The 72,089-nt window shown below is 42.0% G+C and overlaps 3 protein-coding genes across 3 annotated transcripts; all 3 read left to right on the plus strand.

Moving 5' to 3' along the window:
- Positions 1-2,099: 2,099 nt before the first annotated feature.
- LOC138975091 (N-sulphoglucosamine sulphohydrolase-like) lies at positions 2,100-20,541 on the plus strand. The gene is made up of 9 exons (XM_070347737.1): positions 2,100-2,304; positions 3,969-4,101; positions 6,796-6,929; positions 7,458-7,614; positions 8,639-8,868; positions 9,379-9,554; positions 12,211-12,387; positions 12,900-13,019; positions 17,702-20,541. Exons 1-9 carry the CDS (start codon positions 2,217-2,219, stop codon positions 18,005-18,007), a joined length of 1,521 nt encoding a protein of 506 aa, XP_070203838.1. The 5' UTR covers positions 2,100-2,216; the 3' UTR covers positions 18,008-20,541.
- Positions 20,542-45,261: 24,720 nt separating this feature from the next.
- On the plus strand, positions 45,262-49,355 carry LOC138975092 (N-sulphoglucosamine sulphohydrolase-like). The gene is made up of 2 exons (XM_070347739.1): positions 45,262-45,377; positions 47,295-49,355. Exons 1-2 carry the CDS (start codon positions 45,264-45,266, stop codon positions 47,598-47,600), a joined length of 420 nt encoding a protein of 139 aa, XP_070203840.1. The 5' UTR covers positions 45,262-45,263; the 3' UTR covers positions 47,601-49,355.
- A 16,064-nt stretch (positions 49,356-65,419) lies between these two features.
- Positions 65,420-68,088, plus strand: LOC138977340 (N-sulphoglucosamine sulphohydrolase-like). The gene is made up of 2 exons (XM_070350244.1): positions 65,420-65,535; positions 67,463-68,088. Exons 1-2 carry the CDS (start codon positions 65,422-65,424, stop codon positions 67,766-67,768), a joined length of 420 nt encoding a protein of 139 aa, XP_070206345.1. The 5' UTR covers positions 65,420-65,421; the 3' UTR covers positions 67,769-68,088.
- Positions 68,089-72,089: the final 4,001 nt, after the last annotated feature.

Here is a 72,089-nt window from a genome sequence, read left to right on the forward strand (position 1 = left end):
AAGATTGGACCATGTAAGGTTGGACCATGTAATGTTGGACCATGTAAGGTTGGACCATGTAAGATTGGACCATGCGTGACCCAACATGTTTTAAAATCGTCACCACGAGTTTTCGTCACACTCAACAATGGGACATTGCTTAAAGCCATATGTACTCGATGACTATACACGCTAATTGCTTTACCCACAGCTGGAGACATGCTAAATTAAGTTCCCTGCAAGATATTGTGGTCTAGGACCCCTTAAATGTTGAGATATTTTAATTTTTATTTTGATCTAGATCGTCCTATTTATAGATTTGCCAACAGAGGTAGCGTTGACGCAAGGGAAATAACTCCGCGTCTTTGTTGACATCCTCACTTTTTCAGAGGCTAGAACAAGCTGTAATGCATGTATATGGTCCGCGCATGGCGACATATCGTCATTACATGGTCTTATGGTGCGTTTGACATCGATTATGGGCAAACTACACTTTGTAAACACGGGAGCGCGTACATATGCCTTTAAAGCCTGATAACAAACATCACTATGTTTCTTGGCTCGCTCACTTTTTCTGTTCACTCATCCAAAAGACTGCCATTTTTTGGACAAAATCATCAGGCTCAAACAGGCAATGCAAAAGTCCCACGCTTTGAAGTAAGTTACTTCAAAGTGTGGGAAGATCCCCCCACACTTTGAAGTAAAAACTGAGTTTACTTCAACGTGTGGGAAGATCCCCCCACACTTTGAAGTAAAAAATGGGTTTACTTCAAAGTGTGGGGCACATCCCCACACTTTGAAGTAATTTACTTCAAAGTGTGGGATTACTTCAAAGTGTGGTGCAACAGTCGTGCCGCGTCTGCTATCCAGTTCGCGGTAGGATTAGAAAAAAAAAATATATATATATACCAAACCGATGTCAAATACGAGCTGATTTGGTGAAATAAAGCACATTTCTACTTGCGAAACCCATCGAACAGCCATTAGGCTAAGCGAGAGAGTTCTCGTGATTGTTTTAATTAAAAAACTCATTCATAAAAACTAGAGACTAGGTTTCTGGTCAAAACGAATGATTAATCTGCTGTATCATTCGCTTGTCGGAAAGACAATCGGCCTACGCGCTCCTCTCTCAAATATGACCTTCTCTTGTCTACTGTCTCGGAAGATTTATTCTACTCCCAAATAGCACTTCTTTGCACCTCTTATGACTCCTTCGTCCTCTAGAATCCCGTACCCATACCAAATACGAGCTGATTTGGTGAAATAAAGCACATTTCTACTTGCAAAACCCATCGAACAGCCATTTCCGGTGCTCGATCGCGGACATTTTCAGCTTTGAAGGATATTTACGGGCAAATATCAATCGCTCCCTGACTTTTTATGCATCGAGAAACAAATTTAGTCATCGCTGAATCAGTAGCTTACCTTAAATCCCGACATAAATCAAACAATACCTAGAAAACAGACAAAACTTGCCTTCACACGTGTCATGAGCGGCATTCGGCTTCTGTTCGGCATTTGACCGGTTATCCCCCGTGTGAATATGTTTTATGAGTGTGAAATGTTGGATTTTAATGTCAAGTGCATTTTGTAATGGGCCTTGAGACGGCGGTGAATGGCGCTATAGAAGAACGTTTTATTGTTGTTTTTATTACTTTGTCTCTCTCTGTTTGTATATCTCTCTCTGTCTGTCTATCTGTCTGTCTCTCTCTCCCTATCTCTCTCTGTTTGTATAGCTCTCTCTCTCTCTCTTTCTCTCTCTCTCTTTCTCTCTCTCTTACATAAACATTAACGCAGACAGACAGGCAAACACTGAAACAGACACATAGTGCATTTTTTCAATCTATGTGTGTGGCAGTCTATTATATTATCCGGTCAGTTAATTTTGATTCAACACCCACAATGTCAAGTTACAGATTCTCGTTAACAAGCTCGAGTGAGGGAATTAGAAAACAGCAAAAACAGTTTGTTGGTTACTTAAGTCATGTTTTACGTCCTCACAGGAACTAGAGCCTATTAGGAAACAGTTTCATCGTCGCATGTAGGCAATCAAAATTCAGTGTTGCGTATCTTTCGCGGACCAGTGTAGATTCTCGATAGACACACACACTCTCACGTGACAGTTACACGCCACAAAGCGCGCTTGCATTTGACTCGCAAGCGTCCGTCAGTCCAGCGTGTTGAGTTTACATTCGCTCATCTGTGACCATTAGTGAAGCGTGTCTGCCACCATCAGGATGTATCGTGTAGATCTACTCCTGCGGCTACTGTGCTTGTTTATGGTCGCTTCTGCAGACACCAGGAAAAATGTCGTCCTCTTCTTCGGTAAGTAGTGGAATGTAACTTTATGCACTGTGTTTTGATGTTTTGTTATTATTGTCGATGCGAGAGTAGGGGAAAAGGACACAGACACGCGAACGCACGTAAGCGCACAATCACACACACACATACACACACGCACACACACACAAACACGTAAGCGCACGTTCATACACACACACACGCACACACACACACACACACACAAACACACACACTGAAAGTAAAAGCACCCAAGCAAACAGCTTTCACTGAAAAACAAAAGCGGCATCTGGCTTGGGAGACATCACATGGACATTTGTCACCGGCTTTTGTTTGGTTGATCAGCTGATCAGCGAGGGATATTTCAACACTATCTATATATATATACGACTTGTGTCTGTCTGTGTGTTTGTGTATCTGTGTGTTTGTGTATTTGTGTATTCGCCATGCACGCCCAAAGTTCTCGATGGATCTGCTTCAAATTTGGTGGGCTTATTCAGAGAGACCCCGGACACAACCTCATCGATGAGATATTTCAACACGTGCTCTCAGCGCGCAGCACTGAACCGATTTTGGTTCCACCTCAGCTATTTTGGTTCCACCTCAGCTACCCGGGCCCCCATACCGACACACCATAGCCGCTACACCACATCACAACGCCAAAGTTCTCGGTGGATCTTTTTCAAATTTGGACACCGTATTCAGCTACACCCCGGACACAATATCATCGATGAGATATTTCAACACGTGCTCTCAGCGCGCAGCGCTGAACAGATTTTTGTTTTTGTGTTCATTTCACCATTATAAGTAACTCTTCCTTATCTTCTCCAGTGTTTGGCGTTTATCTCCCTTCCTTCGTGTGGCTTTCCCGTTCAGTTGTAAGTTACTTCACTGCGCTGTCCACTGCGCTGAGCGTCTTCGCATATTCCCGGCGTTCTGTTACTGTTACTATTTTTAGAAGGTCAACGCAGTGTACAGAACGTAAATTGGACCCGTAAATTATCCTCACTGTAAAAGTGCAAAGGTCGAATCAATTTATAGCCACGCGAAAAATACACTGTCATCTATCTCTCTATAGATACGGCTTCTCTGTGTTTTTGTGTGTGTGTGTGTGAGTGTGTGTGTCTCTATGTAAGCAACACCTGTGCATTGTTCAGTTCTGTTTGTGATGTGGTCTGGCGGCTTTTGTGTAATTTTATGTGAAACACTCAAGTCCTTAATGGCTCAAAACCGTAGGACTTTTAATATTAATTTTAACGTAATTTTATGTACTGGCCTTCCTTTGAGAAGCCATAACTTGCTCAGTCCTGTTTGAGTGGAGTTCGCCTCCAAAGGTGATTAACACGGTTACATTCGTCGACAAGGATGGGACTCGATATGGTCAGGAATGGCATTATGGCCACTGAATCATTTTCGTGCTGTTCCCATTCCACGAATCTGGGAGGGACCTAAGCTTGGCGGGTCCATTGTTCGGACCCGGCGAAGCCGGCGTACGGCTCTAAGTACTTCTTTCCGGCGAAGCCGGCTACCCGGCGAAGCGGGTATTCATTCTAGTTTGATATATACACAGTAAAATGGGATGATAACAGCGTTAGAAACTCTGTCCAGAAAGACATCTCGTCTTCTCTGTCAGTCTCCAAGAACCCCAGTTTACAGCTTTAATACAACTCTTTATGTATCACACACAGGGGATGACGCAGGCTTCCAGATGGGAGCTTATAAGGACAGTGTGATCAAGTCTCCCAATTTCGATGCTCTTGCTGCTCGCAGCGTCGTCTTCAGAAATGGCTACACCTCTGTCAGCAGTTGCTCTCCCAGCAGGTAGGGTGTGTCTGGTTTACTCAAAGTTGATCACTATTGACGAGCAATCAAGCACAGCTCTTCTCGTGAACACAGGTGTCATGCTCACACACACATCACTACCCCGCCCGCCCCTCTCTATGGCTGTCTGTCTGTCTCTCTCCCTCTATCTGTCTGTCTGTCTGTGCCTGTCTGTCTCCCTCTCGCTCTCTGTCTGTCTGCCTGCCTGTCTGTCTCTGTCTGTCTGACTGACTGTCAGTCTGTCTGTCTATCTGTCTCTCTCTTTCTCTCCCTCCATCTCTCTCTCTCTCTCTCTCTCTCTCTCCCCGATAGACAAGGACAATAAATATTAGAGCATAATGCAATTTCATGTTGGCATTGTTTATATCAGTTAATAGTGTACATTCGTTCTCTGAAGTGTGAGTTCTGCGCATGCGGGCCGTTCTATTGAACTCTCTCTCTCTCTCTCTCTAACTCTCCAGGCTCTGTGAGTTGTTTCACGTTCGTTCGGGATTAACAGTGCCCTTTTTATACTGCTCAAAGACAATCTTTCTCGATTGCAACCGATTTGGCTCACCTTGTCAGACCAGGTCAGGTAAGACAATCTTTCTCGATTGCAACCGATTTGGCTCACCTTGTCAGACCTGGTCAGGTAAGACAATCTTTCTCGATTGCAACCGATTTGGCTCACCTTGTCAGACCTGGTCAGGTAAGACAATCTTTCTCGATTGCAACCGATTTGGCTCACCTTGTCAGACCGGGTCAGGTAAGACAATCTTTCTCGATTGCAACCGATTTGGCTCACCTTGTCAGACCGGGTCAGGTAAGACAATCTTTCTCGATTGCAACCGATTTGGCTCACCTTGTCAGACCGGGTCAGGTAAGACAATCTTTCTCGATTGCAACCGATTTGGCTCACCTTGTCAGACCTGGTCAGGTAAGACAATCTTTCTCGATTGCAACCGATTTGGCTCACCTTGTCAGACCTGGTCAGGTAAGACAATCTTTCTCGATTGCAACCGATTTGGCTCACCTTGTCAGACCTGGTCAGGTAAGACAATCTTTCTCGATTGCAACCGATTTGGCTCACCTTGTCAGACCTGGTCAGGTAAGACAATCCCTCCACTTGGACACGTGTCAGACCTGGTCAGGTAAGACAATCCCTCCACTTGGACACGTGTCAGACCTGGTCAGGTAACACAATCCCTCCACTTGGACACGTGTCAGACCTGGTCAGGTAAGACAATCCCTCCACCTGGACACGTGTCAGACCTGGTCAGGTAAGACAATCCCTCCACCTGGACACGTGTCAGACCTGGTCAGGTAAGACAATCCCTCCACCTGGACACGTGTCAGACCTGGTCAGGTAAGACAATCCCTCCACCTGGACACGTGTCAGACCTGGTCAGGTAAGACAATCCCTCCACTTGGACACGTGTCAGACCTGGTCAGGTAAGACAATCCCTCCACTTGGACACGTGTCAGACCTGGTCAGGTAAGACAATCCCTCCACTTGGACACGTGTCAGACCTGGTCAGGTAAGACAATCCCTCCACTTGGACACGTGTCAGAACCAACAGCCTGTTTGCTTACTGTGCAGAGAAGGCATTGTTGATGACTTCATTTAGCAGATTGCCACTGGTGGCTTTTGCGGAGGCCTTAACACGTAGCTAAACGATACAGAGAAGTAGGCTTAGAATTTTTTTTATGCACTATGCAATATTAATGTTGAACATTAATTCCCTGAAGATCGCTTAACTGACCGATAATTATTTTGTGCGAACGAACAAATACCTTCCATCCCCCCCTCCCCACTCCCCCCCCACCCCCTCAACATTCACAATTACGGTTCCTTTGAAAGTTTCACGAGTCTGCCATATATTTTCAATCTACCCCCCTCCTTCCCCCCCCCCCCCCCTCCCCAAACTAACAAACGAATCCAAAAAATCCTGAGACAAAGCTCGAAGTACAGAATAAAACAATTTTACGAGACGACAACACAAACGTTGATAGGTACTCCGCAAGCATATGCCTTTGCTGAGAGATAAATCCCGGCAAATATTTAATCTGCCAAGGACATTCCATACATACTTAACCCGTTGATAGTTATGCTGATGCTTCTTTTATGACATACTCAAAATATATGACAGAGAGATAAAGAAAAAACCACTGACCTGTATTATATTTGCAGAAAGAAACCATCGAGCATTCAAAGTAAGCCCTGGCAAGGCCGTTCAAAAGAATACAGCTGATAACTCCAAACAAATCACAATGTGTTTGTAGCTGATGTGACTGAAGATAACTCATTTTCAAAGTAAAACCCAGTTTATATTTAAGTGGAGAGAGTTGTGAAGGAATCGGAACAGTTCTTATGCGTGTGTGCGTAATTGATCTCTTTGTGTTTCTGTCTCTGTCTGTCTATCTGTCTGTTTGCCTGTCTGTCTCAGCCTCTTTCTGTCTCAGTCTCTCTCTCGTGCGCGCGCGAGAGAGAAAGAGAGAGAGAGAGAGAGAGAGAGAGAGAGAGTGTGTGTGTGTGTGTGTGTGTGTTTGTGCGTGCGTGCGTGTGGGTATGGTGTTTCTGTGTGCGAACGTGCATGCGTGCGCGCCCGCGGGTAGGTGCAACCGTGCTTTGTATGTGTCTTTTTGTTTGTGTGTCTGCACGCGTGCGTACGCATACACGTATTTGTTTTTTCACGTGATTGTCTGTGTGTTCAGGTCAGTGCTGCTAACCGGCCAGCCTCAGCACCAGAATGGGATGTACGGTCTGGCACACGACCCTCACCACTTCAGTTCTTTTGACAGGGTCAAGAGTCTGCCCAACATTCTCTCCCAGCATAATGTTAGAACAGGTAATCTCTTCCTGCTTCCAACTCCCCTCCCCCGCCCTCACATTTCACACACACACACACGCACGCACGCACGCACGCACGCACACACACACACACACACACACACACACACACACACACACACACACACACACACAAAAGACACATACTCTGGGGCGGGGATGTAGCTCAGTCGGTAGCGCGCTGGATTTGTATTTGGACAGCGTGAGTTCGTCCCCACGTTCGGCAACAGATTTATTTCTCAGAGTCAACTTTGTGTGCAGACTCTCCTCGGTGTCCGAACACCCCCGTGTGTACACGCAAGCACAAGACCAAGTGCGCACGAAAAAAGATCCTGTAATCCATGTCAGAGTTCGGTGGGTTATAGAAACACGAAAATACCCAGTATGCTTCCTCCGAAAGCGGCGTATGGCTGCCTAAATGGCGGGGTAAAAACGGTCATACACGTAAAAGCCGTGGGAGTTTCAGCCCATGAACGAACAAACAAACAAACACATACTCTAAACTTGTAATGCATTGTTTGTACAGGTATCGTGGGTAAGTACCACGTGGCGCCCTTACCTGTCTACCAGTTTGAGTACGATGCCTCCAGCACCAAGTTCCCCATCAACCAGGTGGGGCGAAACATCACCTGCATGAAGGAACACATGCGAGAGTTTCTGCAAGGCTCACAGAATGATTCCAGGTAGATTCAAATAGTTTTAAAGAATAGATACAAACATTAAAAAAAATGAATGAATACAAAGATCGTAAATAGATAAATGAATAAGTAAAGACAGAAAAAAAGTGAGCAAATAAAAAAGTTATTCGATAGTTGTTAAAAATGAGTAGATTCTAGGTAGAGTAAAACAGATCAAAGAATTGATAAAGACAGAACAAAAAAGATGAATAAATGACAAGATGATTAATAGATAAATGAATAGATAAAGACAGACAAAAGACGAGCAAATGAAATACTCTATTAGATAGGTCAATAAATGAATAGATTTAAAACAAATTTGCAAAGTTATTACATACGTGCATGTCAAATTCAGGCTCATATTTGTGACCCTCCACCACGGATTGAGTCGCATGTCACCTTTGCCTGATTTTCATATTTTTACATTTTCCTACAGAGTTTTTTTTATGCTCTATCCAGTGGTGAAACCCGTTTTAGAAAAGAGCGAAAACTGTTTGAGTTATAAGCCTGTGACTAAGGTGACCCTCACACTGTTACCAGACATTCCCCGGACTTATATTAAGCCTAGCGCAGAACCGCGTGAGGTGACATGCGACTCATTTCGTGGTGGAGGGTCACATTTGACAGTTGGACGAGCAAGCGGAACTGTTTTTCACCCGCTGCGTATTGTAATGGAACCTGATCGGTCTTCCTCTGAAATCAGCGTCCGTATGGCTGCCTGCATGGCGGGGTAAAAACGGTCTTACACGTAAAACCCACTTGTGCAAAAACGCAAGTGTATGTGGGAGTTACAGCCCATAAACGCAGAAGAAAGAAAAGAAGTACTACTGCGTGATGTAATGGAACCTAATTGGCCTTCACCTTTGACTCCGTCCTGACAATGCAATTTCAACCGAAGTAAGCTGTATTGTGCGCAACAAATAACAATAAATACTTCTTCTTCTTCTTCTTGTCGATCACACGTGAACAACAATAAATACAAATCACAAAAGAAAATGCATAAATACAAAAATTCCGTTTTTTCCCCCAGACCATTCTTTCTCTACATGGCCTGGCACGACCCCCATCGGTGTGGAGGTAGCTTGGGTCAGTTCTGCGAAAAGTTCGGCAATGGAAAACCGGGTTTTGGGGTGATCCCTGACTGGACCCCCGAGTACTACAACCCAGACGACATCGAGCTACCCTACTATCTACCCAACACCCCGGCAGCCCGACAGGACATGGCCAACATGTACACAACGTACAGCAGAATGGACCAAGGTACAGTCGAGCCCACACTTTTAAGACCCCCCCCCCCCTTACCCCCCCACCCCCCCCCCCCATTTTAAGACTTCCTCCCTTTTAAGACATTACTTTTTTCAGATTTTCTGTTCATAGTCTCTGTAAATTTACCTCTATTTTAAGACTCCCTATTTCTTAGACTTCCTCCCTTTTAACTTGGGCATTACTTGTTGAGACTTTCTGTCCATAACCGCTGTCAAATTAAGCCCCATTTTAAGACTCCCTCTATTGTAGGACCTCATTGTCACAGACTTGTGTAGGTTTTAAAATGGGGGTTCCACGTACTGAAGTGACGTCAGTTCTGGGCTATGTCTGTTGCCCTCGTGACATACAATACTGAGGATCCGAACTCAAGCATAAAGCCTATTTTAAGGAATTCAAAAGTAGCGATTTTACGTAGTGCGTTATTAACATTTAATATCCAGACTTTTCAACAAACTGATTGTGCTCCCCTCCCCCCCCCCCCCCCACCTCCTCTCCGCACCTCAGGTCTGGGTCTGTTCCTGAAGGAACTAGAACAGTCCGGGTTGATGGAGAACACACTGGTGCTGTACACCTCAGACAACGGCATCCCCTTCCCCAGCGCCAAGACCAACCTGTACGAACCTGGCAACGGGGAGCCTATGATGATTTCATCACCCCTCCACAAACAACACTGGGGCAAGGTGAGAACAAACAGATGAAATAAAAAACGATATGACCGACAAAAAGCTTGTATGACAACGAGCCACGAAACGTGTTTATCTTACATAATTATGTGAGAAAGGCTACCCATGACATATCAAAACCATACACTCACACATTGGTATATCATTTAAATGAGGTCGTATCAACCTAGTCTGGCAGGGACCTCATTTTCAATAGATGCTCATAATGACAAACGTCACTAAGACAAACGTCACTAAGACAAACGTCACGAAGACAAACGTCACTAAGACAAACGTCACTAAGACAAACGTCACTAAGACAAACGTCACGAAGACAAACGTCACTAAGACAAACGTCACTAAGACAAACGTCACGAAGACAAACGTCACTAAGACAAACGTCACTAAGACAAACGTCACTAAGACAAACGTCACGAAGACAAACGTCACTAAGACAAACGTCACGAAGACAAACGTCACTAAGACAAACGTCACAAAGACAAACGTCACTAAGACAAACGTCACGAAGACAAACGTCACTAAGACAAACGTCACGAAGACAAACGTCACGAAGACAAACGTCACTAAGACAAACGTCACGAAGACAAACGTCACGAAGACAAACGTCACGAAGACAAACGTCACTAAGACAAACGTCACTAAGACAAACGTCACTAAGACAAACGTCACTAAGACAAACGTCATTCTAGGAACACTTTTGCGCTTGCTGTTTCCCCTGGGAGAATTTTGAGAACATACACGTCACACTATACTTTCTAGTGTGACGTCTTTTTGCTCTCACGAGGCTTTGGAAGAGGTTCCATAAGATGCGTCTTCACTTTGGGCGCTTAAACTGCGGGACGTTTCGAGCAAGTACACTATGAACGATAAACAATACTTCATGGCTTGCTGGGTCATATCGGATTTACACGATTATGTTTTTTAAATATTGAAATACGAGCGAAATAGCCAAATTTGATGCTAGCACTGGCAGTACAAGTCGACGAACAGGACTCTAAAGTAGAAGTACATTAATTAGTAGGGGAAGGGCCCCTAATATGGACCACTTTTTGTTTATTGCTGATAACTAGCTTGTTTTCGTGCAAAGAAGTTTCATTTTGTGCTTGGTAGTCCTTCTTTCTTAGGTTAACCGTTAGGCCTAATTAGAGTAAAATAGCTTTGATACACATTCAGCAAAAATTAAATACAGAAAAAATCACAAAGGGTCCATATTAGGAGCCTGGGTGCCTAATATGGACCAGTGAAGCGGCCTTCACGAATCACTGTAAAAAGACCCCTATATTTCAAAATAGCATGATACAACTTAGTGTACAAGTCAGCCTAATTAAAATATGCTCTAGATTTATCTGTTTCGGGTTGATGAGAGCATTATTTGAAGCACACCAGGAAACTAAAGAAGCTTATCAAAAACAGTGAAAATAAGTGAAATTATCAACTTCCACGAAAAGAAGACTTTTCGTAGCATTTTTTTTTAAATCTTGAGGGCTAGTTATAGGTTATTACCAGCAAGCTTCTTAATGAATTAATGAAAATAGCCTTTCGCTTTTATTTTCTTCGATTTGTTGAAGGTGGTCCATATTAGGGGACTCGCACATACTTTAAGATTTTGCTATTATTTTTTGTTTGCAGTAGAAACTCGGGGTCAACACTTCTATGCTAAAATGTAACAAATACGGTTTTAGCTGTCATATATAGCCATTTCTGTTTGATAAAAGCTTTGGCTGTAGACAGAAACGAGTCCGTTTTAGGCGGCAAATTTAGAGTGAACGCTGCCAAAAGTGAAAAAAGAGAAAAAGCCTAACGGTTTTGAGATTTGTGTTTCTGTAACTGTTTTGACATGTGCAAGTTATCCAAAGAGAGTGAATACAGCGAATAAAACTTTTTTGAGCGCTCTAGCGCCGTTAGTTGGTGGTGGTCCATATTAGGAGCCGGTCCATATTAGGAGCCCTTCCCCAACAAAGTTTCAAAGCATTTTTAGATATTATCATAGCGTGTCTAAATTACACCAACGTGATTGTCTCTCTCACTTGTTAATGATAAATTCGCCAGAAACCTTATCCCAATATGACATACTAGATGAATACCTGCTTCATCGGGTACGGCTTCGCCGGGAAGAAGTCGAGCCGAATACCCGGCTGCGCCGGGGACCCGGCTAAGCCGGCGCACCGCACGAAGGAAGGGAGATAAACGCGCAAAACACTGGAGAAGATAAGGAAGAGTAATACCCGGCTTTGCCGGGACAGTGACCTTCTAAAAATAGTATAACGGGAATATGGATTGAGCGTTGTCGACAGTGACCTTCTAAAAATAGAAACGGGAATATGGATTGACGCCACACGAAGGAAGGGAGATAAACGCAAAACACTGGAGAAGATAAGGAAGAGTTAGTGGGAATGGATCTGGGAAGATGAACAGAAAAACCAAAATCGGTTCAGCGCTGCGCGCTGAGAGCACGTGTTGAAATATCTCATCGACCAGGTTGTGTCCGGGGTGTACCTGAATATGGCCACCAAATTTGAAACAGATCCATCGAGAACCTTGGGCGTGCATCGCGAACACACAGACACAGACACACACACACAGACACAAGTCGTATATATATATAGATTTACTACTATCCCTTATTGCCCTCTGAATTTTGATTAATCGACAGTACACCGATGCCATAGGATCTACAATGGACTTCACTCCTACCATCTTGGACTGGTTCGGCATTGACCCTTCTTCCAGTAATGCCAAACTGACCGGCAAGTCTCTCCTGCCAGTGGCCGCCAACCCCGATGACCTCACAAACTACACGCGGGCCTTCTCCAGTCATAACATGCATGAGGTGGGAAGAGAGATAAGATATTATTTTATTTACGAGGGTAATGATATAAGCAATACCTGCTTTTTTACAATAAGCCCTCGCCAATGAGGGAACAGGAACAAGAACAAGAACAAAAGAGAGAGAGAGAGAGAGAGAGAGAGAGAGAGAGAGAGAGAGAGAGAGAGAGAGAGAGAGAGAGAGAGAGAGAGAGAGAGAGAGAGAGAGAGAGAAGAGAGAGAGAGAGAGAGAGAGAGAGAGAGAGAGAGAGAGAGAGAGAGAGAGAGAGAGAGAGATTGAGAGATTCTTCTTTTTGAATTTCCTTAGCATGTTCTTTGCACGAATTAAGATATTCTCAAATGAACAAATGCATAGAATAATGACCGAACTTTGCATGCTTACCTTCTTGGTGACAACTACTCCACTTCTTGCACAACAAATGAATCCACACACAAAAACCCCGTAAAGAAAATGACTATGGGTAACTTTACTAGTCAATTTATCTTTCCCATGGATTTGTTTGTTTGTCTTGAAAGGTGACGATGTACTACCCCATGCGCGTGGTTCGAACCCCGCAGTACCGTCTGATCCACAACCTCAACTACAAGGGTCCCTATGGCATGGCCACTGACATTTACGGCTCGCCTACATTTTTGGTGAGTTTGTTTTCAGGTGGTAAAGACCCCTTTCGCCTAGTAAAATCAGTTCGCCTCGCCGTCTGACATCTGGCCAGGGTTGTACATGTGATACAACCATCCCTCTACTTAGACACATACCCAAAATGAAAAGCCTTGGTGCTCTCTGTCTGACGCCTGGCCAGAGTTGTACATGTGATACAACCATCCCTCTACTTAGACACATACCCAAAATGAAAAGCCTTGGTGCTCTGTGTCTGACGCCTGGCCAGGGTTGTACAAGTGATACAACCATCCCTCTACTTAGACACATACCCAAAATGAAAAGCCTTGGTGCTCTCTGTCTGACATCTGGCCAGGATTGTACATGTGATACAACCATCCCTCTACTTAGACACATACCCAAAATGAAAAGCCTTGGTGCTCTCTGTCTGACATCTGGCCAGGATTGTACATGTGATACAACCATCCCTCTACTTAGACACATACCCAAAATGAAAAGCCTTGGTGCTCTCTGTCTGACGTCTGGCCAGGATTGTACATGTGATACAACCATCCCTCTACTTAGACACATACCAAAATGAAAAGCCTTGGTGCTCTCTGTCTGACATCTTGCCAGGGTTGTACATGTGATACATGTACAACCATCCCTCTACTTAGACACATACCCAAAATGAAAAGCCTTGGTGCTCTCTGTCTGACGTCTGGCCAGGATTGTACATGTGATACAACCATCCCTCTACTTAGACACATACCCAAAATGAAAAGCCTTGGTGCTCTCTGTCTGACGTCTGGCCAGGATTGTACATGTGATACAACCATCCCTCTACTTAGACACATACCCAACATGAAAAGCCTTGGTGCTCTCTGTCTGACGTCTGGCCAGGGTTGTACAAGTGATACAACCATCCCTCTACTTAGACACATACCCAACATGAAAAGCCTTGGTGCTCTCTGTCTGACGTCTGGCCAGGATTGTACATGTGATACAACCATCCCTCTACTTAGACACATACCCAACATGAAAAGCCTTGGTGCTCTCTGTCTGACGTCTGGCCAGGATTGTACATGTGATACAACCATCCCTCTACTTAGACACATACCCAACATGAAAAGCCTTGGTGCTCTCTGTCTGACGTCTGGCCAGGGTTGTACAAGTGATACAACCATCCCTCTACTTAGACACATACCCAAAATGAAAAGCCTTGGTGCTCTCTGTCTGACATCTGGCCAGGATTGTACATGTGATACAACCATCCCTCTACTTAGACACATACCCAAAATGAAAAGCCTTGGTGCTCTCTGTCTGACGTCTGGCCAGGGTTGTACATGTGATACAACCATCCCTCTACTTAGACACATACCCAAAATGAAAAGCCTTGGTGCTCTCTGTCTGACATCTGGCCAGGGTTGTACATGTGATACAACCATCCCTCTACTTAGACACATACCCAAAATGAAAAGCCTTGGTGCTCTCTGTCTGACGCCTGGCCAGGGTTGTACATGTGATACAACCATCCCTCTACTTAGACACATACCCAAAATGAAAAGCCTTGGTGCTCTCTGTCTGACGTCTGGCCAGGGTTGTACATGTGATACAACCATCCCTCTACTTAGACACATACCCAACATGAAAAACCTTGGTGCTCTCTGTCTGACGTCTGGCCAGGGTTGTACAAGTGATACAACCATCCCTCTACTTAGACACATACCCAACATGAAAAGCCTTGGTGCTCTCTGTCTGACATCTGGCCAGGATTGTACATGTGATACAACCATCCCTCTACTTAGACACATACCCAAAATGAAAAGCCTTGGTGCTCTCTGTCTGACGTCTGGCCAGGATTGTACATGTGATACAACCATCCCTCTACTTAGACACATACCCAAAATGAAAAGCCTTGGTGCTCTCTGTCTGACATCTGGCCAGGGTTGTACAAGTGATACAACCATCCCTCTACTTAGACACATACCCAACATGAAAAGCCTTGGTGCTCTCTGTCTGACGCCTGGCCAGGGTTGTACATGTGATACAACCATCCCTCTACTTAGACACATACCAAAATGAAAAGCCTTGGTGCTCTCTGTCTGACATCTGGCCAGGATTGTACATGTGATACAACCATCCCTCTACTTAGACACATACCCAACATGAAAAGCCTTGGTGCTCTCTGTCTGACATCTGGCCAGGGTTGTACATGTGATACAACCATCCCTCTACTTAGACACATACCCAAAATGAAAAGCCTTGGTGCTCTCTGACGTCTGGCCAGGGTTGTACATGTGATACAACCATCCCTCTACTTAGACACATACCCAAAATGAAAAGCCTTGGTGCTCTCTGTCTGACGCCTGGCCAGGGTTGTACATGTGATACAACCATCCCTCTACTTAGACACATACCCAAAATGAAAAGCCTTGGTGCTCTCTGTCTGACGCCTGGCCAGGGTTGTACATGTGATACAACCATCCCTCTACTTAGACACATACCCAACATGAAAAGCCTTGGTGCTCTCTGTCTGACGTCTGGCCAGGGTTGTACAAGTGATACAACCATCCCTCTACTTAGACACATACCCAACATGAAAAGCCTTGGTGCTCTCTGTCTGACATCTGGCCAGGATTGTACATGTGATACAACCATCCCTCTACTTAGACACATACCAAAATGAAAAGCCTTGGTGCTCTCTGTCTGACATCTGGCCAGGGTTGTACATGTGATACAACCATCCCTCTACTTAGACACATACCCAAAATGAAAAGCCTTGGTGCTCTCTGTCTGACATCTGGCCAGTGTTGTACATGTGATACAACCATCCCTCTACTTAGACACATACCCAAAATGAAAAGCCTTGGTGCTCTCTGTCTGACGTCTGGCCAGGGTTGTACAAGTGATACAACCATCCCTCTACTTAGACACATACCCAAAATGAAAAGCCTTGGTGCTCTCTGTCTGACGTCTGGCCAGGGTTGTACAAGTGATACAACCATCCCTCTACTTAGACACATACCCAAAATGAAAAGCCTTGGTGCTCTCTGTCTGACGTCTGGCCAGGGTTGTACATGTGATACAACCATCCCTCTACTTAGACACATACCCAACATGAAAAGCCTAGGTGCTCTCTGTGCACACTGGCAGGTTTTAAGAACTAATTTCGTAAAAGGCACTGGAAATTAATACATACAAATTCCAACTCACCACAGCAAGCACTGTCAGGGTGTTGATTCTTGGTATGTGACCAAGGGGAGGGGTGGTCTTATCCAACATAACAGCCTGGCCAGACAGTGAGGCAGACTGATTTCACGAGCCGGAGTGGGTCTTTAATGGGAAACTATTGCATTTTTATGAAAACTGCGCTTGAGAAGTCTGCTTCAACTATTTTTGGCTCACGTAAGTGTAGCCTATGCGATGCTAACTTTTGTCTGTCTGTGCGTGCGTGCGTGCGTATGTATGTATGTATGTATGTCTGTGGTAGAAACTTTAACATTTGAAGACGTCACATTATGGCGTAAGAGGGTTAGACGTCACGCGAAGGAATTACTGAAAGTCTCGGTCATTGTTATTTTGAGCGGGCCGAGACTAGTTGGCAGTCGTGTCCCTGTAAGTAGGCTTGCAGACAAACAGATCTAGATCTAGTGTCTCGCTTTCTTTCACAGTGTCACCTATGCTTACTGTGTGTGTGTGTATGTGTGACGGAGTGATTGAGTTTGTGTTACTGTTTGTCGATTTCTTACGTGAGCCTTGAAGGCTTCGCCTCTTGTTTGTTCTTCTGATGCTGCTGCTGCTTTGTCGCATTTTGAGAACGCGTCTCCTTCAGTAACATTTTGAAACGCGTACGCGGAACATTTTGTCACTCTCTCTTTCTCTCTCCTCTCTCCTTTTCTCTGTGTCTCTACATCGCCTACCTATTTATAGGCCTGTCACTTTTGCATTAAATGTAAAATGAATCGGTGCGGAACTAGAAACGTTCCAAGTTAGGGTGCCCAACATAGGATTCTCTTCAGCATTTGCAGGGCGCGTCACTTTGTTTAGCGTTTTGAAAAGCGTCACCATTTCTTGCACTTAAAGCATGTTCCTTTTCCCGGCATCTTCAAAACCGGTCACATTCTCTGGCGTTTTTATAATGCCCCAAGCCCCTGGAGCAATTTTTTTTTATTAGTGCTTTTGTGAACAAGAAACAATTAACAAGTGGCTCTATCCCATTTCCCCCCCTTTCCCCGTCGCGATATAACCTTCGTGGTTGAAAACGACGTTAAACACCAAATAGAGAAAGAAAGAAACGTATCTAATCGGAACCGACTCTTTTTACATTATTTTATTCATTATTCAAGCTTTGACTATCAGATTTTATATATAATGATTGTATTGTATTCTCTATCTTACCCTGAATCCAAAGTATATAGATATGTTATATTTACTCCGAACACATGCTCATAATTAAAGAAAAATCGTTGTATGCAAATTAAGTACTACGTTCGCATTTAGTTTTTGTGGCCGAGAGATTGACTAAACGTTTTCAACATTCCAAAAACAAATAAACTGCCAACGTTTTCATATCTTCTTACGCGACTTGTTCTAGGGCTATGAGCCCTAGTATTAAGATCTGTTTTGTTCTAGACATGGGGACAGGCGTTCGTCTGCGCATGCGCTAATGTCGGCAAGCTTCATGTTTCTACCTTTTTTTTTTTTTAATTGTGTACAGGATATCTTAAACCGCACAATGACCGGACAGCCGACCCACTGGTTCAAGACCCTCGACCAGTACTACTACCGCCCGCAGTGGGAACTGTTCGACTTGCACAGCGACCCGCAAGAACTGCATAACCTGGCCGACGACCCCGGGCACCAGAGCGTTATGAACGAGCTGCGAGCAGAGCTGTTGTCTTGGCAAGCCCAGACCCACGACCCCTGGCGCTGTCTTCCGGGGGGAGAACTCTTGAACGGCCCAAGTTGCTTCCCTTTGGATAATGGCGAAGATGGGATGAATAAGTACCGAGCTGAATTATGAAATTGTAAATTCAATATATTCGTTTGAACTCGAATTCTGACTTCAGTGATGGCTGCATGACACTAGACTGGCATCCTCACATCAGGTCAAAATGAGTTCGGCTCATTCTCTCCCTGACAGGATGCCTTGAGTTTCCGATTTTTTTTTTTTTTTAACATATTTAGAGCTTTTTGTAATGTGTTATGGATGTAAGCAGATTCGCGATCGTCGATAATGATTTTTCATGGTGTTTTGTAATTTTTAAATTTCAGAGGAATTTTTATTTTAGACAGTATCAAGCGAGCTATTTTTCGCGGATGTATTTACTGTGCAAACAACTCTAAATATGGCTTAAGTGTCACGTGATAATCAACCGTTTGGTTTCGTCGCTCGCTGGAGCAGACGATTTTTTGACAGTGATGCAACCATATATTACGGTCTCCTTCCGGCAGCAGTCCCAAAATTTCGACTTGTTTTGACCTTAGAACGATGTCTTTATCATAACTGTGAAGAACAGAACGGAGAAAACTGTCGAAGTCGGCCAATCTACAATCATTTTCGTCTCGCGAACACTGCTCGTGAACAACATATGGGAGATCACTCTGTATTCTGGTTTTGATAGATTCGCGTAGGACTCGTGTCGCGTCCGTTCAGAGAGACAACTGGCGATAGCCGTGTAGCGAGGATTATCAGAATGATTAGACTGGCAGATTATTTAGACCATGACGGTTTGATTTCTTTCATAAATAAACTTGGCCAAACAATTATTGTAACAATTTTTGCACGTTCAGAAAAGCGTTAAACCACAATCCATTTTAATTGAACTTTATATGCTGGAAAAGGTAATTATGTCTACTGTTCATATCATTTGTTCGATCGGTGGTACTTTGTATAGGCATCCCATGGCAGCCTGTCAAACAAGGTCACCCCTAAAATCGACCTGACAAAAACCGATGCCCCGTATTTTAAAATCTGCAAAAAATCAGAATGTGCACTTACCAAATACTTCACACTACCATTGGAAAGGCCAATCAATTTCCTGTTCAGAGCATTTTGTTTCATGCACCTTACGTCTTTAGTATTTGTGTAGCCTTTCAGTGTCAAAGGCGGTAGGTGTCAACCGTTTCAGAGGCCAAAAAAGGCACGTTTTGCGGCCATTTTTGAGGGGGTCCTCCACTGAGAGAGCCATATCTGCTCAAGTTCCCAGTGAATTGCTTTGAAAATTTCAGAAGTCATGACCAATAGGCTGACCAGAATGTGTGTGGATTTTTGTGAACATGTATATCAAGCGTGTCATATTACTTAACTTTTCCGAAAGATCTAAACAAATATTCTTATTAATTCAGGGTTTAAGGACAAAAAATCGTGACTTTGCATGCTAAGCAAAAATTGGTTGAGGCAATTGGTGCCAAAGTTTCAGGCAGCATATAAAGTTCAATTAAAAAGGATTGTGGGTTAACGCTTTTCTGAACGTGCGAAAATTGTTGCAATAATTTTTTGGTCAAGTTTAATATATCATATTATTAAAAATTGGGATTCTCTATGTGCTAAATAAATAAATCGATGCTCAGCCTCTCCTTCAAATACGCACATGGAATCAACGAGATGAAAGCGAGAACCAGGCTCCTTTACGTTAACATTTTTAACAATGAAATGAAACGATATTTTACAAAAGTATTGTCTATATTGAAATACACTTTTTTTTAAATAAATGTATGTTAAGACCAAACAAAAATATATGTTGGTTTTGGGTAACATGACCAAAAAAATAGGGTCGGTAGGTCGGCTTTTCCATATATATATTTTTTATATTTAGTCTCTGTATGGTACGCAAAATGTGCCAGAGGTTGTTTTTTGGAATTTTTTTGAGAAATGGAAATCAAGTTGTAGGATCGGCGGGAAAAAATAGGGTCTGTCGGGTTACCCTATACCAATATATATTTTTGTTTGGCATAAACGTATGTTTGACTGTGAATTGGCAACTTTTGGTAGTTTGTGTCGTATGTTTGTCAACAAATATGCAGCAGAGTCTACGCATATAGGAGCGGGGATATAGCTCAGTTGGTAGCGCGCTGGATTTGTATTCAGTTGGCCGCTGTCAGCGTGAGTTCGATCCCAGGTTCGGCGGAAATTTATTTCAGAGTCAACTTTGTGTGCAGACTCTCTTCGGTGTCCGAACTCCCCCCCCCCCCCCCCCCCCCCCCCCCCGTGTACACTACATTGGGTGTGCACGTTAAAGATCCCACGATTGACAAAAGGGTCTTTCCTGGCAAAATTGCTTAGGCACAGTTAATAATTGTCTACCTATACCCGTGTGACTTGGAATAATAGACCGTGAAAGGTAATATGCGCCGAAATGGCTGCAATTACTGGCCGTATAAAATTTCATCTCACACGGCATCACTGCAGAGCGCCTAGAACTGTACCCACGGAATATGCGCGATATAAGCGTCATTGATTGATTGATTGATGCACACATATTTTTATGTGAGTGTGCTTTTACATTTAATTTTTGTTCAGTGTGGCAGATGAAATAAAAAGTTGACGCCCATTAACACGTTACTGTACAACTTTTGTATGGATTCGTTGAATTCAAACTTAACAATCCAGAAATATTGATTTGCAAAAAAAGTGTGTATATGATTTAAGAATGTTTGTGTAACAAGCTGTCAATCGATTAATTAGATTTTAAAAGTTAGTTCTAGCGCCAAAACGAGGCGTCCGATTTGTCTCATTGTACATCCGTTCTGACTGCACGACATATATTCTTTGAAATATGCTCACTCTTTACGGAGGGCACCTAGGGGGTTCTCAAGCTGTGAGTGTTTAAACGAAAGGGTGTTTGTACTATTTTTTAAGAGTAGTACTAAGCCTAACAGTGTCCGAGACCAGAAACCGATGGGTTACGTGAAGCTGAACGTGCCTTTAAGTTGAAGTTAGCCCCATGTAAGCAAAATAACTAGACACACTTCTCTAGCATTACGTCTTTTTTGTGCACCCCTGTCATGTCGAAGAAACAACAATTCTGAACACTCGAATACACACCCGCTTCATTCTCCTTTGCCTTCAGTATCGACTAACCCGGACGCGCGCGCGGTGTTTACGAAGTTTGCCGATAGGTCTTGCAACCCAAGACTCAAGCCAGATTTATGCGTCACATATACGTAAAAGAAAATAATGACGTCATGATGGCCATGTTCTGATACAAAAGATCAAACAAGGTAAATGGAAAGAAGGATACACCGATTAACTGCAGTTCCGCGGCCCTTTTAGATTCGCACATGCGCACATCTTTTTCTGCGAGCACTTTTGCTTCCGGTTTCCAGTTTTTGAGAAAATGCGCATCCGCAGATCGTTTTTTCGAAAGTTTTTTCTTCTTCTTCCTGTTCCGGTTGATTTGAGAAAGCGTAGATTCAGTCGGCAAAAAGTGCAATTTTGTAGTTTTCCAGCCCTGAAGTTGCTTTTGAGTGTACAAAGAAAGAGTGTAAAGGTTCTAAGGATTACATCGGGCACACAAACACGCGATTTTCCTTTTTTCCCCCTTTGATTTGAACGCGTGCGCAGATCGTTTTTTGCGAGTATGTTTGTACTGCTTCCTCTTCCGCTTTCCTTCTTCGTTCCATGTAAACGCCGGAACTGTTAACTTGTGTATTAGTCGTCTATTGATGGATAATGTTGACATGCGTACTACGCCCCTGTAATACACTAGCTAGAAGATACAGACAAAGAAGGAACTCGTTATTCGCCACGTACAATCACCAGCGGTGTCCAAGAAGTTGTTTACTTTGTTTTCGTCTCCAAGAACGACAGCACAATACACCAGTTAACAGTTTCGGCTCTTACATGGTACAAAGAAGGAAAACTCACGTGATACCCAAAGCGATTCTGGTTGGACGAGAAATTTCGACGAGCCGACCGCTGCATCGTCTGCTCAACGTGATGGAAGCAATTGAACGGGACGATGTGTTTTCCTCTATGTTATAACAAAAACCTCACGTTACAACCAAATTAGCGATGGCGTCAACATGCTGTGTTATTGGTTGCAGTAATGGGAGTAACCGACTTAAAAAATGTTGGTCGGAAGATTGCAAAATTCATTACGTGCCTCGACGGTCGTTAGTGTGTGGTTACGAACCACAAGTTCAGCTGGGCATTTGTTATCGCCTGTGTGTCGTGTCTTGACAAACTTTTAGTAGGCCTACGATGTGAGCCGAATTTATTGGGGAAAGTTCAATGAATGCAAAAAGGTATGCCAAATAGTAGTGTGTCATTCCAGCGTCGCGGACGACGCTGGTATCTGTGGTTGGGAAGAACGTGCCTGTGGAGAATTAGTCTCCAAGCCAAAGCGCGCGGACTCTCCAAGCCAAAACAATTTCAAAGCTGAAAAAAAATGTACAATTTACGCGAAACGATTAAACACAGCTTTCGGGTGTTTTTTTTAATCTAAGATGTACATAAATATACCACTCCGACCATAAGTAAAAGAAAAAAAGACACACACAAAAAAAGACCGAGAGGAGCCGAGTCAATCCGAGACCAACCGAGAGGACGTGTTTCGCGCCGTTTCGACGTCGTTTGTTCAGATGCGGCCGGTTGGATCAGTTGCGGTCATACAGGGGCGCCTTGCACAAGAAAAGATCTTCAACAATCCCGATCATCATCATGGTACAATAATGTTTTGTGCGCCCCCATGTATGTGTTCTGTGCTAATAATGCACGGTTGTGAAATGTCCGTACACATTTTGTGGCACTATGTAATTGTTAGTGCATCCTCCTGCGGATGCTTCGTGCTAAAAATGCACTTCCATTAAAATATTGTACGCTCATGTCAGTAATATATTTTCAATTGTTTCTCTGTCAATTTCAAGTGTTTGTTTCCAATTACTTCAGTATCTCCCTGTTGCAATTCCAGGTGATTCATTATGCATGTGCCAATTTGAGGTGTTTAATTCTGATTCCTGTATTTACAGTGTAAAATTAAAACTATTGTTTTCAAACATTCCTATGACACCTGGTAATGGTTCTGTGGTTTTGTTTTTAATTTGTATTTTGTTTTTCTGCAATAAATATTTGAAATGGATCTGAGGCCGACTTACTACTTTTAGCACTCTTTTTCACCACATTCCCACGTACAGATATTGCAATATCAACTCTTCCTTTCTACCTGTTTCAAACAAGCTCTATTTTTTAATTAAAAAGTTTTTACTAAATGTCTTAACATAGAGGGGGGAATCGAGACGAGGGTCTTGGTGTATGTGCGTGTGTGTGTGTGTGTGTGTGTGTATGTGTGTGTGTGTGTGTGTGTGTGTGTGTCTGTCTGTGTGTGTGTGTGTGTAGAACGATTCAGACTAAACTACTGGACCGATCTTTATGAAATTTGACATGAGACTTCCTGGGAATGATATTCCAGGACGTTTTATTATTATTTTTTTTTTATAAACGTCTTTTATGACGTCATATCCGGCTTTTTTGTACAAGTTGAGGCTGCACTGTCACACCCTCATTTTTCAATCAAATTGATTGAAATTTTGGCCAAGCAATCTTCGACGAAGGCCGGACTTCCGTATTGCATTTCAGTTTGGTGGCTTAAAAATTAATTAATGACTTTGGTCATTAAAAATCTGAAAATTGTAAAAAAATAAATAAATTATAAAACGATCCAAATTTACGTTCATCTTATTCTTCATCCTTTTCTGATTCCAAAAACATATAAATATGTTATATTTGGATTAAAAACAAGCTCTGAAAATTATGATCAAAATTAAATTTCCGAAATCGTTTTAAAAACTATTTCATCTTATTCCTTGTCGGTTCCTGATTCCAAAAACATATAGATATGATATGTTTGGATTAAAAACACGCTCAGAAAGTTAAAACGAAGAGAGGTACAGTAAACCGTGTTATGAAGCACAGCGCAACCGTTACCGCGCCAAACAGGCTCGTCACTTTCACTGCCTTTTGCACTAGCGGCGGACTACGTTCAGTTTCATTCTGTGAGTTCCACAGCTTGACTAAATGTAGTAATTTCGCCTTACGCGACTTGTTTTTTCTTGTGGCTGTTTGATCAATTCATAGCAAGCATTGACTGAAATAAACAATTTATATATCCAGCACAACATGCAATTCATTGACTTTTGACCCTAACCTTTTAACACTTCCCAAAATAAATCTTTGGTGGACATTGCATCGACGCTGTTCATTTTGAATGAACATTTTTCTTGTGTTTCCTTTGCGTTGGGTTGTGGTGAAATACACAGCGGTTTGCGAGTTGCCTGGAACACGGTTTTTTAATAACATCTCTCGATCTTCACATATTTTGTCATGGGAATAAGAACAGAACAAGTTCGTCAAACATATTTCTTATTTTATCTGCATTAAATGAATTTACAACGTCCTTCTTGTTAATTGATTATTCATAAAGACTACTTGTACTGAAGAAAATGTTTCCCCCTTTCAACGGGTGGAGTAGTGCGCCGGAGTAGTGTCCCTTGCGTAGAAACGTGGGCGAATAACACGATCTGCGCATGCGGTGACATCAACCGGAAAAGGAAAAAGATATAAACATGCCGAAAAACGATATGCGCATCACCAAAGGCAAAGCCTTTGCCTTTGGGGTTCAGGCACAAGGCTTCAGTATCGACTAACCTGGACTCGCGGTGTTTACGAAGTTTGCCGATGGGTCTTGCAACCCAAGACTCAAGTCAGACTCAAGTCAGACTTACGCGTCACATACGTACAAGAAAATCATGACGTCATGGTGGCCACGTTCAGATACAAAAGATCAAACAAGGTAAATGGAAAGAAGGATTAGTCTTCTATTGATGGATAATGTTGTCATGGGTACTTCGCCCTTGAAATACACTAGCAAGGCGATACAGACTAAGAAGGAACTCGTTATTCGCCACGTACAATCACCAGCGGTGTCCAAGAAGTTGTTTTAACTTTGTTTTCGTCTTCAAGAACGACAGGGCGATTGACAGTTCGAGCCTGATAATCTTTAAAAGTGCACACTTAGTGACCGCTTTCCCTCCGAAAATGAAGCAACCATCCCAAGGCACCGACGTGAATCCGCCCATAGTTAGTGTAGGACCGCGGAGCCGAACCATTGATTACTTTTACATATGTGCTGAGGTCGTGGTAGGCATCCTTACCATCCTTATCAACGTCGTGATCCTCTTGGTTATTGTTCGCTACCAACGCCTGCACACCCACACCAATGTATACATCAGGAGCCTGACCGCGGCAAACATCCTCGTGGGCCTCATGATTCCCCCTTTAGCGATCATTACCCACCTCCGCCTAGAGATGAATTTCACGTCTTGTCTCGTGGTGAACAGTCTGATAAATGTCTTCATCAACATCTCCATCATAAGCCTCATCCTCTTGGCCGTGGACACGTACTTCGCAGTGCAGCAACCTTTTATTTACAGACTCGCGCTCAGCAAACAGCGATCCATGCCCGTCATCATTGCCGTCGGCTGGTTTGTTGGCGCCTGCGTCGGCCTCGTCAGTCTCTTTTCCTTCCAACATAACCGTGCAAACTACAGGTTTTGTTCGTACAGACGTGCGATCCGCTTAAGTTACGACGTGTTTATTCACGGCTATGGCTTCCTCCTCCCGGCCCTCATGGCCATGCTCGTCCTCCATCTGCGTATCTGCTGCGCCTTCCGAGCCGCCAACCGACGTCTCGTGGACAACACGGCGCACCATCCGGTGGCGAGCAAGAATCAGGTTGTGACGCGAGTGAGACGCAAGGAGGTACATATGGTCAAGAATCTTGCTGTCATGTTCCTCGTCATGGCTCTGTGCTTCCTACCCCTTCTCATCATGAACTTCACCCAGTATTACGAGCCAGACAGACATGATGCAAGCGAAATGATCTTGGTTGCCTTGGTACTGTCCCACATGAACTCTTTCGTCAACCCGCTACTGTACGCTGTATCCAAGGCCTCCATCCGACGTACGGTGGGCTTGTGGATTTATTCTTGTTTCTACATGGAGCGCTGGGTTACTACTAGTGCCAGCGTGTGTCCTACCAGTACCAAGACCACACGCAAGGAGGAAACGTCGATGGAGCTAATAGAAACTGCTTAAGTCCCCTCCCCCCCCCCCCCTCCACTACCCCCCCTCCAACACACACACACACACACATATACCCAAACGAAAGCAAAAGTTGTTTCCGATGGCACGGCCAAAAACATTAATGTTGGTTGGTAGGCTCCTTTAATATTTGACTCACCCGAGTAATTGGTGAGTATTACTATTAGGATTCATATCTCCGTCTGTATGGACGGCCGACCGTCCGTCCCTCTGTCCGTAGACAAAAAAACTTAACGTTGAGGTTATCTGGGATGTTTTTCATGCTAGACCTCTGAAACTTTGCACACTTTTAGGGTTTGATGATCTCACGAAATGACCCCAGTTTGGTTGACCCTCGTCAAATTTTGATGTCACTGCGGGGTCATGTTAGTTTCATAAAAACTTAATGTTGAGGTTATCTCGGATTTGTTCAAAGTTAGAGCTTTGAAACCTTGCACAATTTTTAGGGTTTGATGATCTTCCGACTTGACCTAAGTTTGATTGACCCTCGTCAAGTTTTGGGGTCACAGGGGGTCATGTTAGATTCATAATAACTTGAACATTGACGTTATTTCAGGTGATTTTGAAACCTTTGAAACTGTGAACACTTCAAGGGTTTGATAATCTGTCAACATGACCCTAGTTTGGTTTACCCCCGTCACATTTTGGGGTCGAAGCGGGGTCATGTTCGTACAAATTTTACGTTGATATTTTCTCAGTTATGTTGCAGTTGGGAGCAAAAGCCTCCAAGTTACACACAATTGTAGGTGTTAATAATCATCAGACATGACCCAAATTTGGCTTGTTTTCATCAAATGTTAGAGTCTCCAACACGAAAATGTTTGCTGGAAAAGATTTTCACCACTGAAAATGTCCCCGGCCATGAGCTATCCAGGATATTAGTTTGACCTACGATGTCATTGTTTGATTTTGTCAGTCTTGGCTAGAGTATTGGTGATGACATCATGTTGAGATGTCATAATGTCAGAAATGAGGTCACACAAGTGTCTGTGTATTACATATTTTGTCTGGGCTAGCCAAACCTCAATTTGGTCAAGAAAATGACTAATTATTATGATTCTTGTTAAATAGAGAAGTAGAGGTTACATGCCGAGTCTCAGTGATTATCAAAAATAATGGTCGAAGTTAGCGGATCATGAAAAATGCGAGCTTCAGCGAGCTTTTTCATGACCGCGAACTGAGACCATTATTTTTGATAATCACTGAGACGAGGTATGTAACCTCTTTATTCCTCCTTTCTTCAGTTATTCAAAGAAAAGAGGAATTTTTGTGCGAAAGTTTGATCGAATCCAAATCACTCAACCAGTCTACCTGCGCTGGCGATTGAATAATGCGCGGTTGTATAGTTCAGGGAAAATCAATCAAATCTGTTAACACTTCTTGTCAGTTTCCCTGTTTTGGACTAAAATCAAGAACACAGTTATGTTGTTATTCTGCTGTGCCGGTAAAGGCAGATAGTGTGTGTTCTGGTCATGTTTTGGTATCGCTTAGGAAATGTTCTTTCTTCGAATGGGACAAGCAGACGAACTTTTGCACCCGTGTTTCCACGTTAAAAACTGTATGAAGTTCCGTTTTCTGGGGCAAAATAGTGTATGAAACCGCTGTATGTTCTTTAAATTGATGCGATGTGTGCATTTGGTTGCGTGTGATCTGTTTATAATGAAATATTGTCGAACACTAACCGTCGGATTGCAGTCTCTTGTCCAAGCAAAGTCTCAGTTCAGAAAATTTGGAAGGGGAACTACTCTTGTCGTACGAGAGTTACTTGCCTTGGGAGTTTGCGTGCACTCATAAGAGATCTAAAGCGAGTTTCTCTGCACTGATCGTTAGATTTGGATTTAGAAAACAACCAAACTCAAAGATTTTATATGGAGATTAGTGTGTTCAAGCTTGTAGTTGCCAGTTTAAATGCAGTATGTTTGTATTGTTTGGTCTAGAGATGTATATTTCGTACATTGGAGCGTTCGGAACTTTTCAATCGCTGAAGTAGTTCCCTCAAAGTCTAACTCATCAACCTGTGAGCTATCGAGGATTCAGGCCCGTTGTTGGGTAAGTGATTTTGGTTGTTGGGTAAGTTACCGAAAAATAACTAGCCCTACACCTTTACAGAGAGAAAGAAGCAGAGGGGGGAATAAGTAGAGGTTACATGCCGAGTCTCAGTGATTATCAAAAATAATGGTCGAAGTTAGCGGATCATGAAAAATGCGAGCTTCAGCGAGCTTTTTCATGACCGCGAACTGAGACCATTATTTTTGATAATCACTGAGACGAGGTATGTAACCTCTTTATTCCTCCTTTATTCCCCCCTCTGCTTCTTTCTCTCTGTAAAGGTGTAGGGCTAGTTATTTTTCGGTAACTTACCCAACAACCAAAATCACTTACCCAACAACGGGCCTGAATCCTTGAAAGCTCACAGGTTGATGAGTTAGACTTTCAGGGAACTACTTTAGCGATTGAAAAGTTCCGAACGCTCCAATGTACGAAATATACATCTCTAGACCAAACAATACAAACATACTGCATTTAAACTGGCAACTACAGGCTTGAACACATTAATCTCCATATAACATTTATGAGTTTGGTTGTTTTCTAAATCCAAATCTAACGATCAGTGCAGAGAAACTCGCTTTAGATCTCTTATGAGTGCACGCAAACTCCCAAGGCAAGTAACTCTCGTACGACAAGAGTAGTTCCCCTTTCAAATTTCCTGAACTGAGTTGCTTGGACAAGAGACTGCAATCCGACGGTTAGTTTTCGACAATATTTCATTTTATAAACAGATCACACGCAACCAAATGCACACATCGCATCAATTTAAAGAACATACAGCGGTTTCATACACTATTTTGCCCCAGAAAACGGAACTTCATACAGTTTTTAACGTTGGAACACGGGTGCAAAAGTTCGTCTGCTTGTCCCATTCGAAGAAAAAACATTTCCTGAGCGATACCAAAACATGACCAGAACACACACTATCTGCCTTTACCGGCACAGCAGAATAACAACATAACTGTGTACTTGATTTTAGTCCAAAACAGGGAAACTGACAAGAAGTGTTAACAGAATTGATTGATTTTCCCTGAACTATACAACCGCGCAAAGCTAAGCTGGATTTATAAAGATCTATACGAGGAATTGGAGGAAGTAAATTTTGAGACCTATACCTCTTCGTAACATGTGTAAAATAGGATTGCACATAACTGGGCACATCACCATGAACTAATTTATACATAAAGACAGCCTTATTGTATGCAAGGTGGGTTTTTAGGGGAAGGAAATTAAGGCTGTTTAACTTCATTTCTGTAGACATCTGCGATTCGTACAGGATAAGTTTTGCAGCACGACGGTACAAAGAATTGAGTTTCAATAAGTGAACATCACTGCAGCCATCCCACAATGTCGAAGCAAAATTAATATGCGGCATTATATGAGCATGAACGAACATTTTTAATGTTTCAGACTTCGCATAATGTTTGAGTTTTGACAACAAATACAAATTCCTTGATAACACTTTGCAGAGGTTGCTTATGTGTGTTTGCCATTTCATTTCTTCATCGACAGTTACACCAAATATGCGATGTTCTTTAACTTGCTGTATTTGAGTTGTACCTAAGGACAGTTGTAATTTAAGGGGAGGTGGGCCAGTGCACTACCTTTTTTTTAATTTTCAATGTTTTATTGTGTCTGAATGTTATTTTATGAAAGAAATGAACAAATGATGACAAAGAATAGTCACTTTTTGTATTTTCGGTTGCTGGTTTTTGTTTTACGCGACAAAAACAGTCAAAATACAGACAAAAGTGGAGTACAGGAGATACACGGATTTTCATCAGATGTGATTGTCACACTTCTAATTATTGTTTTATTTTATCCTTCTGGGTATGCTCTAGGGGATTACGAAGCAGATCTTGTTTATTATACTTATATTTGGAGTTAGGAACACTTCTTTGTTACAACTGTCAAACTTTAGGGTAACGCTTGCGAAATTATTTTTTGAAATAATCTGGATATGACTATAATAAAATTTCAGCAAAATCCCTTCGTAATCCCCCAGAATGTTATATTCTGCACAAACTACAAAAGAAAATATTGCTCTAGCTAAATTACAGCCAGAGAAATCGCGTAACCCAAGACGTAACCGTAGGCAAAATGGCTGAACTGAGAAAAACGACATTGAAGATTGAACACCACAGAAACACTATTGAAACAGACACACAAGGACAAAACTGTGTTATGAATGAACAGCTTAGTTTATTTGAATTGCAAACTACTTAGCCTTTAGCACGCCAGCAGAGAATTTATGCGTCCATCCTTTCTTTCCCTCTGTCAACCAGCATGGGGATACTGCCCCAGCGCTAAGGCCCAAAAAAAACAAGAAGAGCAAACGCTCGATCGAGTCACTTTCGCAGTTCTGAATATTATATGAGGCATCAGATGGACAGGAAGAAATTGCTATTCACAACACAATGAGTCACGTTCACATAAAATTTGAGCCCGGTCACTTTTATAGTTTCCGAGAAAAGCCCAACGTTAAGTTGTGTGTTGCCGAACAGAAAAGGCTAGTTATCTCCCTTGTTTTTCTGATAACGTTCGTAAAAGGCTACAGATGTAAATACTTTGATGTAAAGAATAATCCTACAAAGTTTCAATCACATCCGATGAACTTTGTCAAAGATATAAAATGTCTAATTTTTCCTTTGACGCTGACCTGTGACCTTGAAAAAGGTCAAAGGTCAACGAAACCATCGTTAAAGTGTAGAGGTCATTGGAGGTCACGACTAAACAAAATATGAGCCCGATCGCTTTGATAGTTTCCGAGAAAAGTTTGTCAAAGATATAAAATGTCTAATTTTTCCTTTGACGCTGACCTGTGACCTTGAAAAAGGTCAAAGGTCAACGAAACCATCGTTAAAGTGTAGAGGTCATTGGAGGTCACGACTAAACAAAATATGAGCCCGATCGCTTTGATAGTTTCCGAGAAAAGTCCAACGTTAAGGTGGTGTCTACGGACGGCCGGCCGGCCGGCCGGACGGACGGCCGGCCGGCCGGCCGGACAGACTAACACTGACCGATTACATAGAGTCACTTTTTCTCAAGTGACTCAAAAATAGGTGTGGTTACGGTAACATAGCCAAAAAAAATAGGGTAGGTAGGTAGGCAATCACTTTTTTTTTTTTAACTTTTTTTTCTAATGTGTACAAATTAAACCTACCGTACTTTCCGGGTGACAAGGCGCTTTGTTATCTAAGACGCACCCCCTTCTTTAAAAAAAAAAAATTGTAATCCAGTCACCCATTGGACGCAGGGGGCCAATAGGGCGCACCAAAATGACCCAGTTTTTGCCATGAGAGGTGGTTCCCCTGTCATATCTGAGAGAGGAAACACTTCCTGCATCGGGGTCAGTGACCAAAGGCATTGTGATAGCTGGGTGGCCTTGTTAAAAGACACGACCTTCTTCCCAGGGGTCAATGACCCAGTTTTTGCCATGAGAGGTGGTTCCCCTGTCATATCTGAGAGAGGAAACACTTCCTGCATCGAGGTCAGTGACCGGTCAGTGACCGAGTTTAACAGAGTGGAAATCTGTGTGTGCGGCCAGATCAAAGGCAGGGCAGTACCTAGTAGCTGAAACATGCATTATCACAAGTTGTTTGACTGGTACTCAAGCGGTCTCTTTGATTTTTTTCGTATTTCATACACGGATTAGGCGCTTCGTTATACAAGACGCAGGGGTCGAACTCGAGGAAAAAAGTCGCGCCTTATGACCCGGAAAGTACGGTACTTGACAGGGAAATAAGTGTGCGACACGGGCGCTTTCGCTTTCATTGCGTTTTTTGCACTCGGTTTTTTTTTGTTTTTTTTTTGACAAATGTAATAAAAAGTTATAGGATCGGGCCCTAAAAATAGGGTAGGTCGGGTTACCGTAACCACACCTATTTTTTTTTTTAGGCCTAAACGTGTATCAATGACCCGATTCTCGTTTGTATTTGCATGCGAGAATAACGGTATTTTTAACGGTAACTTACTTGAGCCAGAACGAGACTTATTTCCTTCCGTTATCTCGTCGATTTGTTGGTTTCCTCGAAGTTTTCTGCTTTTGTTTTTACATCGATACAGTACTTTGGTGCTTCGACAAGCAAGATGGAGGATGATGAGTTTGAAACTTTCGTTTGAGTTGTTTTTTGACAACAAATCGTACGTGGAATCTGAACGATTTACTGAGGAAGCTCTTCGCAATGAACTGTGTATCGCGGTGAAGAAAATGACACAGTTCGTCAAGACAGTGACGGAATTTACGAAAGCGCAGATTGATACAAACAGTTGCTGATCCAGTTTCGTTCGGGAAATGGCAGGCCCAGCAAACATTACCGATAATCTGACTGATGTTGGATACTTTCTCCTGTTTTTGTTTTTTTGCGTAGCAAATGCTCAACTTGCTTGTCGAGGAGATACTGCACAGAAACTGACTCAAATTCAGCGCAAAGCAAGCCAGTGCCGAGACGTAAAAAGTCTGCTGCATGGCGTGTTCGGAAATGGCGACCTGTGGATCTGCGTGGAGATCAAAGCTTTCCTCTGTATCGGAAACACCGACAGAATCCAAACTTTGGCCTAGTGCCAGCGGAACTACTTGTTGTTGCTAACCGAACTAATAAAGACGTTGTCCTCTTTCTTATTTCGAGCCATTGTTATCGTATCAAAGGTTGTTTCTCAAGGAAAAATTCGCTTTCGGTTGTCACCGATCGTTTGATGTGTAACCAGGATGTTGTAAAACCGAGTAAACTTCGGGTGTTCCCGTCATGGCCGAGAGTCTCTTCGGTAGTTTCCGTATGCAAAATTCGTAAGCTGAGCATGCGCACTCACAAAGTAAACTGGTTCCCGATTTCGGTTTATGACACGAACCAATGGATGTCGAGTACCTTCCAAATAAGGACATTTCCGTTCGATTACGATTGCTGCCTTTGCAACGGACAAGTGGCTGAGTGAATGGAACATTCATCAAAACACTGATGTCATGTTATAGGTCAAGAGCTGCTGCGCAGTTTCGTATGTCGTGAATGCACTGTTTTGCTGAGGACAAAGCCGTAACTAGCCTTTGAAATGAGACATTTTTTGGCGGGGGAATATCGACTACAGAAGACAATCAATGCCACACATGTTCAGATTTTGTCTTTATTGACAGATAAATAGGACACTTTTGACAAAAACACCGACACACATGGATGATAGGTATGTTATGGAAACATAATCTGCTAAAATACCCAAAACAGTGTTTTGAACGATTTGGTCAATTTTGCACTGGCCCACCTGCCCTTAAGAGGACTTATTTGATGCTTTTGTCTTGTGGTAATAACAATGCTTTTAGTTTTTTCTGGGTGCAGTATCATGGCATTTGATGTGCACCATTTTGCAACTTCGTCCAAAGTGTTCTTCAGGGAAGAATTTACTGATTCGAACGAGGTGTTATTGGTATGAATAGACGAATCGTCTGCAAAAAACTCACATTTGACTTTATCATCCGATACATGTAAAGGCAAATCATTAACGTAAATACAAAAGAAAATAGGTCCTAATACAGACCCTTGAGGGACGCCATGTTTTACTAGTGCAGTAGACGAAGACAGGGGGAGAGAGAGAGAGAGAGAGAGAGAGAGAGAGAGAGAGAGAGAGAGAGAGAGAGAGAGACGGGACAAAAGAGACCGAGAAAGGGAAATAGATATTCTTCTCTTTGAGTTTGCGCTAAAAGTCTCTCCTGCCAGTGGCCACCAACCCGGATGATCGCACAAACTACACGCAGACCTTCTCCATTGTTTACTTGCGTGAGGTGGGGAGAGAGAGAAAGAGAGAGGGGGGATAGACTGAGAGGGAGATAGAGAGGGGGGATGGACTGAGAGGGAGATAGAGAGGGGGGATGGACTGAGAGGGAACTAGAAACGTTCCAAGTTAGGGTGCCCAACATAGGATTCTCTTCAGCATTTGCAGGGCGCGTCACTTTGTTTAGCGTTTTGAAAAGCGTCACCATTTCTTGCACTTAAAGCATGTTCCTTTTCCCGGCATCTTCAAAACCGGTCACATTCTCTGGCGTTTTTATAATGCCCCTGATGTGTTCTTGGGGCGCTCACGTATCTAATCACCCCCCGCGGGTTAGGGGGAAGAATTTACCCGATGCTTCCCAGCATGTCGTAAGAGGCGACTAACGGATTCTGTTTTTCCTTTTACCCTTGTTAAGTTATGTTATATGAAGTCTTATATCGCGCGCGTATCTCCAGACTCAGACTCAAGGCGCAGGGATCTATTTATTCTTGTATAGAATATAGTCAATGTTTGTAAAGATTTTAGTCAAGCAGTATGTAAGAAATGTTAAGTCCTTTGTACTGGAAACTTGCATTCTCCCAGTAAGGTAATATATTGTACTACGTTGCAAGCCCCTGGAGCAATTTTTTTTATTAGTTCTTTTGTGAACAAGAAACAATTAACAAGTGGCTCGATCCCATTTCCCCCCCTTTCCCCGTCGCGAGGCTTCGTGGTTGAAAACGACGTTAAACACCAAATAGAGAAAGAAAGAAACGTATCTAATCGGAACCGACTCTTTTTACATTATTTTATTCATTATTCAAGCTTTGACTATCAGATTTTATATATAATGATTGTATTGTATTCTCTATCTTACCCTGAATCCAAAGTATATAGATATGTTATATTTACTCCGAACATATGCTCATAATTAAAGAAAAATCGGTGTATGCAAATTAAGTACTACGTTCGCATTTAGTTTTTGTGGCCGAGAGATTGACTAAACGTTTTCAACATTCCAAAAACAAATAAACTGCCAACGTTTTCATATCTTCTTACGCGACTTGTTCTAGGGCTATGAGCCCTAGTATTAAGATCTGGTTTTTTCTAGACATGGGGACAGGCGTTCGTCTGCGCATGCGCTAATGTCGGCAGGCTTCATGTTTCTACCTTTTTTTTTTTTAAATTGTGTACAGGATATCTTAAACCGCACAATGACCGGACAGCCGACCCACTGGTTCAAGACCCTCGACCAGTACTACTACCGCCCGCAGTGGGAACTGTTCGACTTGCACAGCGACCCGCAAAACTGCATAACCTGGCCGACGACCCCGGGCACCAGAGCGTTATGAACGAGCTGCGAGCAGAGCTGTTGTCTTGGCAAGCCCAGACCCACGATCCCAGGCGCTGTCTTCCGGGGGGAGAACTCTTGAACGGCGCAAGTTGCTTCCCTTTGGATAATGGCGAAGATGGGATGAATAAGTACCGAGCTGAATTATAAAATTGTAAATTCAATATATTCGTTTGAACTCGAATTCTGACTTAAGTGATGGCTGCATGACACTAGACTGGCATCCTGACCTCAGGTCAAAATGAGTTCGGCTCATTCTCTCCCTGACAGGATGCCTTGAGTTTCCGATTTTTTTTTTTTTAACATATTTAGAGCTTTTTGTAATGTGTTATGGATGTAAGCAGATTCGCGATCGTCGATAATGATTTTTCATGGTGTTTTGTAATTTTTAAATTTCAGATGAATTTTTATTCTAGACAGTATCAAGCGAGCTATTTATCGCGGATGTATTTACTGTGCAAACAACTCTAAATATGGCTTAAGTGTCACGTGATAATCAACCGTTTGGTTTCGTCGCTCGCTAGAGCAGACGATTTTTTTGACAGTGATGCAACCATACATTACGGTCTCCTTCCGGCAGCAGTCCCAAAATTTCGACTTGTTTTGACCTTAGAACGATGTCTTTATCATAACTGTGAAGAACAGAACGGAGAAAACTGTCGAAGTCGGCCAATCTACAATCATTTTCGTCTCGCGAACACTGCTCGTGAACAACATATGGGAGATCACTCTGTATTCTGGTTTTGATAGATTCGCGTAGGACTCGTGTCGCGTCCGTTCAGAGAGACAACTGGCGATAGCCGTGTAGCGAGGATTATCAGAATGATTAGACTGGCAGATTATTTAGACCATGACGGTTTGATTTCTTTCATAAATAAACTTGGCCAAACAATTATTGTAACAATTTTTGCACGTTCAGAAAAGCGTTAAACCACAATCCATTTTAATTGAACTTTATATGCTGGAAAAGGTAATTATGTCTACTGTTCATATCATTTGTTCGATCGGTGGTACTTTGTATAGGCATCCCATGGCAGCCTGTCAAACAAGGTCACCCCTAAAATCGACCTGACAAAAACCGATGCCCCGTATTTTAAAATCTGCAAAAAATCAGAATGTGCACTTACCAAATACTTCAGACTACCATTGGAAAGGCCAATCAATTTCCTGTTCAGAGCATTTTGTTTCATGCACCTTACGTCTTTAGTATTTGTGTAGCCTTTTGTCAAAGGCGGTAGGTGTCAACCGTTTCAGAGGCCAAAAAAGGCACGTTTTGCGGCCATTTTTGAGGGGGTCCTCCACTGAGAGAGCCATATCTGCTCAAGTTCCCAGTGAATTGCTTTGAAAATTTCAGAAGTCATGACCAATAGGCTGACCAGAATGTGTGTGGATTTTTTTGAACGTGTATATCAAGCGTGTCGTATTACTTAACTTTTCCGAAAGATCTAAACAAATATTCTTATTAATTCAGGGTTTAAGGACAAAAAATCGTGACTTTGCATGCTAAGCAAAAATTGGTTGAGGCAATTGGTACCAAAGTTTCAGGCAGCATATAAAGTTCAATTAAAAAGGATTGTGGTTTAACGCTTTTATGAACGTGCAAAAATTGTTGCAATAATTTTTTGGTCAAGTTTAATATATCATATTATTAAAAATTGGGATTCTCTATGTGCTAAATAAATAAATCGATGCTCAGCCTCTCCTTCAAATACGCACATGGAATCAACGAGATGGAAGCGAGAACCAGGCTCCTTTACGTTAACATTTTCAAAAATGAAATGAAACGATATTTTACAAAAGTATTGTCTAGATTGAAATAAACATTTTTTTTCAAATAAATTTATATTAAGACCAAACAAAAATATATGTTGGTTTTGGGTAACATGACCAAAAAAATAGGGTCGGTAGGTCGGCTTTTTCATATATATATTTTTTATATTTAACAATAACAATAACAATAACAGCACTTTATTGTCCATTAAAATATTACATAAAAATGGAAATTTTTCTTCGGCACACCCTGTCTGCCTGTAAACAATTATAACAACAATTGTATAGGACGACACACATAAAACATAAAACATAAAAGGGATACAATCAAATATGATATTGCACTATGTAAATTTACCCTCTCATATCACAGGAGTTGGGTTTCACAGCCGAGTAATCACATTACAAATATTTCCCACACACCTTCACATGTACACATTGTTTGTTTTTTCCCAGCCGACCAGCCTCTACGTGATGCGAGAAGAATTTAAAATGGTGACTGCAGAAGGCAGGAATGACTTTTTAAACTGGTTTTTGTGTACCAAAGGGACCTTATAACGTTTACCTGAAGGGAGAATTTCGAAACAGGGGTTGAGAGGATGGATCGGATCACGGACAATTTTGAGAGCTTTCCGCTTAATGGCAGCTTCGTAGAGACTGGTCAGCTGTCGTTTAGTCTCTGTATGGTACGCAAACTGTGCCAGAGGTTGTTTTTTGGAATTTTTTTGAGAAATGGAAAACAAGTTTTAGGATCGGCGGGAAAAAATAGGGTCGGTCGGGTTACCCTATACCAATATATATTTTTGTTTGGCATAAACGTATGTTAGACTGTGAATTGGCAACTTTTGGTAGTTTGTGTCGTATGTTTGCATTTGTCAACAAATATGCAGCAGAGTCTACGCATGCACACATATTTTTATGTGAGTGTGCTTTTACATTTAATTTTTGTTCAGTGTGGCAGATGAAATAAAAAGTTGACGCCCATTAACACGTTACTGTACAACTTTTGTATGGATTCGTTGAATTCAAACTTAACAATCCAGAAATATTGATTTGCAAAAAAAGTGTGTATATGATTTACGAATGTTTGTGTAACAAGCTGTCAATCGATTAATTAGATTTTAAAAGTTAGTTCTAGCGCCAAAACGAGGCGTCCGAGTTGTCTCATTGTACACCCGTTCTGACTGCACGACATATATTCTTTGAAAAATGCTCGCGCTTCACGGAGGGCACCTAGGGGGTTCTCAAGCGGTGAGTGTTTAAACGAAAGGGTGTTTGTACTATTTTTTAAGAGTAGTACTAAGCCTAACAGTGTCCGAGACCAGAAACCGATGGTTTACGTGAAGCTGAACGTGCCTTTAAGTTGAAGTTAGCCCCATGTAGGCCTAAGCAAAATAACTAGACCAACTTCTCTAGCATTACGTCTTTTTTGTGCACCCCTGTCATGTCGAAGAAACAACAATTCTGAACACTCGAATACACACCCGCTTCATTCTCCTTTGCCTTCAGTATCGACTAACCCGGACGCGCGCGCGGTGTTTACGAAGTTTGCCGATAGGTCTTGCAACCCAAGACTCAAGCCAGATTTATGCGTCACATATACGTAAAAGAAAATAATGACGTCATGATGGCCATGTTCTGATACAAAAGATCAAACAAGGTAAATGGAAAGAAGGATACACCGATTAACTGCAGTTCCGCGGCCCTTTTAGATTCGCACATGCGCACATCTTTTTCTGCGAGCACTTTTGCTTCCGGTTTCCAGTTTTTGAGAAAATGCGCATCCGCAGATCGTTTTTTCGAAAGTTTTTTCTTCTTCTTCCTGTTCCGGTTGATTTGAGAAAGCGTAGATTCAGTCGGCAAAAAGTGCAATTTTGTAGTTTTCCAGCCCTGAAGTTGCTTTTGAGTGTACAAAGAAAGAGTGTAAAGGTTCTAAGGATTACATCGGGCACACAAACACGCGATTTTCCTTTTTTCCCCCTTTGATTTGAACGCGTGCGCAGATCGTTTTTTGCGAGTATGTTTGTACTGCTTCCTCTTCCGCTTTCCTTCTTCGTTCCATGTAAACGCCGGAACTGTTAACTTGTGTATTAGTCGTCTATTGATGGATAATGTTGACATGCGTACTACGCCCCGGAAATACACTAGCTAGAAGATACAGACAAAGAAGGAACTCGTTATTCGCCACGTACAATCACCAGCGGTGTCCAAGAAGTTGTTTACTTTGTTTTCGTCTCCAAGAACGACAGCACAATACACCAGTTAACAGTTTCGGCTCTTACATGGTACAAAGAAGGAAAACTCACGTGATACCCAAAGCGATTCTGGTTGGACGAGAAATTTCGACGAGCCGACCGCTGCATCGTCTGCTCAACGTGATGGAAGCAATTGAACGGGACGATGTGTTTTCCTCTATGTTATAACAAAAACCTCACGTTACAACCAAATTAGCGATGGCGTCAACATGCTGTGTTATTGGTTGCAGTAATGGGAGTAACCGACTTAAAAAATGTTGGTCGGAAGATTGCAAAATTCATTACGTGCCTCGACGGTCGTGAGTGTGTGGTTACGAACCACAAGTTCAGCTGGGCATTTGTTATCGCCTGTGTGTCGTGTCTTGACAAACTTTTAGTAGGCCTACGATGTGAGCCGAATTTATTGGGGAAAGTTCAATGAATGCAAAAAGGTATGCCAAATAGTAGTGTGTCATGTTTCCTTTGCGTTGGGTTGTGGTGAAATACACAGCGGTTATCTGTTTGCGAGTTGCCTGGAACACGGTTTTTTAATAACATCTCTCGATCTTCACATATTTTGTCATGGGAATAAGAACAGAACAAGTTCGTCAAACATATTTCTTATTTTATCTGCATTAAATGAATTTACAACGTCCTTCTTGTTAATTGATTATTCATAAAGACTACTTGTACTGAAGAAAATGTTTCCCCCTTTCAACGGGTGGAGTAGTGCGCCGGAGTAGTGTCCCTTGCGTAGAAACGTGGGCGAATAACACGATCTGCGCATGCGGTGACATCAACCGGAAAAGGAAAAAGATATAAACATGCCGAAAAACGATATGCGCATCACCAAGGCAAAGCCTTTGCCTTTGGGGTTCAGGCACAAGGCTTCAGTATCGACTAACCTGGACTCGCGGTGTTTACGAAGTTTGCCGATGGGTCTTGCAACCCAAGACTCAAGTCAGACTCAAGTCAGACTTACGCGTCACATACGTACAAGAAAATCATGACGTCATGGTGGCCACGTTCAGATACAAAAGATCAAAGAAGGTAAATGGAAAGAAGGATTAGTCTTCTATTGATGGATAATGTTGTCATGGGTACTTCGCCCTTGAAATACACTAGCAAGGCGATACAGACTAAGAAGGAACTCGTTATTCGCCACGTACAATCACCAGCGGTGTCCAAGAAGTTGTTTTAACTTTGTTTTCGTCTTCAAGAACGACAGGGCGATTGACAGTTCGAGCCTGATAATCTTTAAAAGTGTACACTTAGTGACCGCTTTCCCTCCGGAAATGAAGCAACCACCCCAAGGCACCGACGTGAATCCGCCCATAGTTAGTGTAGGACCGCGGAGCCGAACCATTGATTACTTTTACATATGTGCTGAGGTCGTGGTAGGCATCCTTACCATCCTTATCAACGTCGTGATCCTCTTGGTTATTGTTCGCTACCAACGCCTGCACACCCACACCAATGTATACATCAGGAGCCTGACCGCGGCAAACATCCTCGTGGGCCTCATGATTCCCCCTTTAGCGATCATTACCCACCTCCGCCTAGAGATGAATTTCACGTCTTGTCTCGTGGTGAACAGTCTGATAAATGTCTTCATCAACATCTCCATCATAAGCCTCATCCTCTTGGCCGTGGACACGTACTTCGCAGTGCAGCAACCTTTTATTTACAGACTCGCGCTCAGCAAACAGCGATCCATGCCCGTCATCATTGCCGTCGGCTGGTTTGTTGGCGCCTGCGTCGGCCTCGTCAGTCTCTTTTCCTTCCAACATAACCGTGCAAACTACAGGTTTTGTTCGTACAGACGTGCGATCCGCTTAAGTTATGACGTGTTTATTCACGGCTATGGCTTCCTCCTCCCGGCCCTCATGGCCATGCTCGTCCTCCATCTGCGTATCTGCTGCGCCTTCCGAGCCGCCAACCGACGTCTCGTGGACAACACGGCGCACCATCCGGTGGCGAGCAAGAATCAGGTTGTGACGCGAGTGAGACGCAAGGAGGTACATATGGTCAAGAATCTTGCTGTCATGTTCCTCGTCATGGCTCTGTGCTTCCTACCCCTTCTCATCATGAACTTCACCCAGTATTACGAGCCAGACAGACATGATGCAAGCGAAATGATCTTGGTTGCCTTGGTACTGTCCCACATGAACTCTTTCGTCAACCCGCTACTGTACGCTGTATCCAAGGCCTCCATCCGACGTACGGTGGGCTTGTGGATTTATTCTTGTTTCTACATGGAGCGCTGGGTTACGAATAGTGCCAGCGTCTGTCCTACCAGTACCAAGACCACACGCAAGGAGGAAACGTCGATGGAGCTAATAGAAACTGCTTAAGTCCCCTCCCCCCCCCCCCCTCCACTACCCCCCCCCCCCAACACACACACACACATATACCCAAACGAAAGCAAAAGTTGTTTCCGATGGCACGGCCAAAAACATTAATGTTGGTTGGTAGGCTCCTTTAATATTTGACTCACCTGAGTAATTGGTGAGTATTACTATTAGGATTCATATCTCCGTCTGTATGGACGGCCGACCGTCCGTCCCTCTGTCCGTAGACAAAAAAAACTTAACGTTGAGGTTATCTGGGATGTTTTTCATGCTAGACCTCTGAAACTTTGCACACTTTTAGGGTTTGATGATCTCACGAAATGACCCCAGTTTGGTTGACCCTCGTCAAATTTTGATGTCACTGCGGGGTCATTTTAGTTTCATAAAAACTTAATGTTGAGGTTATCTCGGATTTGTTCAAAGTTAGAGCTTTGAAACCTTGCACAATTTTTAGGGTTTGATGATCTTCCGACTTGACCTAAGTTTGATTGACCCTCGTCAAGTTTTGGGGTCACAGGGGGTCATGTCAGATTCATAATAACTTGAACATTGACGTTATTTCAGGTGATTTTGAAGCTAGACCTTTGAAACTGTGAACACTTCAAGGGTTTGATAATCTGTCAACATGACCCTAGTTTGGTTTACCCCCGTCACATTTTGGGGTCGAAGCGGGGTCATGTTCGTACAAATTTTACGTTGATATTTTCTCAGTTATGTTGCAGTTGGGAGCAAAAGCCTCCAAGTTACACACAATTGTAGGTGTTAATAATCATCAGACATGACCCAAATTTGGCTTGTTTTCATCAAATGTTAGAGTCTCCAACACGAAAATGTTTGCTGGAAAAGATTTTCACCACTGAAAATGTCCCCGGCCATGAGCTATCCAGGATATTAGTTTGACCTACGATGTCATTGTTTGATTTTGTCAGTCTTGGCTAGAGTATTGGTGATGACATCATGTTGAGATGTCATAATGTCAGAAATGAGGTCACACAAGTGTCTGTGTATTACATATTTTGTCTGGGCTAGCCAAACCTCAATTTGGTCAAGAAAATGACTAATTATTATGCTTCTTGTTAAATAGAGAAGTAGAGGTTACATGCCGAGTCTCAGTGATTATCAAAAATAATGGTCGAAGTTAGCGGATCATGAAAAATGCGAGCTTCAGCGAGCTTTTTCATGACCGCGAACTGAGACCATTATTTTTGATAATCACAGAGACGAGGTATGTAACCTCTTTATTCCTCCTTTATTCCCCCCTCTGCTTCTTTCTCTCTGTAAAGGTGTAGGGCTAGTTATTTTTCGGTAACTTACCCAACAACCAAAATCACTTACCCAACAACGGGCCTGAATCCTTGAAAGCTCACAGGTTGATGAGTTAGACTTTCAGGGAACTACTTTAGCGATTGAAAAGTTCCGAACGCTCCAATGTACGAAATATACATCTCTAGACCAAACAATACAAACATACTGCATTTAAACTGGCAACTACAGGCTTGAACACATTAATCTCCATATAACATTTATGAGTTTGGTTGTTTTCTAAATCCAAATCTAACGATCAGTGCAGAGAAACTCGCTTTAGATCTCTTATGAGTGCACGCAAACTCCCAAGGCAAGTAACTCTCGTACGACAAGAGTAGTTCCCCTTTCAAATTTTCTGAACTGAGTTGCAAGGACAAGAGACTGCAATCCGACGGTTAGTTTTCGACAATATTTCATTTTATAAACAGATCACACGCAACAAATGCACACATCGCATCAATTTAAAGAACATACAGCGGTTTCATACACTATTTTGCCCCAGAAAACGGAACTTCATACAGTTTTTAACGTTGGAACACGGGTGCAAAAGTTCGTCTGCTTGTCCCATTCGAAGAAAAAACATTTCCTGAGCGATACCAAAACATGACCAGAACACACACTATCTGCCTTTACCGGCACAGCAGAATAACAACATAACTGTGTACTTGATTTTAGTCCAAAACAGGGAAACTGACAAGAAGTGTTAACAGAATTGATTGATTTTCCCTGAACTATACAACCGCGCAAAGCTAAGCTGGATTTATAAAGATCTATACGAGGAATTGGAGGAAGTAAATTTTGAGACCTATACCTCTTCGTAACATGTGTAAAATAGGATTGCACATAACTGGGCACATCACCATGAACTAATTTATACATAAAGACAGCCTTATTGTATGCAAGGTGGGTTTTTAGGGGAAGGAAATTAAGGCTGTTTAACTTCATTTCTGTAGACATCTGCGATTCGTACAGGATAAGTTTTGCAGCACGACGGTACAAAGAATTGAGTTTCAATAAGTGAACATCACTGCAGCCATCCCACAATGTCGAAGCAAAATTAATATGCGGCATTATATGAGCATGAACGAACATTTTTAATGTTTCAGACTTCGCATAATGTTTGAGTTTTGACAACAAATACAAATTCCTTGATAACACTTTGCAGAGGTTGCTTATGTGTGTTTGCCATTTCATTTCTTCATCGACAGTTACACCAAATATGCGATGTTCTTTAACTTGCTGTATTTGAGTTGTACCTAAGGACAGTTGTAATTTAAGAGGACTTATTTGATGCTTTTGTCTTGTGGTAATAACAATGCTTTTAGTTTTTTCTGGGTGCAGTATCATGGCATTTGATGTGCACCATTTTGCAACTTCGTCCAAAGTGTTCTTCAGGGAAGAATTTACTGATTCGAACGAGGTGTTATTGGTATAAATAGACGAATCGTCTGCAAAAAACTCACATTTGACTTTATCATCCGATACATGTAAAGGCAAATCATTAACGTAAATACAAAAGAAAATAGGTCCTAATACAGACCCTTGAGGGACGCCATGTTTTACTAGTGCAGTAGACGAAGACAGAGAGAGAGAGAGAGAGAGAGAGAGAGAGAGAGAGAGAGAGAGAGAGAGAGAGAGAGAGAGAGAGAGAGAGAGAGAGAGAGAGAGAGAGAGAGAGAGAGAGAAAGAGAAAGAGAGAGAGAGAGAGAGAGAGAGACGGGACAAAAGAGACAAAGAAAGAGAGAGAGAGAGAGAGAGAGAGAGAGAGAGAGAGAGAGAGAGAGAGAGAGAGAGAGAGAGAGAGAGAGAGACGGGACAAAAGAGACAAAGAAAGGGAAATAGATATTCTTGTCTTTGAGTTTGCGCTAAAAGTCTCTCCTGCCAGTGGCCACCAACCCGGATGATCGCACAAACTACACGCAGACCTTCTCCATTTTTTACTTGCGTGAGGTGGGGAGAGAGAGAAAGAGAGAGGGGGGATAGACTGAGAGGGAGATAGAGAGGGGGTGGGTTAGAGAAAGAGAAGGGGTGAGGTAGGGTAAGAGAGAGGTGGCGGTGGAGAGAGAGAGAGAGAGAGAGAGAGAGAGAGAGAGAGAGAGAGAGAGAGAGAGAGAGAGAGAGAGAGAGAGAGAGAGAGAGATTCTTCTTTTTGAATTTCCTTAGCATGTTCTTTGCACGAATTAAGATATTCTCAAATGAACAAATGCATAAAATAATGACCGAACTTTGCATTCTTACCTTCTTGGTGACAACTACTCCACTTCTTGCACAACAAATGAATCCACACACAAAAATCCCGTAAAGAAAATGACTATGGGTAACTTTACTAGTCAATTTATCTTTCCCATGGATTTGTTTGTTTGTCTTGAAAGGTGACGATGTACTACCCCATGCGCGTGGTTCGAACCCCGCAGTACCGTCTGATCCACAACCTCAACTACAAGGGTCCCTATGGCATGGCCACTGACATTTACGGCTCGCCTACATTTTTGGTGAGTTTGTTTTCAGGTGGTAAAGACCCCTTTCGCCTAGTAAAATTAGTTCGCCTCGCCGTCTGACATCTGGCCAGGGTTGTACATGTGATACAACCATCCCTCTACTTAGACACATACCCAACATGAAAAGCCTTGGTGCTCTCTGTCTGACATCTGGCCAGGGTTGTACATGTGATACAACCATCCCTCTACTTAGACACATACCCAACATGAAAAGCCTTGGTGCTTTCTGTCTGACGTCTGGCCAGGGTTGTACAAGTGATACAACCATCCCTCTACTTAGACACATACCCAACATGAAAAGCCTTGGTGCTCTCTGTCTGACATCTGGCCAGGGTTGTACATGTGATACAACCATCCCTCTACTTAGACACATACCAAAATGAAAAGCCTTGGTGCTCTCTGTGCACACTGCAGGTTTTAAGAACTAATTTCGTAAAAGGCACTGGAAATTAATACATACAAATTCCAACTCACCACAGCAAGCAGTCAGGGTGTTGATTCTTGGTATGTGACCAAGGGGAGGGGTGGTCTTATCCAACATAACAGCCTGGCCAGACAGTGAGGCAGACTGATTTCACGAGCCGGATGGGAAACTATTGCATTTTTATGAAAACTGCGCTTGAGAAGTCTGCTTCAACTATTTTTTGTTCTTCTGATGCTGCTGCTGCTTTGTCGCATTTTGAGAACGCGTCTCCTTCAGTAACATTTTGAAACGCGTACGCGGAACATTTTGTCACTCTCTCTTTCACTCTCCTCTCTCCTTCTGTCTGTGTCTCTACATCGCCTACCTATTTATAGGCCTGTCACTTTTGCATTAAATGTAAAATGAATCGGTGCGGAACTAGAAACGTTCCAAGTTAGGGTGCCCAACATAGGATTCTCTTCAGCATTTGCAGGGCGCGTCACTTTGTTTAGCGTTTTGAAAAGCGTCACCATTTCTTGCACTTAAATCATGTTCCTTTTCCCGGCATCTTCAAAACCGGTCACATTCTCTGGCGTTTTTATAATGCCCCTGATGTGTTCTTGGGGCGCTCACGTATCTAATCACCCCCCGCGGGTTAGCCTGGGGGGAAGAATTTACCCGATGCTCCCCAGCATGTCGTAAGAGGCGACTAACGGATTCTGTTTCTCCTTTTACCCTTGTTAAGTTATGTTATATGAAGTCTTATATCGCGCGCGTATATCCAGACTCCGACTCAAGGCGCAGGGATCTATTTATTCTTGTATAGAATATAGTCAATGTTTGTAAAGATTTTAGTCAAGCAGTATGTAAGAAATGTTAAGTCCTTTGTACTGGAAACTTGCATTCTCCCAGTAAGGTAATATATTGTACTACGTTGCAAGCCCCTGGAGCAATTTTTTTTATTAGTGCTTTTGTGAACAAGAAACAAGTAACAAGTGGCTCGATCCCATTTCCCCCCCTTTCCCCGTCGCGATATAACCTTCGTGGTTGAAAACGACGTTAAACACCAAATAGAGAAAGAAAGAAACGTATCTAATCGGAACCGACTCTTTTTACGTTATTTTATTCATTATTCAAGCTTTGACTATCAGATTTTATATATAATGATTGTATTGTATTCTCTATCTTACCCTGAATCCAAAGTATATAGATATGTTATATTTACTCCAAACATATGCTCATAATTAAAGAAAAATCGGTGTATGCAAATTAAGTACTACGTTCGCATTTAGTTTTTGTGGCCGAGAGATTGACTAAACGTTTTCAACATTCCAAAAACAAATAAACTGCCAACGTTTTCATATCTTCTTACGCGACTTGTTCTCGGGCTATGAGCCCTAGTATTAAGATCTGTTTTTTTCTGGACATGGGGACAGGCGTTCGTCTGCGCATGCGCTAATGTCGGCAGGCTTCATGTTTCTACCTTTTTTTAAAAAAATTGTGTACAGGATATCTTAAACCGCACAATGACCGGACAGCCGACCCACTGGTTCAAGACCCTCGACCAGTACTACTACCGCCCGCAGTGGGAACTGTTCGACTTGCACAGCGACCCGCAAGAACTGCATAACCTGGCCGACGACCCCGGGCACCAGAGCGTTATGAACGAGCTGCGAGCAGAGCTGTTGTCTTGGCAAGCCCAGACCCACGACCCCTGGCGCTGTCTTCCGGGGGGAGAACTCTTGAACGGCCCAAGTTGCTTCCCTTTGGATAATGGCGAAGATGGGATGAATAAGTACCGAGCTGAATTATGAAATTGTAAATTCAATATATTCGTTTGAACTCGAATTCTGACTTCAGTGATGGCTGCATGACACTAGACTGGCATCCTGACCTCAGGTCAAAATGAGTTCGGCTCATTCTCTCCCTGACAGGATGCCTTGAGTTTCCGATTTTTTTTTTTTTAAACATATTTAGAGCTTTTTGTAATGTGTTATGGATGTAAGCAGATTTGCGATCGTCGATAATGATTTTTCATGGTGTTTTGTAATTTTTAAATTTCAGAGGAATTTTTATTTTAGACAGTATCAAGCGAGCTATTTATCGCGGATGTATTTACTGTGCAAACAACTCTAAATATGGCTTAAGTGTCACGTGATAATCAACCGTTTGGTTTCGTCGCTCGCTGGAGCAGACGATTTTTTTGACAGTGATGCAACCATATATTACGGTCTCCTTCCGGCAGCAGTCCCAAAATTTCGACTTGTTTTGACCTTAGAACGATGTCTTTATCATAACTGTGAAGAACAGAACGGAGAAAACTGTCGAAGTCGGCCAATCTACAATCATTTTCGTCTCGCGAACACTGCTCGTGAACAACATATGGGAGATCACTCTGTATTCTGGTTTTGATAGATTCGCGTAGGACTCGTGTCGCGTCCGTTCAGAGAGACAACTGGCGATAGCCGTGTAGCGAGGATTATCAGAATGATTAGACTGGCAGATTATTTAGACCATGACGGTTTGATTTCTTTCATAAATAAACTTGGCCAAACAATTATTGTAACAATTTTTGCACGTTCAGAAAAGCGTTAAACCACAATCCATTTTAATTGAACTTTATATGCTGGAAAAGGTAATTATGTCTACTGTTCATATCATTTGTTCGATCGGTGGTACTTTGTATAGGCATCCCATGGCAGCCTGTCAAACAAGGTCACCCCTAAAATCGACCTGACAAAAACCGATGCCCCGTATTTTAAAATCTGCAAAAAATCAGAATGTGCACTTACCAAATACTTCAGACTACCATTGGAAAGGCCAATCAATTTCCTGTACAGAGCATTTTATTTCATGCACCTTACGTCTTTAGTATTTGTGTAGCCTTTTGTCAAAGGCGGTAGGTGTCAACCGTTTCAGAGGCCAAAAAAGGCACGTTTTGCGGCCATTTTTGAGGGGGTCCTCCACTGAGAGAGCCATATCTGCTCAAGTTCCCAGTGAATTGCTTTGAAAATTTCAGAAGTCATGACCAATAGGCTGACCAGAATGTGTGTGGATTTTTGTGAACGTGTATATCAAGCGTGTCGTATTACTTAACTTTTCCGAAAGATCTAAACAAATATTCTTATTAATTCAGGGTTTAAGGACAAAAAATCGTGACTTTGCATGCTAAGCAAAAATTGGTTGAGGCAATTGGTACCAAAGTTTCAGGCAGCATATAAAGTTCAATTAAAAAGGATTGTGGTTTAACGTTTTTATGAACGTGCGAAAATTGTTGCAATAATTTTGTGGCCAAGTTTAATATATCATATTATTAAAAATTGGGATTCTCTATGTGCTAAATAAATAAATCGATGCTCAGCCTCTCCTTCAAATACGCACATGGAATCAACGAGATGAAAGCGAGATCCAGGCTCCTTTACGTTAACATTATCAACAATGAAATGAAACGATATTTTACAAAAGTATTGTCTAGATTGAAATAAACTTTTTTTTAAATAAATTTATGTTAAGACCAAACAAAAATATATGTTGGTTTTGGGTAACATGACCAAAAAAATAGGGTCGGTAGGTCGGCTTTTTCATATATATATTTTTTATATTTAACAATAACAATAACAGCACTTTATTGTCCATTAAAATATTACATAAAAATGGAAATTTTTCTTCGGCACACCCTGTCTGCCTGTAAACAATTATAACAACAATTGTATAGGACGACACACATAAAACATAAAACATAAAAGGGATACAATCAAATATGATATTGCACTATGTAAATTTACCCTCTCATATCACAGGAGTTGGGTTTCACAGCCGAGTAATCACATTACAAATATTTCCCACACACCTTCACATGTACACATTGTTTGTTTTTTCCCAGCCGACCAGCCTCTACGTGATGCGAGAAGAATTTAAAATGGTGACTGCAAAAGGCAGGAATGACTTTTTAAACTGGTTTTTGCGTGCCAAAGGGACCTTATAACGTTTACCTGAAGGGAGAATTTCGAAACAGGGGTTGAGAGGATGGATCGGATCACGGACAATTTTGAGAGCTTTCCGCTTAATGGCAGCTTCGTAGAGACTGGTCAGCTGTCGTTTAGTCTCTGTATGGTACGCAAACTGTGCCAGAGGTTGTTTTTTGGAATTTTTTTGAGAAATGGAAAACAAGTTTTAGGATCGGCGGGAAAAAATAGGGTCGGTCGGGTTACCCTATACCAATATATATTTTTGTTTGGCATAAACGTATGTTAGACTGTGAATTGGCAACTTTTGGTAGTTTGTGTCGTATGTTTGTATTTGTCAACAAATATGCAGCAGAGTCTACGCATGCACACATATTTTTATGTGAGTGTGCTTTTACATTTAATTTTTGTTCAGTGTGGCAGATGAAATAAAAAGTTGACGCCCATTAACACGTTACTGTACAACTTTTGTATGGATTCGTTGAATTCAAACTTAACAATCCAGAAATATTGATTTGCAAAAAAAGTGTGTATATGATTTACGAATGTTTGTGTAACAAGCTGTCAATCGATTAATTAGATTTTAAAAGTTAGTTCTAGCGCCAAAACGAGGCGTCCGAGTTGTCTCATTGTACACCCGTTCTGACTGCACGACATATATTCTTTGAAAAATGCTCGCGCTTCACGGAGGGCACCTAGGGGGTTCTCAAGCGGTGAGTGTTTAAACAAAAGGGTGTTTGTACTATTTTTTAAGAGTAGTACTAAGCCTAACAGTGTCCGAGACCAGAAACCGATGGTTTACGTGAAGCTGAACGTGCCTTTAAGTTGAAGTTAGCCCCATGTAAGCAAAATAACTAGACACACTTCTCTAGCATTACGTCTTTTTTGTGCACCCCTGTCATGTCGAAGAAACAACAATTCTGAACACTCGAATACACACCCGCTTCATTCTCCTTTGCCTTCAGTATCGACTAACCCGGACGCGCGCGCGGTGTTTACGAAGTTTGCCGATAGGTCTTGCAACCCAAGACTCAAGCCAGATTTATGCGTCACATATACGTAAAAGAAAATAATGACGTCATGATGGCCATGTTCTGATACAAAAGATCAAACAAGGTAAATGGAAAGAAGGATACACCGATTAACTGCAGTTCCGCGGCCCTTTTAGATTCGCACATGCGCACATCTTTTTCTGCGAGCACTTTTGCTTCCGGTTTCCAGTTTTTGAGAAAATGCGCATCCGCAGATCGTTTTTTCGAAAGTTTTTTCTTCTTCTTCCTGTTCCGGTTGATTTGAGAAAGCGTAGATTCAGTCGGCAAAAAGTGCAATTTTGTAGTTTTCCAGCCCTGAAGTTGCTTTTGAGTGTACAAAGAAAGAGTGTAAAGGTTCTAAGGATTACATCGGGCACACAAACACGCGATTTTCCTTTTTTCCCCCTTTGATTTGAACGCGTGCGCAGATCGTTTTTTGCGAGTATGTTTGTACTGCTTCCTCTTCCGCTTTCCTTCTTCGTTCCATGTAAACGCCGGAACTGTTAACTTGTGTATTAGTCGTCTATTGATGGATAATGTTGACATGCGTACTACGCCCCGGAAATACACTAGCTAGAAGATACAGACAAAGAAGGAACTCGTTATTCGCCACGTACAATCACCAGCGGTGTCCAAGAAGTTGTTTACTTTGTTTTCGTCTCCAAGAACGACAGCACAATACACCAGTTAACAGTTTCGGCTCTTACATGGTACAAAGAAGGAAAACTCACGTGATACCCAAAGCGATTCTGGTTGGACGAGAAATTTCGACGAGCCGACCGCTGCATCGTCTGCTCAACGTGATGGAAGCAATTGAACGGGACGATGTGTTTTCCTCTATGTTATAACAAAAACCTCACGTTACAACCAAATTAGCGATGGCGTCAACATGCTGTGTTATTGGTTGCAGTAATGGGAGTAACCGACTTAAAAAATGTTGGTCGGAAGATTGCAAAATTCATTACGTGCCTCGACGGTCGTTAGTGTGTGGTTACGAACCACAAGTTCAGCTGGGCATTTGTTATCGCCTGTGTGTCGTGTCTTGACAAACTTTTAGTAGGCCTACGATGTGAGCCGAATTTATTGGGGAAAGTTCAATGAATGCAAAAAGGTATGCCAAATAGTAGTGTGTCATGTTTCCTTTGCGTTGGGTTGTGGTGAAATACACAGCGGTTATCTGTTTGCGAGTTGCCTGGAACACGGTTTTTTTAATAACATCTCTCGATCTTCACATATTTTGTCATGGGAATAAGAACAGAACAAGTTCGTCAAACATATTTCTTATTTTATCTGCATTAAATGAATTTACAACGTCCTTCTTGTTAATTGATTATTCATAAAGACTACTTGTACTGAAGAAAATGTTTCCCCCTTTCAACGGGTGGAGTAGTGCGCCGGAGTAGTGTCCCTTGCGTAGAAACGTGGGCGAATAACACGATCTGCGCATGCGGTGACATCAACCGGAAAAGGAAAAAGATATAAACATGCCGAAAAACGATATGCGCATCACCAAGGCAAAGCCTTTGCCTTTGGGGTTCAGGCACAAGGCTTCAGTATCGACTAACCTGGACTCGCGGTGTTTACGAAGTTTGCCGATGGGTCTTGCAACCCAAGACTCAAGTCAGACTCAAGTCAGACTTACGCGTCACATACGTACAAGAAAATCATGACGTCATGGTGGCCACGTTCAGATACAAAAGATCAAACAAGGTAAATGGAAAGAAGGATTAGTCTTCTATTGATGGATAATGTTGTCATGGGTACTTCGCCCTTGAAATACACTAGCAAGGCGATACAGACTAAGAAGGAACTCGTTATTCGCCACGTACAATCACCAGCGGTGTCCAAGAAGTTGTTTTAACTTTGTTTTCGTCTTCAAGAACGACAGGGCGATTGACAGTTCGAGCCTGATAATCTTTAAAAGTGTACACTTAGTGACCGCTTTCCCTCCGAAAATGAAGCAACCACCCCAAGGCACCGACGTGAATCCGCCCATAGTTAGTGTAGGACCGCGGAGCCGAACCATTGATTACTTTTACATATGTGCTGAGGTCGTGGTAGGCATCCTTACCATCCTTATCAACGTCGTGATCCTCTTGGTTATTGTTCGCTTCCAACGCCTGCACACCCACACCAATGTATACATCAGGAGCCTGACCGCGGCAAACATCCTCGTGGGCCTCATGATTCCCCCTTTAGCGATCATTACCCACCTCCGCCTAGAGATGAATTTCACGTCTTGTCTCGTGGTGAACAGTCTGATAAATGTCTTCATCAACATCTCCATCATAAGCCTCATCCTCTTGGCCGTGGACACGTACTTCGCAGTGCAGCAACCTTTTATTTACAGACTCGCGCTCAGCAAACAGCGATCCATGCCCGTCATCATTGCCGTCGGCTGGTTTGTTGGCGCCTGCGTCGGCCTCGTCAGTCTCTTTTCCTTCCAACATAACCGTGCAAACTACAGGTTTTGTTCGTACAGACGTGCGATCCGCTTAAGTTATGACGTGTTTATTCACGGCTATGGCTTCCTCCTCCCGGCCCTCATGGCCATGCTCGTCCTCCATCTGCGTATCTACTGCGCCTTCCGAGCCGCCAACCGACGTCTCGTGGACAACACGGCGCACCATCCGGTGGCGAGCAAGAATCAGGTTGTGACGCGAGTGAGACGCAAGGAGGTACATATGGTCAAGAATCTTGCTGTCATGTTCCTCGTCATGGCTCTGTGCTTCCTACCCCTTCTCATCATGAACTTCACCCAGTATTACGAGCCAGACAGACATGATGCAAGCGAAATGATCTTGGTTGCCTTGGTACTGTCCCACATGAACTCTTTCGTCAACCCGCTACTGTACGCTGTATCCAAGGCCTCCATCCGACGTACGGTGGGCTTGTGGATTTATTCTTGTTTCTACATGGAGCGCTGGGTTACTACTAGTGCCAGCGTGTGTCCTACCAGTACCAAGACCACACGCAAGGAGGAAACGTCGATGGAGCTAATAGAAACTGCTTAAGTCCCCTCCCCCCCCCCTCCACTACCCCCCCCCCAACACACACATATACCCAAACGAAAGCAAAAGTTGTTTCCGATGGCACGGCCAAAAACATTAATGTTGGTTGGTAGGCTCCTTTAATATTTGACTCACCTGAGTAATTGGTGAGTATTACTATTAGGATTCATATCTCCGTCTGTATGGACGGCCGACCGTCCGTCCCTCTGTCCGTAGACAAAAAAAACTTAACGTTGAGGTTATCTGGGATGTTTTTCAAGCTAGACCTCTGAAACTTTGCACACTTTTAGGGTTTGATGATCTCACGAAATGACCCCAGTTTGGTTGACCCTCGTCAAATTTTGATGTCACTGCGGGGTCATGTTAGTTTCATAAAAACTTAATGTTGAGGTTATCTCGGATTTGTTCAAAGTTAGAGCTTTGAAACCTTGCACAATTTTTAGGGTTTGATGATCTTCCGACTTGACCTAAGTTTGATTGACCCTCGTCAAGTTTTGGGGTCACAGGGGGTCATGTCAGATTCATAATAACTTGAACATTGACGTTATTTCAGGTGATTTTGAAGCTAGACCTTTGAAACTGTGAACACTTCAAGGGTTTGATAATCTGTCAACATGACCCTAGTTTGGTTTACCCCCGTCACATTTTGGGGTCAAAGCGGGGTTATGTTCGTACAAATTTTACGTTGATATTTTCTCAGTTATGTTGCAGTTGGGAGCAAAAGCCTCCAAGTTACACACAATTGTAGGTGTTAATAATCATCAGACATGACCCAAATTTGGCTTGTTTTCATCAAATGTTAGAGTCTCCAACACGAAAATGTTTGCTAGAAAAGATTTTCACCACTGAAAATGTCCCCGGCCATGAGCTATCCAGCTACGATGTCATTGTTTGATTTTGTCAGTCTTGGCTAGAGTATTGGTGATGACATCATGTTGAGATGTCATAATGTCAGAAATGAGGTCACACAAGTGTCTGTGTATTACATATTTTGTCTGGGCTAGCCAAACCTCAATTTGGTCAAGAAAATGACTAATTATTATGATTCTTGTTAAATAGAGAAGTAGAGGTTACATGCCGAGTCTCAGTGATTATCAAAAATAATGGTCGAAGTTAGCGGATCATGAAAAATGCGAGCTTCAGCGAGCTTTTTCATGACCGCGAACTGAGACCATTATTTTTGATAATCACTGAGACGAGGTATGTAACCTCTTTATTCCTCCTTTATTCCCCCCTCTGCTTCTTTCTCTCTGTAAAGGTGTAGGGCTAGTTATTTTTCGGTAACTTACCCAACAACCAAAATCACTTACCCAACAACGGGCCTGAATCCTTGAAAGCTCACAGGTTGATGAGTTAGACTTTCAGGGAACTACTTTAGCGATTGAAAAGTTCCGAACGCTCCAATGTACGAAATATACATCTCTAGACCAAACAATACAAACATACTGCATTTAAACTGGCAACTACAGGCTTGAACACATTAATCTCCATATAACATTTATGAGTTTGGTTGTTTTCTAAATCCAAATCTAACGATCAGTGCAGAGAAACTCGCTTTAGATCTCTTATGAGTGCACGCAAACTCCCAAGGCAAGTAACTCTCGTACGACAAGAGTAGTTCCCCTTTCAAATTTTCTGAACTGAGTTGCTTGGACAAGAGACTGCAATCCGACGGTTAGTTTTCGACAATATTTCATTTTATAAACAGATCACACGCAACCAAATGCACACATCGCATCAATTTAAAGAACATACAGCGGTTTCATACACTATTTTGCCCCAGAAAACGGAACTTCATACAGTTTTTAACGTTGGAACACGGGTGCAAAAGTTCGTCTGCTTGTCCCATTCGAAGAAAAAACATTTCCTGAGCGATACCAAAACATGACCAGAACACACACTATCTGCCTTTACCGGCACAGCAGAATAACAACATAACTGTGTACTTGATTTTAGTCCAAAACAGGGAAACTGACAAGAAGTGTTAACAGAATTGATTGATTTTCCCTGAACTATACAACCGCGCATTATTCAATCGCCAGCGCAGGTAGACTGGTTGAGTGATTTGGATTCGATCAAACTTTCGCACAAAAACTCCTCTTTTCTTTGAATAACCGAAGAAAGGAGGAATAAAGAGGTTACATACCTCGTCTCAGTGATTATTAAAAATAATGGTCTCAGTTCGCGGTCATGAAAATGCTCGCTGAAGCTCGCATTTTTCATGATCCGCTAACTTCGACCATTATTTTTGATAATCACTGAGACTCGGCATGTAACCTCTACTTCTTCAGTTATTCAAAGAAAAGAGTAGTTTCTGTGCGAAAGTTTGATCGAATCATATTCACCCAACCAGTCTACCTGCGCAGGCGATCGATTAATGCGCGGGTGTATAGTTCCGTGCAAATCATTCAATTCTGTTAACACTTCTTGTCAGTTTTCATGTTTTCAGTTGCTCCAGAAATGTATATTTCATACATTAGAGTGTTCTGAACTTTTGAGTCGCAAAAAGTAGATCCACAATGTGTACAGTCTCTACCCATGAGCTATCGAGGATTCAGGCCCGTTGTTGGGTAAGTGATTTTGGTTGTTGGGTAAGTTACCGAAAAATAACTAGCCCTACAAGTTTACAGAGAGAAAGAAGCAGAGGGGGGATTGCAGTCAAGTGTTGTCGAAGAAACTGAGTGACAAGAAGGGGAACTACTCTTGTCGCTAGACAAAGTATGAGTTACTTACCTTGGGAATTTGCTTGTGGTGAACGTTTGTAGATTCAGAAAACAACCGAACTCAGGGATTTTATATGGAGATTCATGTGTTCAGGCCTGTACGTAGTTGTTAATTTAAATGCGGTATGTTTGTATTGTTTGCTCCAGAAATGTATACTTCGTACATTAGAGCGTTCGGAACTTTTCAGTCGCAAAAGTAGTACCGAAACAGAACAGCTTCTCAACCCATTGCAGAGGGCCCCAAAGGGTTTAAAATCGTGATCGTGATTGGCGTTTTTTGACTTTTCTGTGACCGTGATTGCGGAAATTTCCATTTCTGTGATCGTGATGGGACTTTGCCCGTGATCCGTGATGACAAAAAAATCAAGTCTCGTGATCGTGATCGTCATTTGTTTTCGTGATCGTGATGGGCATTATTGCAAAGCATTTTATTTTCAACGTACATTTTTCACAGCTGTATCACTCTATGATCCTCTATTCGTCAAGGAGCCAATCCCGATTGAAGGGAAGCAACAACACATTCAGAAATATGATTTTGACAGAGATCCAATCAGAAGGCAAATTGCAAAAGTCTGCCAAACTTCATCCAATGGAAGGGCTTCGTGCAAAAGGTTTGAGTGCATTCAGTCAAATTCGAATTCGAAGATCAAAAATGGCGTGAAGCGGTACTGTCATCGAACTTCTGTTATATTTTGTGGATTCAAGCCAGACCAAAGCAGGCGGCGAGAATGCCTTCCTTCTGCGGGTCGGTCTTTCCGAAGACGAAATATCAAGGTATGTTGATCTATGTTGCTCTATGACTGTTCTGAATGAAGGCAAAGATCTTGAAATTTGTTCAAGATCTTTGAGTTTGAGAGATCATTGACATTGTCGACATTGCCACGTCCGGCTGTCACTCGCTCAGTGTGACCTCGACTGGCTCGAGATCGAGTCTGCGTGCAGCCAAAACCGAAACTAGAAATGTGTTTTTTCATCCCAGCAACGTGGACACGCTTGGCATAGATTCTAATTGTCGCTTCTTTGCATTAAGCTTGGATTTATTTTAGCGCCTGTAAACTTTACTATCAACAATGGGTTAAATTCAGAAACAATGGCGGGGAGACGTGTCAGTTTGGGTCATTTGATCCTCATGTCAAAGACGATCAAAGTCATGTTCGTTGGGGATTTTGTCAGGCATGCTACTTTTCCGGTAATTGCCGGAAATCCGATAAAGCCGTTTTCAAAATCCGGTAAAGTCAAATTTATTCCGGTGAAGTTGAAAAATTTCCGCAAAAACGATCCTTGTGAATATCGCGCAACGCGACCGGGCGCCGGTCTGAATGAAGCCAGCGCACAGTTGTGTTGTTTTCACCAGTTTGGAGGTGTGCTGAATGGTGGTGGGGGGGAGGCTAAAATGGGATTTTTAACAAGATCACAACACTATTACAGCCCTGAAAATGATGCCCAGAATGCACCAGATTGCACAGATTTTAACCGTTTTTAGAAAAAAAATTCGGGGGAGCATGCCCCCGGACCCCCCTATTTGGCTCGCCTGCTTCGCAGGCTCAGGCTTGTGGCTTCGCCACTGGCACTGCGCGCTTCTTTCAGGTAAAACCATTTTTGGCCTGTAGCATTCCTGTTTGTTTTTCAAGGCCATGGAACCAGGCGATGGTGTACCTCAAATTGTATGGCAAAGTTGAAAATAAAGAACCCATTACACATACATGTACTTTAATTTCAATCCACCCAATAGTTTTTGAGAAAATGGGTTTACAAGATTTAGCTCTGGAAATGTGAAATTGTGCAAGTATATATTCATGTGTGTGAGTGAGGGTGTGGGAGTTGAATGTGTATGAGTGGGGAGAGAGAGAGAGAGAGAGAGAGAGAGAGAGAGAGAGAGAGAGAGAGAGAGAGAGAGAGAGAGAGAGAGAGAGAGAGAGAGAGAGAGAGAGAAAACAATGAAAACAACATTCTTGTTACTGATTACAAATCATGATATGTATTTCTATGTGTGTATGAAAGAGAATTCAACAAATAATAATAAGAAAGTGCAACAGTTCTCACTTTGTGTTGAATAAACAATAGATCCAGAGGAGCGAATTACTGTGCTTTCTGTACATGCAACTTTTACCGTGACCGTGATTTGCCACTGGTGTTCGTGATCGTGAAAACAAAAATCAAGGTAACTGTGATCGTGAAAGCTAAAATTTCCCTTCCCGTGATCGTAATGACACCCCCCCCTTTGGGGCCCTCATTGCAGAGGGCCCCAAAGGGGGGGGGGGGGGTGTCATCACGATCACGGGAAGGGAAATTTTAGCTTTCACGATCACAGTTACCTTGAGTTTTGCCAGTTTTCACGATCACGAACACCAATGGCAAATCACGGTCACGGTAAAAGTTGCATGTACAGAAAGCACGTGTCAAAGTAAACACAACCACACAGTAGGGGAAGGGCTCCTAATATGGACCGGCTCCTAATATGGACCACCTCCTGTTCTGACAAACTAACGGCGCTAGAGCGCTCAAAACAATTTCATTGGCTGTATTCACCCTCTCTGGATAACTTGCACATGTCAAAACAGTTGCAGAAGCACAAACCTCAAAACAGTTAGGATTTTTCTCTTTTTTTCACTTTTGGCAGGGTTCACTCTAAATTTGCCGCCTAAAACGGACTCGTTTCTGTCCACAGCCAAAGCTTTTATCACACACAATTTGCTATGTATGACAGCTAAGACCGCATTTGTTACATTTTAGCAGTGTTGACTCCGAGTTTCTACTCCAAGCAAAAAATAATAGCAAAATCGTTTCAAGAAGAAGGGGGAGGGGGACGAGGGATTACGCATTCAGATTAACTACATATACAATATTTAAAATAAAAAAAACCCACTTAAGAGCATTGCATACATTATCCGAGTACACAAAGGAAACTGGAAATCAGGGGCAGTTTATAGTGTGATCAAATGTGTGTGCAACTGCACTTTAAAGGCCTTTAAGGATGCGGATCGTTTGATTTCTATTGGCAAAGAATTCCACAGACATGATCCTGAAAAAGCTAAGCTGGATTTATAAAGATCTATACGAGGAATTGGAGGAAGTAAATTTTGAGACCTATACCTCTTCGTAACATGTGTAAAATAGGATTGCACATAACTGGGCACATCACCATGAACTAATTTATACATAAAGACAGCCGTATTGTATGCAAGGTGGGTTTTTAGGGGAAGGAAATTAAGGCTGTTTAACTTCATTTCTGTAGACATCTGCGATTCGTACAGGATAAGTTTTGCAGCACGACGGTACAAAGAATTCAGTTTCAATAAGTGAACATCACTGCAGCCATCCCACAATGTCGAAGCAAAATTAATATGCGGCATTATATGAGCATGAACGAACATTTTTAATGTTTCAGACTTCGCATAATGTTTGAGTTTTGACAACAAATACAAATTCCTTGATAACACTTTGCAGAGGTTGCTTATGTGTGTTTGCCATTTCATTTCTTCATCGACAGTTACACCAAATATGCGATGTTCTTTAACTTGCTGTATTTGAGTTGTACCTAAGGACAGTTGTAATTTAAGAGGACTTATTTGATGCTTTTGTCTTGTGGTAATAACAATGCTTTTAGTTTTTTCTGGGTGCGGTATCATGGCATTTGATGTGCACCATTTTGCAACTTCGTCCAAAGTGTTCTTCAGGGAAGAATTTACTGATTCGAACGAGGTGTTATTGGTATGAATAGACGATTCGTCTGCAAAAAAACTCGCATTTGACTTTATCATCCGATACATGTAAGGGCAAATCATTAACGTAAATACAAAAGAAAATAGGTCCTAATACAGACCCTTGAGGGACGCCATGTTTTACTAGTGCAGTAGACGAAGAGAGAGAGAGAGAGAGAGAGAGAGAGAGAGAGAGAGAGAGAGAGAGAGAGAGAGAGAGAGAGAGAGAGAGAGAGAGAGAGAGTAAGGGTGAGGTCATTTTGACGTCAAAACATTTTGATGGAAAAATTGAAGTAGTAAAAAAACAAGAACGGGTTGTTGTTATCTCTGTAGAATACAGAAAACAGTGCATTAATATTATAAATGTGTATGCTCCAAATGAATCAAATGAGAAAATGGCATTTTTCCATTCTATTAGAAATATTGTGGATGAACTTGAAACCGACCAGTTTATCTTATGTGGTGATTTTAACTGTGTGGTCAACAATGAACTTGACATTATTTCTGGCCGGCCTCATAGTAACAGAGAAATTGAAGTTTTCACAGATTTAACCAATACCTTAACTGACATATGGAGATACTTTCATGATGATGAAAAAGATTATACCTGGAACAGATTTAACCCCTTTGTTGCCAGGCGTCTTGATTATTGTTTTGTATCTAGAGGAGTGTTGTTATCGTGTGTATCAGCAGATCATATTTGTGTTCCAAGTTCAGATCACAAAGCTGTTGTTGTCGAAATGAATGACAAGGATTTTATTAGAGGTCCAGGTTACTGGCGGTTCAACAACAGTTATTTGAAAAATCAACATTTTCTGGAACAAATGAATTCACTTCTGGATGTTTTGGTTGAAGAAGCCGAGAATGATGCCTCAGCAATAAACAGATGGGAATTGGCAAAAGTACAGATAAGAAATTTCTGCATTGAATTTGGTAAAAAACAGTCGTGTAATAGGAAAAATGAAGAAATCAGGTTACAAACCCGCCTAAGAGAACTGGAAAGATTATTGATTGATAAGATTGAAAATAATGGGTTGCAAACAGAATTACTAAAATTGAAACAAAAGTTAGAATTATTAGAACTAGAAAAAGCAAGGGGTGCACAGGTTAGAGCTAGGGTGAAGTGGATAGAAGAGGGGGAAAAAAACACAAAAATTTTTTTGTAACTTAGAAAAAAGACAAAAGAAGAAAAACATTATGTCACGCCTCAGCACTTTAGCGGGTGAAACAATAACCGACCAGAAATTGATTTTACAAGAACAAAAAGAATATTATACACTTTTGTATAGTCTGAAAACTGATTCTGAAAATACGGTAAAAGATAGTATGGAATTTTTGTCGCAAGAATTTGTTCCATGCCTTAGTGAAGAACAGTCACGTTTATGTGAGGGGTTAGTAAATCCCGCAGAAGCAGCCGACGCTCTGTGTAGCATGAAAAATGGCTCGGCCCCCGGGGTTGATGGAATTTCTATTGATTTCATGAAAGTATTTTGGAGCAAGATAAGCAGATTGCTTGTTGATTCATTTAATGAATCATTTGAAAGGGAAGAGTTATCATATACGCAAAATCAAGGGGTGATAATATTGTTGCATAAAGGAAAAGATTTGGATAGAGAACGATTAAGTAATTGGAGACCAATTACTTTAACTAATACTGATTATAAGATTCTAGCTAAAGTTTTGGCAAGAAGAATGGGTTTAGTAATTAATGAACTAATCAGTGTAGATCAGGTTGGTTACCTAAAAGACAGAAATATATCAACAGTGATTAGAACGATTGACGATGCGGTTAATTACTTTAATGTTAGTGGAAAGGCGGGTTATCTGCTTGCCCTGGATTTTAAAAAAGCTTTCGACAGTATATCAAAGTCACTACTTCTTAATGTTTTTGACAGATTTGGATTTGGATCTAGTTTTAAAAAGTGGGTGGAGATTTTGATAAAAGGTACTACAAGCTGTATAAATCATGGAGGTTGGTTATCGGAGAGTTTTAACGTATTTAGTGGAATTCGACAAGGTTGCCCGTTTTCGCCGTTGGCTTTCGTCTTGGCGGTAGAACTGTTGGCGATTAAGATAAGAAACAGCCCTATAGTTGGAATAATTACACCGAACATGATTAATCAGGATGGTACGGTCATAAAGATAAAACAAGAGGCGAAGCCATCAAGGCTCACGTAAGAAATCGACAAACAGTAACACAAACTCAATCACTCCGTCACACACACACACACACACACACACACACACACACACACACACACACAGAAAGAGCATAGGTGAAACTGTGCAAGAAAGCGAGACACTAGATCTAGATCTGTCTGTCTGCATGTAGCCTACTTACAAGGACACGACTGCCAACTAGTCTCGGCGCGCTCAAAATAATAATGACCGAGACTGTCAGTACTTCCTTCGCGTGACGTCTAACCCTCTTACGTCATAATGTGACGTCAATGTAATGTGACGTCTTCAAATGTTAGAGTTTCTACCACAGACATACACACGCACAGACGCACGCACGCACGCACGCACGCACAGACAGACAAAGTTACGATCGCATAGGCTACACTTACGTGAGCCAACAAATGGCAGATGATACAACCCTGTTTTTAAAAAACCGAGATGATGCTAACATGGCAATGAACATATTGAACCAATTTAGCAAAGTCTCAGGGCTACAATTAAACTTAGATAAAACGAAAGCTTTAAGAATGGGGAGAGAACCAACGGAACCTAATCTGCCTTTCCACGTTGTTAAGGAGATTAAAATTTTAGGGATTAAATTTAGTAGTTGTAAAATGGCAAAAGACATCGAGGAAAACTGGAAATTCAAAATGGAGAGTCTTGATGCCATGATTAAACAGTGGAGTAAAAGAGATCTCAGTATACAGGGAAAAATAACAGTTATTAAAACGTTTATGACTTCCCCATTTGTGTATATTATGCAGTCTGTTGGTCTTCCAAAGCAAGTTCTCACACAGCTAAACACGAAACTATACAAATTTGTATGGCAAAAACAATATAGTAATAAAAAAGCTTTTGAAAAGATAAAAAGGAAAATTATGGAGTCTGAATATGAGCATGGTGGATTGAAAATGATCAATATGTTTGATATACAGAAAGTGTTTTATTTAAATTGGATTGGACGGTTGCATGAAGCAGGTCGAGAAAATTGGAGTGCAATCCCAAAATGGCACATTCAACAATTAACAGATTTTAATCATTTGGCAAAAATTAATTGCACACAAAAGGAATTACAAGGAATCGAAAAAGTTCAAAATGATTTTTGGAAAGAGGTATTTTTGACATATCTTGATAATAAAAATAAAGTAGGTTTAGAGGAAGTTGACAGAAATGATGTTGGTAATCAACTGTTATTTAATAATAGACTGATTCAGTTTAAAGGTAAAGTGTTGGATTTTGTAAAATGGCGCCAGAAAGGTTTTAATGTTATAAATGATTTGTTGAATGTTGAAAGAAATCAGTTTCTGTTATGTGAAGATGTTCAGATCACTGTGCAGCAAAACCCTGCAATAACCTTTTTTGAATACAACGCTGTGATGAATGCAATTCCAAAACAATGGAAAGATTGGATTGTAGACAACCCAGCACATATAGTTAATGTAGATATAATTGATGATGAATTGAATGTGTTTAAAAGCAAACCCAAGTTAATTAAGTTATATTTAAAGAAAACACGGAATTATAGCATTGAAAAATCTCATGCAATCGATTTTTGGAAAAGAAAACTAGATTTTGTTTTTGTCGAACAGACGTGGTTGTTGCCACGACAGGTGACAAAAGAAGTGCGCCTGCGTGTGTTGCAATGGAAAATTTGTCACAATTTATATCCCACCAATATTTTATTACATAAAATGAAAGTAAGTCAAACAAAAAACTGTAACGAGTGCCCACATATTTTGGATGTCATGGAACACTTTTTCTATGAGTGTCCCCGAATTAGAAGGTTTTGGACTTATATTGAAAAAATGTTGAACAGTCTGACAGGTCGGGCTTTCTTATTGTCTATTACAGATGTATTATTCGGAATCGAAAAATGTCAGGAATCAGCGTTAATTAACCATGTTTTATTGATAGCAAAAATGTGCATTAGCAAAGTTAAGAAAACTAAATCGCATATTCCATTGGAAATTGTATTTCAACAAGAACTTGCGCTACGAAAGGTGTATCCCCATTGTCCTTAGCTAGATTGCTGTTGAATTAAAAAGTAATTTAATGGAAATGTAACCTGTAATGCAAAAGAAAACAAAATTAAAATTTCATTGAAGAAAAAAAAAAAAAAAAAAAAAAAAAAAAAAAAAAAAGACCAATGAAGAAGGATATGCTCACCGCCCAAAAAGAAAAAAAAAAAAAAAAAAAAAAAAGAAAGAAAAAAAGACGAAAGAGGCAAAAAAGATGGGTTGAAGCAGCCTTGCATGCAACTGAGGTCCAAAAAAAAAAGAAAAAAAAACAAAAACAAAAAGAGAGAGAGAGAGAGAGCGAGAGAGACAGAGAGAGAGAGAGAGAGAGAGAGAGAGAGAGAGAGAGACAGAGAGACAGACAGACAGAGACAGAGAGAGAGACGGGACAAAAGAGACCGAGAAAGGGAAATAGATATTCTTCTCTTTGAGTTTGCGCTAAAAGTCTCTCCTGCCAGTGGCCACAAACCCGGATGATCGCACAAACTACACGCAGACCTTATCCATTTTTTACCTGCATGAGGTGGGGAGAGAGAGAAAGAGAGAGGGGGGATGGACTGAGAGGGAGATAGAGAGGGGGGATGGACTGAGAGGGAGATAGAGAGGGGGTGGGTTAGGGAAAGAGAAGGGGTGAGGTAGGGTAAGAGAGAGAGGTGGCGGTGGAGAGAGAGAGAGAGAGAGAGAGGTGGCGGTGGAGAGAGAGAGAGAGAGAGAGAGAGAGAGAGAGAGAGAGAGAGAGAGAGAGAGAGAGAGAGAGAGAGAGAGAGAGATTCTTCTTTTTGAATTTCCTTAGCATGTTCTTTGCACGAATTAAGATATTCTCAAATGAACAAATGCATAAAATAATGACCGAACTTTGCATTCTTACCTTCTTGGTGACAACTACTCCACTTCTTGCACAACAAATGAATCCACACACAAAAATCCCGTAAAGAAAATGACTATGGGTAACTTTACTAGTCAATTTATCTTTCCCATGGATTTGTTTGTTTGTCTTGAAAGGTGACGATGTACTACCCCATGCGCGTGGTTCGAACCCCGCAGTACCGTCTGATCCACAACCTCAACTACAAGGGTCCCTATGGCATGGCCACTGACATTTACGGCTCGCCTACATTTTTGGTGAGTTTGTTTTCAGGTGGTAAAGACCCCTTTCGCCTAGTAAAATTAGTTCGCCTCGCCGTCTGACGTCTGGCCAGGGTTGTACAAGTGATACAACCATCCCTCTACTTAGACACATACCCAAAATGAAAAGCCTTGGTGCTTTCTGTCTGACGTCTGGCCAGGGTTGTACAAGTGATACAACCATCCCTCTACTTAGACACATACCCAACATGAAAAGCCTTGGTGCTCTCTGTCTGACGTCTGGCCAGGGTTGTACAAGTGATACAACCATCCCTCTACTTAGACACATACCCAAAATGAAAAGCCTTGGTGCTCTCTGTCTGACGTCTGGCCAGGGTTGTACATGTGATACAACCATCCCTCTACTTAGACACATACCCAAAATGAAAAGCCTAGGTGCTCTCTGTGCCCACTGGCAGGTTTTAAGAACTAATTTCGTAAAAGGCACTGGAAATTAATACATACAAATTCCAACTCACCACAGCAAGCCGTCAGGGTGTTGATTCTTGGTATGTGACCAAGGGGAGGGGTGGTCTTATCCAACATAAAAGCCTGGCCAGACAGTGAGGCAGACTGATTTCACGAGCCGGAGTGGGTCTTTAATGGGAAACTATTGCATTTTTATGAAAACTGCGCTTGAGAAGTCTGCTTCAACTATTTGTTGTTCTTCTGATGCTGCTGCTGCTTTTTCGCATTTTGAGAACGCGTCTCCTTCAGTAACATTTTGAAACGCGTACGCGGAACATTTTGTCACTCTCTCTTTCTCTCTCCTCTCTCCTTCTCTCTGTGTCTCTACATCGCCTACCTATTTATAGGCCTGTCACTTTTGCATTAAATGTAAAATGAATCGGTGCGGAACTAGAAACGTTCCAAGTTAGGGTGCCCAACATAGGATTCTCTTCAGCATTTGCAGGGCGCGTCACTTTGTTTAGCGTTTGAAAAGCGTCACCATTTCTTGCACTTAAAGCATGTTCCTTTTCCCGGCATCTTCAAAACCGGTCACATTCTCTGGCGTTTTTATAATGCCCCTGATGTGTTCTTGGGGCGCTCACGTATCTAATCACCCCCCCGCGGGTTAGGGGGAAGAATTTACCCGATGCTCCCCAGCATGTCGTGAGAGGCGACTAACGGATTCTGTTTCTCCTTTTACCCTTGTTAAGTTATGTTATATGAAGTCTTATATCGCGCGCGTATCTCCAGACTCGGACTCAAGGCGCAGGGATCTATTTATTCTTGTATAGAATATAGTCAATGTTTGTAAAGATTTTAGTCAAGCAGTATGCAAGAAATGTTAAGTCCTTTGTACTGGAAACTTGCATTCTCCCAGTAAGGTAATATATTGTACTACGTTGCAAGCCCCTGGAGCAATTTTTTTTTATTAGTGCTTTTGTGAACAAGAAACAATTAACAAGTGGCTCTATCCCATTTCCCCCCCTTTCCCCGTCGCGATATAACCTTCGTGGTTGAAAACGACGTTAAACACCAAATAGAGAAAGAAAGAAACGTATCTAATCGGAACCGACTCTTTTTACATTATTTTATTCATTATTCAAGCTTTGACTATCAGATTTTATATATAATGATTGTATTGTATTCTCTATCTTACCCTGAATCCAAAGTATATAGATATGTTATATTTACTCCGAACATATGCTCATAATTAAAGAAAAATCGGTGTATGCAAATTAAGTACTACGTTCGCATTTAGTTTTTGTGGCCGAGAGATTGACTAAACGTTTTCAACATTCCAAAAACAAATAAACTGCCAACGTTTTCATATCTTCTTACGCGACTTGTTCTAGGGCTATGAGCCCTAGTATTAACATCTGTTTTTTTTCTAGACATGGGGACAGGCGTTCGTCTGCGCATGCGCTAATGTCGGCAGGCTTCATGTTTCTACCTTTTTTTTAAAAATTGTGTACAGGATATCTTAAACCGCACAATGACCGGACAGCCGACCCACTGGTTCAAGACCCTCGACCAGTACTACTACCGCCCGCAGTGGGAACTGTTCGACTTGCACAGCGACCCGCAAGAACTGCATAACCTGGCCGACGACCCCGGGCACCAGAGCGTTATGAACGAGCTGCGAGCAGAGCTGTTGTCTTGGCAAGCCCAGACCCACGACCCCTGGCGCTGTCTTCCGGGGGGAGAACTCTTGAACGGCCCAAGTTGCTTCCCTTTGGATAATGGCGAAGATGGGATGAATAAGTACCGAGCTGAATTATGAAATTGTAAATTCAATATATTCGTTTGAACTCGAATTCTGACTTAAGTGATGGCTGCATGACACTAGACTGGCATCCTGACCTCAGGTCAAAATGAGTTCGGCTCATTCTCTCCCTGACAGGATGCCTTGAGTTTCCGATTTTTTTTTTTTAACATATTTAGAGCTTTTTGTAATGTGTTATGGATGTAAGCAGATTCGCGATCGTCGATAATGATTTTTCATGGTGTTTTGTAATTTTTAAATTTCAGATGAATTTTTATTTTAGACAGTATCAAGCGAGCTATTTATCGCGGATGTATTTACTGTGCAAACAACTCTAAATATGGCTTAAGTGTCACATGATAATCAACCGTTTGGTTTCGTCGCTCGCTGGAGCAGACGATTTTTTTGACAGTGATGCAACCATACATTACGGTCTCCTTCCGGCAGCAGTCCCAAAATTTCGACTTGTTTTGACCTTAGAACGATGTCTTTATCATAACTGTGAAGAACAGAACGGAGAAAACTGTCGAAGTCGGCCAATCTACAATCATTTTCGTCTCGCGAACACTGCTCGTGAACAACATATGGGAGATCACTCTGTATTCTGGTTTTGATAGATTCGCGTAGGACTCGTGTCGCGTCCGTTCAGAGAGACAACTGGCGATAGCCGTGTAGCGAGGATTATCAGAATGATTAGACTGGCAGATTATTTAGACCATGACGGTTTGATTTTTTTCATAAATAAACTTGGCCAAACAATTATTGTAACAATTTTTGCACGTTCAAAAAAGCGTTAAACCACAATCCATTTTAATTGAACTTTATATGCTGGAAAAGGTAATTATGTCTACTGTTCATATCATTTGTTCGATCGGTGGTACTTTGTATAGGCATCCCATGGCAGCCTGTCAAACAAGGTCACCCCTAAAATCGACCTGACAAAAACCGATGCCCCGTATTTTAAAATCTGCAAAAAATCAGAATGTGCACTTACCAAATACTTCAGACTACCATTGGAAAGGCCAATCAATTTCCTGTTCAGAGCATTTTGTTTCATGCACCTTACGTCTTTAGTATTTGTGTAGCCTTTTGTCAAAGGCGGTAGGTGTCAACCGTTTCAGAGGCCAAAAAAGGCACGTTTTGCGGCCATTTTTGAGGGGGTCCTCCACTGAGAGAGCCATATCTGCTCAAGTTCCCAGTGAATTGCTTTGAAAATTTCAGAAGTCATGACCAATAGGCTGACCAGAATGTGTGTGGATTTTTGTGAACGTGTATATCAAGCGTGTCGTATTACTTAACTTTTCCGAAAGATCTAAACAAATATTCTTATTAATTCAGGGTTTAAGGACAAAAAATCGTGACTTTGAATGCTAAGCAAAAATTGGTTGAGGCAATTGGTACCAAAGTTTCAGGCAGCATATAAAGTTCAATTAAAAAGGATTGTGGTTTAACGCTTTTATGAACGTGCACAAATTGTTGCAATAATTTTTTGGTCAAGTTTAATATATCATATTATTAAAAATTGGGATTCTCTATGTGCTAAATAAATAAATCGATGCTCAGCCTCTCCTTCAAATGCGCACATGGAATCAACGAGATGAAAGTGAGAACCAGGCTCCTTTACAAAGGGGTTAACATTATCAAAAATGAAATGAAACGATATTTTACAAAAGTATTGTCTAGATTGAAATAAACTTTTTTTTTCAAATAAATTTATATCAAGACCAAACAAAAATATATGTTGGTTTTGGGTAACATGACCAAAAAAATAGGGTCGGTAGGTCGGCTTTTTCACATATATATTTTTTATATTTAACAATAACAATAACAATAACAGCACTTTATTGTCCATTAAAATATTACATAAAAATGGAAATTTTTCTTCGGCACACCCTGTCTGCCTGTAAACGATTATAACAACAATTGTATAGGACGACACACATAAAACATAAAACATAAAAGGGATACAATCAAATATGATATTGCACTATGTAAATTTACCCTCTCATATCACAGGAGTTGGGTTTCACAGCCGAGTAATCACATTACAAATATTTCCCACACACCTTCACATGTACACATTGTTTGTTTTTTCCCAGCCGACCAGCCTCTACGTGATGCGAGAAGAATTTAAAATGGTGACTGCAGAAGGCAGGAATGACTTTTTAAACTGGTTTTTGCGTGCCAAAGGGACCTTACAACGTTTACCTGAAGGGAGAATTTCGAAACAGGGGTTGAGAGGATGGATCGGATCACGGACAATTTTGAGAACTTTCCGCTTAATGGCAGCTTCGTAGAGACTGGTCAGCTGTCGTTTAGTCTCTGTATGGTACGCAAAATGTGCCAGAGGTTGTTTTTTGGAATTTTTTTGAGAAATGGAAAACAAGTTTTAGGATCGGCGGGAAAAAATAGGGTCGGTCGGGTTACCCTATACCAATATATATTTTTGTTTGGCATAAACGTATGTTAGACTGTGAATTGGCAACTTTTGGTAGTTTGTGTCGTATGTTTGTATTTGTCAACAAATATGCAGCAGAGTCTACGCATGCACACATATTTTTATGTGAGTGTGCTTTTACATTTAATTTTTGTTCAGTGTGGCAGATGAAATAAAAAGTTGACGCCCATTAACACGTTACTGTACAACTTTTGTATGGATTCGTTGAATTCAAACTTAACAATCCAGAAATATTGATTTGCAAAAAAAGTGTGTATATGATTTACGAATGTTTGTGTAACAAGCTGTCAATCGATTAATTAGATTTTAAAAGTTAGTTCTAGCGCCAAAACGAGGCGTCCGAGTTGTCTCATTGTACATCCGTTCTGACTGCACGACATATATTCTTTGAAAAATGCTCGCGCTTCACTGAGGGCACCTAGGGCGTTCTCAAGCGGTGAGTGTTTAAACGAAAGGGTGTTTGTACTATTTTTGGCTCACGTAAGTGTAGCCTATGCGATGATAAACTTTGTCTGTCTGTGCGTGCGTGCGTGCGTGCGTATGTATGTGTGTATGTCTGTGGTAGAAACTTTAACATTTCCGAGTCTATGGATTACGTCAGTCTCGGTCAAAAGTGTTCGACGTGTGTGATAGAAACTATTTGAAGACGTCACATTATGACGTAAGAGGGTTAGACGTCACGCAAAGGAATTACTGAAAGTCTCGGTCATTGTTATTGTGAGCGGGCCGAGACTTCTTGGCAGATCCAGGGTCTCGCTTTCTTGCATATAGTTTCACCTATGCTTACTGTGTGTGTGTGTGTGTGTGTGTGTGTGTGTGTGTGTGTGTGTGTATGTGTGTGTGTATGTGTGACGGAGTGATTGAGTTTGTGTTACTGTTTGTCGATTTCTTACGTGAGCCTTGAAGGCTTCGCCTCTTGTTTAAGAGTAGTACTAAGCCTAACAGTGTCCGAGACCAGAAACCGATGGTTTACGTGAAGCTGAACGTGCCTTTAAGTTGAAGTTAGCCCCATGTAAGCAAAATAACTAGACTTCTCTAGCATTACGTCTTTTTTGTGCACCCCTGTCATGTCGAAGAAACAACAATTCTGAACACTCGAATACACACCCGCTTCATTCTCCTTTGCCTTCAGTATCGACTAACCCGGACGCGCGCGCGGTGTTTACGAAGTTTGCCGATAGGTCTTGCAACCCAAGACTCAAGCCAGATTTATGCGTCACATATACGTAAAAGAAAATAATGACGTCATGATGGCCATGTTCTGATACAAAAGATCAAACAAGGTAAATGGAAAGAAGGATACACCGATTAACTGCAGTTCCGCGGCCCTTTTAGATTCGCACATGCGCACATCTTTTTCTGCGAGCACTTTTGCTTCCGGTTTCCAGTTTTTGAGAAAATGCGCATCCGCAGATCGTGTTACACGACACTTGAGATTGCCACAAGTTCTCAAACGTCGTATAGTAGTGTTCTTTTATTCTACGTCGCCCGTCTTCGCAGCAACAGAAAACAACTCGTCAAATTGAGTTCGAGGATTTATTCAGCATTCAATACATACAACTGCTCAACGTAGCAGAACTCAAATAGAAGCTTTTTTTACATACAAATCGCGCTGGCATATATAGTAAATACTCAATCTCGAGAATATTCCAGACCGAACATGATACAACTACATTATATGCGAACCGCCCATGGACTAGAATGGTGACGTTCTCTGTGACGTACATCAAAGGGTGCCGACGCCCTTAATCCGATCGAACGCCACGAACTCACACTAAATCAGCATGGTAAACAACTTGTTTTGACAGGACTAGAAAGTTCACCTGCATTCTCGTCCAAGCATAAATATTGTGTTTACAAAATATAATATCGGTACTTTCC

This window comes from Littorina saxatilis, linkage group LG9, assembly GCF_037325665.1.
Source record: "Littorina saxatilis isolate snail1 linkage group LG9, US_GU_Lsax_2.0, whole genome shotgun sequence".
In the NCBI taxonomy this organism is placed as follows: Eukaryota; Metazoa; Mollusca; class Gastropoda; order Littorinimorpha; family Littorinidae; genus Littorina; species Littorina saxatilis.

What these genes read in the sequence shown, in the direction of transcription:
- LOC138975091 (XM_070347737.1), top strand. Translation starts at nt 2,217, where the DNA reads ATGTATCGTGTAGATCTACTCCTGCGGCTACTGTGCTTGTTTATGGTC. An exon ending in AAATGTCGTCCTCTTCTTCG is followed by an intron (nt 2,305 to 3,968) that starts GTAAGTAGTGGA and finishes TATCACACACAG; the next exon opens with GGGATGACGCAGGCTTCCAG. An exon ending in CCAGTCATAACATGCATGAG is followed by an intron (nt 12,388 to 12,899) that starts GTGGGAAGAGAG and finishes TTGTCTTGAAAG; the next exon opens with GTGACGATGTACTACCCCAT.
- LOC138975092 (XM_070347739.1), top strand. Translation starts at nt 45,264, where the DNA reads ATGTACTACCCCATGCGCGTGGTTCGAACCCCGCAGTACCGTCTGATC. An exon ending in ACGGCTCGCCTACATTTTTG is followed by an intron (nt 45,378 to 47,294) that starts GTGAGTTTGTTT and finishes AATTGTGTACAG; the next exon opens with GATATCTTAAACCGCACAAT.
- LOC138977340 (XM_070350244.1), top strand. Translation starts at nt 65,422, where the DNA reads ATGTACTACCCCATGCGCGTGGTTCGAACCCCGCAGTACCGTCTGATC. An exon ending in ACGGCTCGCCTACATTTTTG is followed by an intron (nt 65,536 to 67,462) that starts GTGAGTTTGTTT and finishes AATTGTGTACAG; the next exon opens with GATATCTTAAACCGCACAAT.